We start from the raw sequence: 60,948 nt of genomic DNA on the forward strand, positions 1-60,948 counted from the left end.
ACTTGTGATCCTCCTGCCTCAGCTTCCAGAGTAACTGGTGTTACAGGCATGAGCCCTGACCCCTGGCTTGCTATTGCAGTTTCCTTTTTGCTGATGAGGTTTACAGCATAACAAGTCTTTTTTACCTCTGCCTTGTTAAGTTGCCTGGGCTGGTCCTGAACTTTTGGTCCTCCTGCCTCTGTTGCAAGCAAGGTGAAACTTTGAGTATTGGGAGTCTAGGTACCAAAACCAGAGACCTGGAGTCACCAGGAGAACAAGGCATAGAGAGGGAACTGGAAGACAGTTTTGACCCTAGCCTGACTATCAGCCCCTAGAACAGGACAGGACTCTGGTGCCAGACTGCCTAACTCACATCCTGCCTGTGGAAGTCATGAAGCTTCTATCTGCCCATTTGCCCATCTGTGAAGTGAGAGAGCAACAGCATCTGCTTCCACAGGGATGCTGAGGTTGAGTGAGTTGGTACCTGCTAGGTATGAATTGGGTATGAATAGTTACTCTTATTAACTTGGTGTCTGGGTACTTGAGCAAGTAGGGGCTATAGCAGGGAACTCTGAAGAGAAGTTGCGGGGGCGGGGGATGAGCCTGAGGTTTGGAAGATGAGCTCTGTTTTATATCTTCCCAGGTTTATTTTTACTTTGACAATTTCAGAATTAGAGAAAAGTTGCAAAAAGCCCTGTATATCTTTCACTCAGACTTCCCAGATCGTAGATTTACATTCGCTTTATCCTAAATGTCTAAATAAATGTTTTATTCTGAACAATTTGAGAATAAGCTGAGGCCATGACCCGTTTACCCCAGATACTGGATGTGTATTTCTCAAACTAAAGGACTCATTCTTTTACATAATTAAGGTCCAGTAATCAGAATAAGTAACAACTTATTTGGGGGCTTACCATGAGCTTTCCAACACTACCTCATTGAATGTTTACAATCTTGTGAGATATACCATACCCATTTTACACATGAGGAAAGCTGAGGCTGAGAGTTCGAATTAGTAACTCGCCCAAGGTCACATTGCCATTACCTGGTCAAAAGAGGTCCACATATGCTTGTTTTTACAGCTCAGGGGCTTAAACCACCACTCTGTTCTATTTGTATAAATTCTATTTGTTTACATTATTGCAGATTGAATGCGGTTTATAATTTGCACAGTTGGTACAATGTAGTTTTGGAAGTGTCATTACGCAAGAACCATCAGGTCTGAGACTGTAGGAAGGGAGGACGTCAATGGTGGTCTAGGTTCAACAGACATCCAAGTCCTGTCTTCCGCGAGTGGCGCCTGCAATTGCAGACACCGTCCACTAGGGGAAGGTGGACTCTGCGCCCGGCCTCTTTTCCTCTCCTTCGTCTCTCGGGTCAGCCTGGGAAAAGAGCCCGCCTCTTGACCCATAAGGCCCTGGACCGGAAGCTCCACCCTCTCTTCCTGTTCTCCATCATGGCGGTGAGTATCCGAGTTCTGGGTTTGGTTTGCTTTCATCCGTCCCCATCCACGGCCGGTCGAGCCCGTGGCCCCGATGTCGCCCGTGGTCCGAGGAAGACGGAGCCCCTAGAGCTGCTCGAGCCGAAACTGGCCGGGCCGTACGGGCTGAGGGCACGGGGCTGGTCCCTGTCACCTCCCGTACTCCTAGGAGCAGGCTCGGGGAAGCCGCCCCGAGAGCTCAGGGGCACGGCCCGTGGGCGGCAGTGCGGGCAGGCGGAGCGAGGGGACGGTCTCAGGACATGGGGTCCAGGTCCTTTCCCAGCCCCGGGGACGTGAGACTTGCCAGGTGCTGGGGAACCTCGGCCGGTTTCTCTGATTAGAAAGGCGCTAGCCTTCGGCCCCAGCCCGCGGACAACTTCAGAATGCAATGGGAGAAGTCGCATAACCACGTGTTTCCTGTTTGCTCTGCATTTGAAGTCCGTTCTCTTATTATTCGGCCTCACGTGCGGACGCTCTTCGCCTTGACCCTACGCTTTGAGCCCCTTGGGGTTCGTCCTCAGTGTTCACCCACGCCGCGCGTGCAGAAAGAGCCGTGGTCCCGCGCTGGCCTCCTTCCTGTCTCCCAGGCAAACAGTGACACCTTTTAAACCCGTAGGGCTTTCTTTAGGATTTAGAATGAGGCCAAAAGTGTAGGGCGCCCAAGTGGGAAGTAGTAAAAACTAGGGTCTCGGCTGTGATCGGCCTGTGAGTGTGTTGACTGTGGTGCTACCCTGTTGGCAGCAGGATCAAGGCGAAAAGGAGAACCCCATGCGGGAACTTCGCATCCGCAAGCTCTGCCTCAACATCTGTGTCGGGGAGAGTGGAGACAGACTGACCCGGGCCGCCAAGGTGTTGGAGCAGCTCACAGGCCAGACTCCTGTGTTTTCCAAAGGTGAGTAGTGGCAGGCAGGGAGGGGCCTGCGGGTTTGGTTCACCTGGTGGTTTATTAATAGTACTCACCTGCTGTCGGTCCTCTTTAGAATGTTACCTTCGACATATTTTTAAATTTAGTGTTAATGAACTACTGAAAGAAGCATCCTCCCTGTGGAGGTTGGTTGTGGTGAGGCATACCACCTTTCTGTGAGCAAACCTTCAGCTATCACTGACCCAAGTACAGAAGAAATGAAGTAGGATAGGACCATAGTCCTACTCTATCTCATATCCTCCTTGAAAAAGAGGACCATAGGAAAGGGCATTAGGTCTGATTAGCAGGTGAGGTGGTAACAGGGGTCTGCTATACTGAAGGCTCCTGGATTCTAATTATGGCTTCACTATTTCTGTGTGAGTTGGGTTCTTTGAGCCTCTGTGTACTTATTTGCATAAAGGGGATTATAGTAGTTGCTTTTTCATAAAATTTGAAAGATAAAATGAGTTAGTGTATGCTCCATTGCTTGAGGGTAGTGGAAGATGTTGAATCTGTGGGTTCAGATCCTGTATCTTATTACCTGCTGTAATTTGGGGGAAGTTAATTTCCTTCTCAGAACCTCATTGTTAAAATGAGGATAACAATGCAGTAAGCTTTTAGTAAATATTGGCTGTTATCAATAGTGTTTTGTTTTCTTAAGAGTATAATGATTGTCTTGATACTAGTACCTCATCAACATTGTTGTGGTTATGAACTTGACCTTGTGGAGACATTATGGTTTTGAGTTCTTAATTGGAGAGGTGTGACTGGATTACTTGGAAGTTGGAAAATTTGTTTTCTACATTATAGGTGAAATTGATAGACCACCAGCACTTAGAATGTGGATGGATATTTGGTGCCTCTCTTGGGTATGGAGATGGCATTCTGGGGAAGAGATGAGTGCAGTATGACAATACCTAACTCCTTGTTACCCCTACCTGCAGCTAGATACACTGTCAGATCCTTTGGCATCAGGAGAAATGAAAAGATTGCTGTTCACTGCACAGTTCGTGGGGCCAAGGCAGAAGAAATTCTGGAGAAAGGTCTAAAGGTGAGGCTAGTCCCCTCACAGGGCATTTTGATCAGCACCTATTTAACATGTAGATAATTGCAGTGGTCTTGGTTAGCATTTAATGTGCTATTCTTTAGTGCCCTGCACATATACATTTTAGCTTCTATAAGACTCTCTATACTCAGCAGGATTAAACTATTTTCTTTGGTGGTTGAAAAGATGCCAGTGTGGGGTGGGAATTAGCTCAGTGGCAGAGCATTTGCTTGTCACATGCAAGGACCTGAGTTTGGTCCTCAGCCCTGAAATAGTGAGGGGGGTAAAATTAGAAAGAGATAGATGCCCAAGAGTCTGGGAATCATTTTGATGCTTCTGCTGAGTTTTTCTCTGCCCCTTAGAAGTCGAGAAGTTTCTATGAAATCCGTAGGTAGGATATGTGATTTGGTATAGTGGGGAAATTCGAGATTGTGTTGCTTACAAAGTTAAATTGTAGTTTTGTTTTGGGTGCTGAGTGTTACAGGTTGAGCTAGTTATTTTGGGGTAGTTAAAAGTAACATGAGTTTGCTGCATTTTTTCCCTCAGGTGCGGGAGTATGAATTAAGGAAAAATAACTTTTCGGATACTGGCAACTTTGGTTTTGGGATCCAGGAACACATTGATCTGGGCATCAAATATGATCCAAGCATTGGTATCTACGGTCTGGACTTCTATGTGGTATGAATATTTAATCTTTTTCCACTCCTGTTGTGTGAGGAGAGGGGAATTGGCTACTCATTTTTATTTTGTGCCAGCTTGATGTTCAGATGTTGGGTATTGTCTGCCTTGTGTCTTCCCCCTTGGGAAGATGAGCCACATGTATGGCAAGGGTAGAAGTACAGCCAGAACAGACTTGTGAATCTTTCAGTCTGAGATCAGTTGCCAACATGGCCTAAAGGGGGATAAAGGAAACCTATGCAACCAGTGAATTGGAAATTTTCTGAGAGGTACTGGTGCTGCGTTGGGCCTGGGAGTTGGCTGCACTGAGGCTGCTCTCAGCTACTTCCCATGGATCCTGGGGAGATGTGGCTTCCACCCAGATGACATTGAACCAGGGTGATGAAACTGTATGCTTGGGGATTTTAATGTAGTAGTGGCCATTTTTGTTACTGTAATGATTTTGGTTCAAACATAAAATACCCGGAAGCAGAAAGCTTGATTAGTATGGAACCTGAATGGTGGAGGCACCCTCATAGGTAACCCAAAAGTAAAGAGAATTGGGTACTTGTGAAAGTTTGGGGCAGCACACCTTTGGGAAGCATTTTAACTTATTTATTTTTAAAGAAAAGTGCTTTGGAGGTTAGGGACCAGTACTGGAGATTCCTCAGCACCTTTGGAAGTTAGGTAGGGAAGGAGGAATGTGCTGAAAGTTCCAGTCCCTGCAGCAAGCCTATTTTATGGTATTAGGTTGTTTGGGATACTAATGACTGTTCTGTCAGACACAGATCATCCTGGGTCTTGCTCTAGAAACCCACAGGGTTACCAGATGATCTGTCTCCAATGTGTGAGTCTTGTTTGTCTGCTTGACACTGAGCTGGGTAGGTGACTGTTGGTTATTCCTGGGACAGGTGCTGGGTAGGCCAGGTTTCAGCATCGCAGACAAGAAGCGCAGGACAGGCTGCATTGGGGCCAAACACAGAATCAGCAAAGAGGAGGCCATGCGCTGGTTCCAGCAGAAGGTAAAGCTGATGGATCTCAAGCAAAGTGGTGGTGTGTGGTGTTGGTGGATGGAGTTGGGATTGGGGGTGCAAAATATGGCACTATTTGGTGGGTAGTTTCTTTAAAGAGAGTATTTGGGCAGCTGGCAAATGTGGGTTTCTGGGGTTGGTGGTTTAAAAGAACACCCAGAACTGTGAGTGTGGGTAGCTGGAAGGGGAGGAATATGGCTTTAAAAGGAACCCCCTTTTTTCAGGTATAGTGCAGTGAGTACAGTGTAGCAGCTGTTATTAGTTGGCTTCCCATTTAATCCAGTAACAATGTGGGATTCACAAGTTCATGTATTAGTTTTGAATTCTCTGATGTTAGCCTTTGCTACAATCATTGCTGTTGCCTCCTTTTCTGAAAAAAAATAAAAATCTCTTCTCTTTCAGTATGATGGGATCATCCTTCCTGGCAAATAAATTCCCGTTTCTATCCAAAAGGCCAATAAAACATTTTCAGTGAAATGTACATAACTGTTGTGTGTTCTGTGAAAGGATCCTGGCCATATTCAACTTCTTGGACCTCAAGCCACTTAAAGCTTCGATGGGAATAGCTGGTAACAACCCTGTTGTCCTCTGTTTGGATGCCAGTGTTTCTTGGCAGATCCAAGTCCAAGTGTTGCCTATGGTTACCACACCCTTGTAGATAATGCTGTGGTGCAGTAGTCCCATGTAAACTGGTTTTAGAGAAGAGAGTATGGCTAGGGGTGGGGTTGAATTTAGGGTCTTGATTAAAGGCAGGGTGCAATACTCACGCCACTGGTCCTGGGAGCTCCCCTGTGTTCAGGGATTTGGTGTGTAGGGGATGGATCACAGGCTTTGGTTTGACCTTGAGATTAAATATTGACTCAATTTCAGACGTGGGTCACCTTTAAAATGAGAATCTGTAGTGTTCTTGAGAAGCAATGTTAAGTAGATAAGAGCAGTCTGGATTTGATTCCCAGACCTGTCTTTAGTGAGTTAGGAATCTGCCTCAGTTTCTTGTCTATCTTGGAGGCAATATTCTTTAAAGTGTCAGTTTAATACTGAAAGAACACTTAGACTAGTAAAGCGTTAATTTTTGAGGGGGTACTGGGGATTTAACCCAGGAGTGCTTAACCACTGAGGCACATCCCCAATCCTTTTTGTTTTTGAGACAGGGCCTTGCTGAGTTGCTGAGGCTGGCTTTGAACTTGTAATCCACCTGCCTTGGCCACCTGAGCTGCTGGGATTACAAGTGTGTGCCACTGTGCCTGGCTTAGTTTTTGTGTTTTGGTAAATGAAAAACATAACTCTTAAAAGTTTATCTCCCTTGGTGTGTAAGTGGAATATTTACTTATTGCTTGAAGTGATTTATCATATGACTTGGAGCAATAATCAGAAGCTACCATTTCTCTGGCCATTAGGCAGTACTTAGCTATTGAAGTCATCATTCTTGGTTTGGGGCTTAAATTTTGAGTACGTTCTAATTCCGTTTGATGATTTAGTCATTTGTGACTGAATTATATTTCCTTCTTGGCTCACCTTTTCATTGCTGTAAAATAGTTTTATAGTTCATGCCTTCATAGGTTTTTAAGCCTGAAGGGTATTTGGTGGGCCTAATTTTTAAATAAAGATATGACTTGTTTTGTCTTCCTGACAATAACTTTCTCTTATCCAGTAAGATGGATCCAGTTGGTTAAAAGGAAGACTCAGAATATGCTACCACATTCTTTTTATTTCACTTGCAGTTGTACATTCATTTCTGCTGTAGGACCAGAGCCACCATCTCATAAATGCAGTGAAGATGGAGTAAACGTGAATGATTCTTGTGATTCACCTTCTTTTTTATAAGGGGCAGCCTGACTGGTTTTGTTAACTTCAGAATTACATAATGGCTACAACTGGAATAAATATGATGGATTGGATGGCCAAGTGCATTGGGAAGTGGGCATGAGTTTCACAGAGGTGGAACACATATTCTGATCTCAACTAAAGCACTGCAGAAATAGAATGTGCACACTCCTGTTGCTACTACTATCCTCTTGTGCTAACTACTGTTTGCCTTTATTCTGCATTTTTTGATGTTCATATTACTATTTAATTTTAACGATGTAGACCTGTCTGAAGTTTATTTGGTCTTGCTGTATTCTGTGTTAGTTAACTGCCCATGTTAAAAATATGAGACTACCTGGGCTTCTGGCCCAGTGGCACTAACACTTTTGGAGTTAAGAGATCGAACTGAATTTTAGTCCCAGCTTCAGTGGTGAGATTTTGGGTGAGTCATGAAGCATCCAGGAACAAGAACAAGTGGGACATGTGCCTTACTCATGTAGAGCAGCCAGTGGCAAAACAGTTGTTCCTCTTCTGGTTTAGAAGCTTGACTTCCAAACAGGTATCCCTTTGGGGTCTAAAGCATTGTTGTTTGGGGTTAAGCTTTTAGCAAGTGAATAGTTAGGATCACTTGGGAGTTGGTAAAACTCTTGGGCCCTACCTCGGACTTACTGAATTAATCTGCATTTTAGCAAGATCTGCAGGTGCTTTATATGCATGTACTCCAAAGTGTAAAAGCTCTGCCCACATCCTAATGCCAGAACAAAAAGGGGAAGGGTATGATGTCCTCAGAGATCTCTTTAATAAATTGAGTTTTATGAAGTTCTGGGTTGTAGTCCCCATCCCCACCCCCCTGTTTCTTCAGCTATTAACCTTTGAAATTTTGACATTGTTAGGTAATCCTGTGCCTCAGTGTTAAATTGTGGTTGTCACTGGAATAAGATGATGGGCATTTCATCTATCCCAATAGTAGGCCCAAAATTGTTGTGCCATTTATAGGACTGGGGTTCTTATAACATTAAGTTGGTATGTGCCTGCATGTCAGAGATATCAGAAGTTCTGCCACAGGGATAATCCCACTTAATATGTAAAGTGCTATGGAGGTGGATAAAGGATGGCCACTGATACATAAATGTGTCAGATTTGGTGGCACACACCTGTAATCCCAGAGGCTCGGGAGGCTGAGGCAGGATGATTGTGAATTCAAAGCCAGCCTCAGCAACTGAGCAAGGCCCTAAACAACTTAGTGAAACCCTGTCTCTACATTCTGGGTACCAAAAAAAGTTAAAATAAAACTTGATCTAGGGATGTAGCTCAGTTGTAGAGTTCTTGCCTAGATAGCATGCATGAAGCATAGGCCCTGGGTTTGATCTCCAGTATCACAAAATTTTTAAAAACATGATTAAAACTTAAAGGTGTTAGCCAGGTTTGGTGGCACATGCCTGTAATCCCAGCAAACTGGGGCAGGATGATCACAAATTCAAGGCCGGCCTAGGCAATTTAGCAAGAAAAAGTCTGGGAATGGCACTCAGTAGTAGAGCCCCGCAGAAGTGTCTGGATGCAAGTTACTGTTTTGAGCTGTTGAAAGTCAATCTACAAGGATTGTCTTCATATACTTGTTATATATGAATTATCACCATACTAAGGACAGTAGGTTGTCATTCCCCAATGGAAAGCAAACAGGTAATGTTACTTTATATAGGCTTTGTGCCCTTTTGTTTTGTTTTGTTTAGTGTGGTACCATGGATTGAACCTAGGCATACTTTGCCACTGAGCTGCGTTCCAGTCCTATTTTTCATTTTGGAATGTTCTTGCTAGGTTGCAAAGCCTGACCTTGAACTTGAAATTCTGTCTCAACTTACCACGTAGCTGGGATTACAGAGATTTGCTTCATTCTTTGTGGCTTTTTCTTCTGTAAATGTGGTCGAAAGAAAAGAGCTACAGTCATTTGGAGTTTTTCCATTTAACGAGTGTTTTCATATTATAGTGGCTATGTAATACTCCACTTTAGGAATGTGTAGGACATGTTGCCTTCTCCACAGCTGGCACTAAATGTCTGAGACATCAGTTTCATAGACCTGTCCCAGTAGAGGCTGTCTTATCTCACTTTCTTGTCCCTCTGCCCAGTAAGTACCTATATGGTCCTTGCAAGTATCTCAGCTGTTAGATGGTGTGGCATAGTGGAAAGAATGCCAAGCAGGACAAAGGTTAATACTTGTTCTGATTTTTACTCTGGCTCTTTGCTAGCAGTGATGATCATGGGTGAATACTGTGACAGGTTGCAGCCTCTCTGGACCTCTCAAGTGGAGCCTGTTCCTTTTGCCTTTTCCTGCAGTTTAACCACTAACCTGATAAACTCAAAAGCAAATCTGAAGGTCTCTGGGTAACCAGTTGGTGAAGATCACAATGAGGAGGCTGCCAAAAGTACCTGAGTCCTAAAGGGTTAAGGTGCATGTGAGCTCTAGGTCAGGGCCCAGAAACTACCCACAAATAATTTAAGCTTCCAGCCACTGGGGACCAAGCTGGTACCTGAGGGTACAAGAACCGCTTAAAGGCAGCTTGTTATGGAAACTGCAGTGTGGTTGTCAGAGGGGAATCCAGCCTGAGGTACTCAGGGGCATCAGGAGGACTGAATTTGACTCTGTAAAGTGCAGGTGCAGAAAAGTTGAGAAACAAGCGCAGATGGTTTACAGGTCACTGAACAAAAATGAATTGGCAGAGGCTTGGGGATATGTCGGTCAATGGCAGGCTACTTGCCTGGTATTACCCCACAAAAAGAAAGTTGAGTTTGTACCAGCTGAGGACCTTCATATATCCTGATTTTAGGATGTTATGTAATTGTGTTTATTGCTACTGATGTGATTTTATGTGAAAAATATGTTAGTAGTTACCTGGAGCCTAAAGAGAACTTGAAAGGCAAAGGCATTTGTGACATCAGTTATTCTGAATATATTGCTTTGATAACATGACTTTTAACCGTGAGTATCATGGTGACTGTCTCTGGAATACGGTGTTTTTCTCTTGTTTGCTTTAAAATCTTGATTTAACTGATGGCTCTTGGGATTCTTGCTTGACATGAGTGTATTACCTTGGGTATTCATAACTCTGTAAGGTAAATGTAATAAAGAGGAGGACTTGGAGGCATAGTGAAGAAAATGAATTGCCCAAAGTCACAACTATTAGTAATGGAAATGACTTCGAATTCAGATGATTCCAGTCCTGCTGAATTTTTGTGCAGGTTTCTAATTAAAGAATCAAGCTAAATCACACATCTGCCTCTTGAGATACACTTGTCAGCTTTTCCCAAAATTAAGTGGACCAACTCAGAAAATACTGTTGATCCGTCCGTCTAAACTGTTTCCCCCGCATCCCTAAGGAGGACAGACAAGGAATCAGAAATGGAGTCAGTCTTGTCAACAGTTGAGTCTGTAGGGACAATACCCAAATAGCCCCTGAATTACAATTAAAGGGGAAAAGTTCTTTTGGCAAGCTAGGCACAGTGGCACATCCCTGTATTCCCAGGAGGAGGCTGAGGCAGGAAAATCACAGTTAAGGCAGCCTGGGCAACCTAGTGAGACCCTCTCTCAAAATTAAAAAAAGGGATGGGGATGTAGCTCAGTGGTACAGCACCCCTGGGTTCATTGCCACTCCTGGACTCATTCACCCGAAAGCAAAAATATGGGGGACAAGCATATACTTCATAGCAGATATTCTGTAACCTCACCCAGAGTGACAGTCTCACTATGTTCATGGTGTCCAGCCCTTGTGATCGTATGTTGATCAGATTGGGCACAGACAGCAACACTGCCACTGACTACCTGGGCGAGACCTTGGGTAAGTCAGCCAATCTCTGTGGGCCACGGGGCTTGTGTACAGTAGACTCAAACCTACCTTACAGGCTTATTTTCACAAATTAAAGATAGTGCCAGTGGCACACACCTGTAATCCCAGCAGCTCGGGAGGACAAGGCAAGAGGATCACAAGTTCAAAGCCAGCCTCAGCAATTTAGCAAGGCCCTAAGCAACTCTCAGTGAAATCCTTTCTCTAAATAGAATATAAAAAAGGTGGCACAGTGGTAAAGTGTCCTTGGGTTCAACCTCTGGTACCAAAAAAAAAGACAGTACAGCCAGGTGTGGTGCACAGCTGTAATCCCAGCTACTTGGGAGGCTGGGGCAGCAAGATCACAAATTTGAAGACAGCCTTAACAATTAAGCAAGACATTTGTCTTAAATCCCAGTGACTCAGGAGGCTGAAGCTAGAGTATTGCCAAGTTCAAAGCCAGCCTAACAACTTAGGCACTAAGCAACTTGGTGATACCTTGTCTCCAAAAATAAGGAGTGGGGATATGGCTCAGTGGTTAAGCACCGCTGGGTTTAGTCCCAGGGATAAATAAAATATAGAAAGGGCTGAGAATGTAGCTCAGTGGTAGAGTGCTTCCATAGTATACATGAGGTTCTGGGTTCAATACCTAATACTAGGAGAAAAAAAAGAGATGCTCCTCAGTTTACAGTGGTGTTACGTCCTGCTAAGCCCAAAGAATGGTTTCTACCATGGGAAAGTAAAATATTCCTAAGTGGAGCTATCGCAAGTTTAGGACTCTGTACATGTAATAACTTGATGAATAGTAGGAGCTGTTTTAAAGTGTTGTGTTATGTATCAGTTGAATGTATCGTGGTGGGCTTAAAAGGAAGGAGTTCTGTTCCATTACTTGAGCTTCCTGGGGAAGAAAGGTAAGGGAGATTACCGGCTTCTCTTTCCAGAAATCCCTAAAATGGTATGAAGAAAGGGACTTTGGGAATGACAATTTAACAGAGGCACTAGTACAGATTTCCTGTTTTCATCTCAGCATTAGTATGCTCTTATTATTCTCAGCATTTGAGTGTGTATCTACCTTGAAGCATGGCATTGAACCAGAGTCCCTGCAATTAAGTGGACAAAAATAAGTACATATTCCTCCTTTGCTTGTACTTTTTTTGGGGGGGACAGGTACTGGGGGGTTGAACCCAGGATCTCTCTGTCACTGAGCTACATCCCCAGCCCTTTTTATTTTATCATCTTAAGGCAGGGTCTCACCAAGTTTCCAAGCTGACCGTGAATTTGTAATTGTCCTACCTTAGCCTCCCAAATTGCTGAGATTACAGGCGTGTGCCACCATGTCTGACTTTGCCTACTCTTCAGGTGGAAATAAATCTGGTGCTATTTTCTGTGTGTGTGTGTGTACGTATCAGGGATTGAACCCAGGGGTGCTTAACCACTGAGCCACTTCCCCGGCCCTTTTTATATTTAATTTTGAGACAGGATCTCACTGAGTTGCTTGGGCCTCACTGAGTTTCTCAGCCTGACTTTGAATTCATGATCCTCCTGTTTCAGCCTCCCAAACCACTGGGGTTATAAACTTATACCCCATTGCCCAGCTGATGGCTCTTATTTAATTTTATTTAAAATAACAGCTGGGCACAGAGGCACGTGCCTGCAATCCCAGTGATTCTGGAGACTCCGTATAACAGTGTAGTGATATTAACGGTGCTTTTTCAAATCATCCCTTCATACCCACCACTGAAAAGCAAGACTTGCACCCATGACCACTCCGTCTCCCTCCCGCCACACGGAACAGCACTGGGTGCGTTGGGTCCTGTCAGCAGGCTTGGGTTACAGAACACGGTGGTTGATCTTGAGTGTGATCTGAGGGCCAGTCACCCGTTTCCAACACAGATTCTTGAACTCTTTCAGAGCCTTGATGTGTGGGGCTCAGGAATTCACATTCCTGCCACCCTGGAGGTTTCAGCTCGGGAGTTGTCTCTACAGCAGTGGCTTTCAAAGTTTAAGTACAGCCCACGAGGTTTTTTTTTTTTTTTTTAAGTATATATCACCACTTCCTACACACATACTCGACTGTGAAAGCAGTGTCGTGAAACAACACCCTACTCCAGACAACACATTCTCTCTTTACAGTCTATTCTCCCCTTGCCCAAAGCTTATCTGACCCATTAAATGGTTTTTAATCCATGGTTTGGAAAACTTTGCTGTGTGGTGTGGTGAATCAAATTTCAGTCACCGGCAGAACTTTGAAGGTAGAGGAGGCCTGAACTATAGTATGACGTAGTAATGTTTGAACGGTACTGGACTGACTACAGGAAAATCACCTGAGACATTTGTTTAAAACATCTAGATTCCAGGCCTTAACCTGAGAATTGAACGTGGAACATAGGAGTTTGTTAACAGCTCCTTACATGAGTGGTTTGCACACAGCCAGGTTTGGGGTGTGGCCCTTACCTGTGAAGGCCTTCTCGGATGGTAGAGGATTTGTCTACCGCTGCGTCTGTTGTGTGGAGGGCAGCGCTTCTGAATTTGTTGATCATCATCAGATGGCTTCTGAAATACTATTTGCATGATTCTCAAAGCTTTTCCACCACTGAGCTACATCTGATTCCTTTATTGTTTGAGATGAATCCTTTTTAATTGCCCAGGCTGACCTTGAACTTTATCCTTCCTCAGCCTCCTGAGTTGCTGGGGTCACAGGTATGTTCCACCACACCCCAGCTTTTTTTTTTTTTTTTTTTTTTTAAAGTGCAGGTCCAAACCCAGGTCCTTACACATTCTAGGCAAGCACTCTACTACTGAGCTACACACCCAGTCCCACCTGACTTCTGTTTTTTGTTTGTTTGTTTGTTTGTTTTAGAAATTTAGTGCCTACTATGTGCTAGGTACTGTTGAAGGGGCTTAAGATTTAACAGATAGGAGCTGGGGTTGTAGTTCAGTGGTAAAACTTGCCTAGCACGTGTGAGGCACTGGTTTTGATCTTTAGCACCACATAAAAATAAGTCAAAGGTATTGTGTCCATCTGCAACTAAAAAAAACAACAGACAAAGCTCTGTCTTCATGGAGCTTATTACACTTAAGTGGAGGAAGATGGACAATGAACGTAAATTATAGAGGATGTGATATGCTGTGTACTGTGGAGAGAAGAAAAGTAGGGTGGGCAAGAGGGATGGGTTTTGAGAAGTGAGATTTGAAGGAAGTAAGAGATGACCAAATGGATCCATGAGGAAGAGCTTTCCAGAGGTAACAGCTAGAGCAAAGGTCCTGGGGCAGAGGAAATGGAATGCAGAGCCCATTATGGTAGGCAGAGTGAGCAGGGACAAGGAGATGAGGCCAGAGAGGTGAGTAGGGAGCAACGTGTGGGGCTTTGTAGGCCATTAACAAAGACTGAATCTAAGTGGAATGAGTCACTCCTTGGAGTTAAGAGGCATGTGAACTGACTTGCACTAAATCTATAATTGACTGCTGCGATAAGCAAATATGAGAGGGGTGGGTGGGAGCAGGAAGGCCTGTTAGAAAGAATTGTGATTCAGGACTGGGGATATGGCTCAGTGGGTAGGGTGCTTGCCTCACATGCAAAAGACCCTGAGTTCGATCCCCAGCACCGCAAAAAAGAAAGAAAGAATTGTGATTCAGGCAGTTGGTGGCTCTAACATGGTGCAGCATTGGAGGTGGTAAGAAATGGTTAAGTAGCTGGGCACAGTGGCACATGCCTATAATCCCAGGGGCTTGGGAGGCTGAGGCAGAGGGGCTCTCAAGTTCAAAGCCAGTCTCAGCAACTTGGTGAGGCCCTAAAAACAACTTAGCAAGACAGTTTCAAAATAAGATAAAAAAGGGCCGGGAATGTGGCATGGTTAAGTGCCCCTGGGTTCAGTCCCTGGTACCAAAAGAGAAAAGAAATGGTCAAATACGCCAGGCATGGTGGTACACACCTGTAATCCCAGCAGGTGGGGAAGCGTAGACAGGAGAATCGCAAGTTCAAGGCCAGCCTTGGCAACTTAGCAAGTCCCTAAGCAACTTAGTGAAACCCTGTCTCAAAATTTCAAAAAAGGGCCAGGTTTGTGTCTCAGTGTAAAGCACCCTGGGGTTCAGTCCCCGGTACCAAAAATAAATAAATAAATAAAGTGATGGTCAAGTAATAGTAACGGATAGGGATTAAGAGAGAAGCCATGAGTGATCAATTTCTGACCTAAGCAGCAAGGATGGAGTTGGCATTAACTAGAGGGGAAAGACTGTGTAGAGCGGTTTTTGTTGGTTCATGGTACTGGGGATTGAACACGGGCGCTCTACCACTGAGCTATATCCCCAGTCGTGAAAAATTTGAGACAGGGTCTTGCTAAGTTGCTGAAGCTGGCCTCGAACCTGCAATGCTTTTGCCTCAGCCTCCCGAGTAGCTGAGATCACAAGCACATGCCACTACACCTGACTCTGTGGAGCAGATTTGACAGGAAACTAGGAATTCTGTTTTGCACAGGTTCAATTTCAGACATCTGTTAATCATCTGAGGGAAGATGAGTAGAAGATGGAGTCCATGCTTCAGATACGTGTTTGGTGGTCTTCAGCAAAGAGCTGTTTAGTCTGGAGACTGGTAAAATCATAAGGGAGTGAAATGAACGAAAAGAGGAGGACCTGGGACTGAACCATGGAGTCCTTCAACAGTAACAGGTTTGGAAAAAGAGGAGACTTCAAAAGGAGGTCTCAGTAAATTTAGAAGAATCAAGAGGGTGGTGTCCTGGGAGTAAGGTGCGTGTGGAGGAGGAGGGCGGCAGGGGCTGAGGCGAGTGCAGACCGCCACCAGGTTTCACCTCATGGAGGTCACTAGTGACCTTCACTGGAGCAGCACTGCACGGGCAGGGGGCAGGAAAGCCTGGGCAGAGTGGGCTTGAGAGAAGAGGAGGAGAGTAAGGAGATGGCTAGTGTAGACACCTCCTAGGAGGAACTTCGCTGCCAAGGGAGCAAGGTAGGAGAAAAACCTTTATGTTGGTTACAACAATTCAGTAGAGAAAAACTGATGTGGGAGGGGAAAACTTGCTTAGCAATTAGGTCAAAGGGCTTGGCTTCTAGCACATGGAGGGGCGAGATTCCGGTAGAAGCACAGCTGGGGTAATGAGTTGGAGGCTGAGGGTGGGTGTGGAGACATGGCGTGGAGATCTGCGGAAGCTCTCTTTATAATGCCTGCATTTCCCCGGTGAAGTAAGAGAAAGCACAGGAGAAATGTCACCTGGGGGAGCCCTGCCTCAAGTATGGGGGACACTACCAAAGGGCAGCACTCTCTCAGTGAAGCCGCCTGAGGCAGAAAACTGACTGAGAGGTGAAGGGCTGTGCTCAAGGTCAAGAGCTGTTGTGACAGCACCATGCCTGACCTAGAGATCCTGGTTTCCTGGCCTGCTACTTGATATCTCCACAGGAACTAACAACCATTCTGTCAAAACAGTCCTCTTGGCCCTTCCTGTTAGTGTCTCCACCTGCTGGTCTGATAGGGTACAAAGAGCTGTTCTGTGTGTAGCGTTCTCTCCTCTGCCCTTGCTCTCTGGATTCTGCCTTGACTGTTGTCCAGCCCTGCTCTGTATCTTTGTTCCACTAGATCAGTGATGTTCCAACTGAAGAGTGCATTAGGATCTCCTGTAAGGCTTGTAAAAACTAGATTGTTGGGACTCACCCCCAGAATTGCAGATTCATTAAATCCAGGGTGATATCTGAAAATTTGAATTTCTAGCAAGTTCCCAGGTGATGCTGATCCAGGAACAGATCTTTGAGAGCCATGAACTAGACCATATACATCTCTCGTGAATTCAAGTTCATGAACTCGGAAGGCATCTATCCTCCATAATGCCTCAGGAATATCTCCCACAGACTGTGTAGTAGAGTGTTTGCCAAACTCATTCATTCAACAAATGATTTTGATTGTGTGCTTGGCAGTGAGGTCAGATCTGAGGAATGAAGCAATAGAAGATGTCCCTATCCTTGTGAAACTGCAGTTTAGTGGAGGAGGAGGATTGGATAAACCCCCATGTGCCTCACCATCTTCATTCATTCTACTGCTGCTCTTGGTGTTTGTATTTTATTGCCATATCCAGTTACCTGTGTTATTACCTAATGTTTACTTTACATGGGCTCATTAAATTTATCTCTTTATATTCTATAAATGAAGCATCAGCCTCACAAGCGGGTTAGATTCCATTGCATGCTAAAGGGCTTTGGGCCTGAGGCTTGCTCTATTCAAGTAATGGTTAGAGGTGCTAAAAGGAACTGCAATAGCTCTCTGTCCCTGAGTAGTTACCATGTACAAGGTCACATATTAATAATTTAGTGGATCTTTGCACAATCCCATTGGTACTGCTACCGTGAAGTACAGGTGAAGAGACCAAGGCATGAGGATGCCAGTCAGCTATTAAGTAGCATAGCAGGGTTTGAATCCACTTTGGCTCTGGGGCAGGTGCTGTACCACTGGGCTGCATCTCCAGCCCTTAGCTACCATCTTAATAAACCAGCACTGCACCAGGCCTTCCTCCTCACAATCAGAGACCAAAAGAATTGGAATAACTTGCTCACTTTGTGAATCAGTGTTGGTTGATACTGTGCTCATCTAAAATCATTGGTGCAGCCACTAGTACCCACCCTACACTTTGAGGTACACCAGTCAGTTTTGCTGAGAGTGTTTTCTGAGTACTCTGTGAATGGGCAGAGTGGGGGAGATGATAAAATGCTCGTTTGATTTAAATCTCAAATGTCTGAGTGAACAGGGCAAAAAAAGAAGGTTTGGGGGAAGTTATTTCAGCTAAGGCCATAGTGATCACTAAGATATGAATGCAAAAAAGAAGGACGTTAAGTGTTTTGGCGTGTCTCGAATTGAGAGAGGGGACACGACAGGAAATGTGTCTGATTTGATTAGGTTTATGAAGGGCCTTGAACACTGACCTACAGAGCCTGAACCTGGTCTGAAGAGCCAGTTCACTATAATGTGGTGGGCACAGGCTTGAGAGCCTCAGAGATCTGGGATGAAATCCCAGTTTTGGCTGTTAATTACCATGTGATCATGGTAAGCCTTAGTTTTTCTGAATTTAGTTTCTTTGGCAAATAGGAACAAATATTCCTACTTGACTTGGTTATTATCGGGAGTAAAAATAATGATGGTGCTTGGTGCGGTGGGTGCGTGCTGTAATCCCAGCAGCGCAGGAGGCTGAGCAGGAGGATTACAAGTTCAAAGCCTCCCCAACAACAAGGTGCTAAGCAACTCACTGAGACCCTGTCTTTAAATAAAATACAAAATAGGACTAGGGGTGTGTCTCAGTGGTCAAGTGCCCCTGAGTTCAATCCCTGGTACCTCACCTTCCCCAAAATTAATACTAATGAAGGTGAGATACCTAGCATATGACTAGGACATGGACTGTCATAATTAGACTGTTCTATACCTTGAAGACAGGGAACTAGAAGCCTGGGCAGAGCAGAAGAAGCAGGGACATTTTGCCATACTCCTGAGAAGCGATGATATGTTCTGAATTGAGGCATTGGAAGAGGAATAGCAAGAAGAGACCGTGGAATGCTAGCTGCTATTCATTATTGGGTTTTTCCAGCAACCATGAAAGTCCATAGCAAATTTTAACTTAAAATGTTACTGAGACACTCTAAGAGGTAGCTTTTACGAGAGTCAGCTGATAGTAAGGGTGATGTGATAAAGGTGCACAGAAACCTAGAAGGCTAAGGCAGGAGGATCACAAGTTCGAGGTCAGTTCCAGCAACTGAGCAAAATCCTGTCTGAAACAAAAAGGGTTGGGGATGTAGCTCAGTAGTTAAGTGCTCCTGGGTTCAATCCCCAGTATCTAAATCAGTAAATATGAACAGAAAATGATGTAGTCTAAAGAAAATGGTGTCTGAAACTGAGACCAGCTGGAGATAAAATGGAGGCTTGATCCAGCAGAACTGATCCATGATGTGAGGCCACCTCTCCAGAGGCAGAGCACTGTTTTCACTTTCATCGTTTTCATTCAGTTTAAAAGTTACATATCAACTGAGAAATAAAAGGTCAGGCAAAAGGTGGAGATTTAATAACTCTGAAGTACTGTTCTCAAGGGTTGCTCAGCTGGTTGTCGACTGTCTCAGCATTGTGGTGCTTGTGTTCAGGCAACCCTTATTTTAGGTAGTGAAAGATGCGGTGCAGGTGGGCCAGCACTGATATGATCTGCGGGTATCTGAAGGTCTTTTTTCCCAGTTATCCTTCATATTACAGAAGGAACTATATAAAGTCATATATTTGGGTTTTTGTTATTGTTTGAGATGGGGTCTTGCTGTGTTACCCAGGCTAGCCTCAGACCCCTGAACCCAAGCCATTCTCCCACCTCGGCCTCCCAAGTGCTGGGACAGCAAGTGCACCACTGCACTTGACTTAGGGAATTTTTTTTTTTTATAGTTTTAGATGGACAGAATGACTTTATTTGTTTATTTATTTATTTATATTTGGGGGGGGTGGTTACCAGTGTTTGCACTCAGGGGCACTCAACCACTGAGCCACATCCCCAGTCCTATTTTGTGGTTTTTTTTTTTTAGAGACATGGTCTCACTGAATTGCTTAGTGCCTCACCATAGCTGAGGCTGGCTTTGAACTCGAGATCCTTCTGCCTCAGCCTACTGAGCCGTTGTGATTACAGGCATGTGCCACCATGCTGTTTGTGTATTTTTATGTGGTGCTGAGGATCAAACCAGTGCCTCACACATGCTAGGCAAGCTCTATGCCACTGAGCTACAGCCCCAGTCCTGGGAAATTCTTTTTTTTTAGTATATATTTTTTTAGTTATAGATGGACACAATAAATTTATTTATTTTTATGTGGTGCTGAGGATCAAACCCAGTGCCTCACACCTGCCAGGCAAGTGCTCTACTATTGAGCCACAACCCTAGTTCCCCTGGGGAATTATTAAAAGTCTCCTTTCTCTCCAGAATAGCAAGTATTCTCAGTAGAACTGATAAACTTTTGTGTGTGAATTTTGAGGCTATGCTTTCCATATTCAAAGATGGTAACAACAAATAAAGTTACCTAGTGTGGGTTCTAAAACGCAATTACACAACACGGATCTTGAATTGAGATGTATTAGTCTAGTATTCTGGTCCAGCCTTGCAGGTATCTACCGATCAGAGTGTATCTGGAGGACTGTGTGTGAGTTTGGAGGTATATGTCTAAAAGAAATTTATATATGAAATAAGGTCCAAGGAGGACTAGTAGGTATAAAGTAATAAGATGTCTGGACTATCCTCAGTCTTCTGTACAGACATCTCATTCATCCAGGCTAGAATCATGTAATTGTCCAGATTGGTGGGTTTTACCTGAACTCATTCCCACTGCAGCATAACAACCTATTAGAGCTGAAATTCAGACCTGCTGTGTACTGATAAACTCGCGCTTGTGCGTTAACCTCTTTGAGCTTCAGTTGCCTTCTTTGCAAAATAAAACAACCTGTTGCACAGGATTATTGAGAACAGAGATCGAATCTCTAGTGTCTACCATACACAGTCGTCCCCCCTTACCTGAGGGAGATATGTTCCAAGACCCCCTCGTAGATGCCTGAAACCATGGTTAATACTGAACCCTATATTTACTGTTTTTTTCCCCCAATACAACACATAACTGTGATAAAGTTTAAGTTTGTAAGTTAGGCATACTGACAGATTAACAATAATAACTTAGATTTTGGGAATCTCAGCATATGATTTCTTTCTTATTAAATTGAGAACTTTTACCTTTTCACTTAAAAAAGCACTTTATGCTGGGCACGATGGCACATGTCTACAGTTCCAGTGACTTAAGAGGCAAAAGCAGGAGGATTGCAAGTTAAAAGTCAGCTGGGGCAGCTTAGCAAGACCCTGTTTCAAAATTAAAAAATAAAAAGGGCTGGGGATACAGCTCAGTGGTAGAGCACCCCTGGGTTCCATTCCTAGTACTGGAAAAAGGAAAAAGAAAAGACTTTTTATGGCTTCTCTTTGGCATTTTTGAATTGTCAGTGTGCTACTTATGCACTTTGGGACCATTATTATGTAAAATAAGGGTTACTTGAATACAAGCCCTCAGTACTGTGGCAGTTGATGGGATACCAAGATGGCTACTAAGTGGTTAACAGGTGGGTAGTGTGTACAGCTCAGATGGTGTTGGACAAAGGATGATTCACACACTAGGTGGGATGATGTGAGATTTAATCACACTACTCAGAATTTATGAATTTTTTTATTTCTGGAATTTTCCATTTAATATTCTTGAATTGTGGTTGATCTTGGATGACAAGCCACAGATAAGAGGAGCTATTTTAGTAGGTCCATAACAATCATTGGCTCTAATACATAAACAGTTTCTAAACAGCCTTCTTATCATCTATCAATCATCTATCTATCTATTTTTTCTTTTTCTTCTTTTTTGGTACCAGGGATTGAACTCAGGGGCACTCAACCACTGAGCCACACTCCCAGTCCTATTTTGTGTTTTATTTAGAGACAGGGTCTCACTGAGTTGCTTAGTGCCTTGCTGTTGCTGAGGCTTACTTTGAACTTGAGATTCTCCTATCTCAGCCTCCCAAGCCACTGGGATTGAGCATGTGCTACCACGCCCACCCAACTCCATCTATTTATTGATGGCTGTTGTAATTCAAACACTAGATAAGCTCTAGGTATACTTACTCTCATGGAAATTATATTTAGTAAACAAACAAAAACACCTTATCAAGCATTGATTAACTTGTATGAAGAGTGTTAATAAGGGTGGCTTGGGGAGACCTCTGGGGAGATCACATTTGAGCAGACCTGAAGGAAGTGAGGGAGGCAGGCTTGTGAATTCAAGGGTAAGTCCATTCTAGACAGGGTTTCTCAGTGTTGGAAAATAAACGAGAGAAAGGCCTTGATTTGCGAAAGGACTTCTCCTTTGAGAAACAGCAAGGAGGCCTGTGGGGCTGGAGTAAGCAAGGAAGTGGGAGAAGGGAAAGAAAGAAGCAGGAGAAGAGCAGGACAGACCATGTGGCCCTTGAAGGCTGTGGTGATGGTCAGGCTTCAGGCGTGATGGAAAGCACTGGAGGCTTGGAGAAGGAGCTGAGAGTCTGATGGTGCTTTTTTCCCACTGTGGCATTTCATGAATTCTACCTCCCTACCTCTCTTTCATTATCTTTTGAAATAATTTTAGACTTACAGAAGAATTGTGAAAAATAGAATCATACACACAAATAAGTGCAGGTAAAACAGGAAAGCTGGGTGAGTTGCATCACTGTCAATGTCTGGTTGTGATATTATGCTGTAATTTTGCTAAATGTTACCATTAGGACAAACTGGGCAAAGTGTACAAGGGCTTTCTTACTTTTCTTGTGAATCTATAATTATAGAAAGCTCCTATGTCACCCCTTTCCGCTAGGTTAGATCTCATGTAACCATAATGCAGCCATCAAAACTACAAAGTTAAAGTTGGTTCCGCATTATGGGCTTTATCTGGACTTCAGCAGGTTTTCTGTTGGTGTTCGTTTTCCCTTCCAGGATCCAACCCAGATCCCACATTGCATTTCATTATTTCTCCTTAGTCTCATCCAATCTGTGAACCTTCTTCGGTTTGTTTTTCATGACACTGACACTTTTGAAAAGCACTTAGTAGGTTTATTTATTTATTTAGGTACTGAGAGTTGAACCTGGGGTTCTTTACCACTGAGCTACATCCCCACTCCTTTTATTTTTTAAGACAGGGTCTCTAAGTTGCTGAGGCTGGTCTTGAACTTGAATTCTCATGCCTCAGGCTCTGTAGTCGCTGAGATTACAGATGTCAGCCATGACCTTGCCTAATCAGTTAATTTTAGAATTTCTCTCATTTTGGGTTTGCCTGATGTTTTCTTGGGGTTGGATTGAGGTGATGTGTTCTGGAGCAGGATCCCACAGAGGTGATGTGCCTTTAGTGCATCATTGTTAGGGAACGTATGATGTTGCTACTTACTACTGAGGTAGAACAAAGGAGCTGACCTTACTAACTTCAGAAAATAGTGTTCAATTGGATTCTGGATGGCTAAAGAAAAAAGAAGAAACCTACACAAATGTTCTACTTGACTTGTAAGTTTATCATGGGGAGAGGGGAGGAGAGAGGAGAAGTCTCAGTTAGGAATCCTGAAACCTCTCTCTTCTAGGTTTGAACAATAGGTAAATATGTTGTAGATGATAACCAGGGTTTCTCAGTGTTGGAAAATAAGTGAGAGAAAGAGCTACAAGTATGTAAAAGGCAAATGCTAGAATGAACCCAGGTGTTGGATTGTAGATATTCGGAACTCAGTACAGAGAAATGTGTGTGTATGCATGAGTTTTATATTTCCTATCTTTTTTTTGCTTGAGAAGGCCTAGAAATACTCCAGTAACATCACCTTACCCAAGCGATCAAAATTAACAGCAGTGAGCTGGGCTCGATGGCACACACCTGTAATCCCAGCAGTTTGGGAGGCCGAAGCAGGATTGCAAGTTCAAAGCCAGCCTTAGCAATTTAGTGAAGCCCTTAAATAAAAATTGTTTCTTAGCAGTTTAGTGAAGCCCTGTCTCTAAATAAAATATAAAAAAGTGCTGGGGATGTGGCTCAGTGGTTAAGTGCTCCTGGGTTCAATCCCTGGTACCAAAAAATAAAAATTAAAAAAACAGCAGTGACTCTCATGGTGGCACACACCTGTAATCCCAATGACTCAGAAGGCTGAGGCAGGACCTTGAGGCCAACCTCAGCAACTTAGACCTTAAGCAACTTACTTAAGCAACTTAGTAAGACCCTGTTTCAAATTTAAAAGGGGGGGGGGGCGGTACTGGGGATGTTGCTCAGTGATTAAGCGCCTCTAGGTTCAATACCTGATACCAGAGGGGTGGGGAAAATATTACCAGCAGCAACTTGGGAGGTGGAGGCAGGAGGATTGCAAATTTGAGGCCAGCCTGGGCAACTTAGGAAGACCCTGTCTCAAAAATAGAAAGGACTGGTAGTGTAGCTCAGTGGTAAAGTACTCCTGGGTTTAATCCCCCCCCCCCCCCCAAATAACAGTTTTTGGACACACTGCATTCTAGATACCTTTTAATCATCTTTAACTTTTATTTTATTTGTAGTACTAGAAATCAGACCCTTGGTTTGGTACATGCTAGGTAAGTGTTCTGTCACTGAGCTATATCCCCAGCTGCCTGTTAGTCATCTGAATGGAGATGTCACATAAGCAGTTGGATAACTGGGGAAAATAGATAAAAACTTGGCAGTTACTAGGGTACAGAATGAATCAGTTTATACATTGTGTGTAGCAAAGTGCTTCTCTAACTTTAGCAGGCTTATCTCCTGGAGAGCTTATTAAAAGATTCCTGGGCCTCCCTGGACTTCTGATTCAGTGGATCTAAAGCTGGAGGAGATGCTAATGCTGCTGGTCATCCCAGCTTACTTTGACTAGAACCTGATGCTGACCCATTGCCCTCTGTATTCAGTTTTTCCTTCCTCTTTCTCAAAGAAGACAAAATATCATACTCTGAAGGACAAGTGTCTAAAAATCACATGCTTCAAGTAATTATTTCTTTTTAAAAATACTTTTAGTTGTACAGGGACATAATAACTTTATTTTTATGTGGTGCTGAGGATTGAACCCCGTGCTTCACGTGCTAGGCAAGTGCTCTACCACTGAGCCACAGCCATAGCCCCTAATTATTTCTTTTTTTAAACAGATAACCTGAGTCTCATTTACTCTATCTTACCTTAAATCAGCACTCGTGAGTGACAGTTGGAATTTGAACCCAAATCTCCATAGTGCACATTATACCCTACTCCCACTTGCAAGTCACATAACCTCAGCTATATCTTGAAACATTCTGTCCTGCCAGGTGCCAAAGAGTTAACATACAGTGGTCCCTCTTCTCTGCAGTTTTACTTTTGTTGGTTTCAGTTATTCTCAATTTCTGTCTGAAAATATTAAGTAAAAAAGTTCAGAAATGAACAATTCACAAATTTTAGGACTAGGGATTTAGCTCAGTGGTAGAGTGGTAGTCTAGCATGCTCTGAATTCTATCCCCAACACCACACACACACTCTCATAAATTTTAAACAGCATGCCTTTCTAAGTGGCATGATGGAATCTCATGCAGTCCTGTTACAGCCTACCTAGGACATGAATCATCCTTGTCCTGCTTATCCGCACCGTATATGCTGTCCTCCTGTCTGTCACACAATAGCTGTCTGAATTACCAGATCAGTTGTTGTGGTATTGCTTGTGTTAATTTAGTAACCTAAGTCACAGTGCCTGTATTATTCACCTCATTTCATCTGAACATGTAGGCATTGTATCCTCCTATATCATCATAGGACAAAGGTAAGTACAGTACAATAAGATATTTTGAGATCAAGACAACACTCACAAAAATTTTATTACAATATATTGTTTTGTTCTATTGTATTAGTTATTATTGTTAATCTCTTACTATGCCTAATCTATAAACCTTATTGATATGTATGTGTAGGAAAAAGAAAGTATGTGCATGTGTGTATATAGGGTTCAGTACTAACCTTGGTTTCAGGCAAGAGGTCTTGGAACGTACTCGCCACAGACCCAGGGGCTTGCCGCGTGTGCAGTGCCGGGCACATTCTAACACTGTGCTTGGGAGTTGTTCCCACTGTCATTGTAGATGTGGTCAGTGATTGTCAGCTACATTGGTGGCTGACATTTTTCATCTGGGAATAGTAAAGGATCACTCAGCCCTAATTGTGAACTAAGCTTCTGTGGAGTGTATGTGCGGTGAATTCCTGAGCTCTAGAACAAGTTCCTTTGGTCTTTGTTTCGTTCATTTTTGTGGTGCTGGGGATCAAATCCATTGTCTCACTGGTGCTAGGCAAGTGATCTACCACTGAGCCACCTCCCCAGTCCTGGTCTGTTTTAGAAATTGCTCTCATGGTGATCAAAAAACAGATTGTCATGCCTACCAGCTGAGCACATAGGGACTTGGGGGACCCAGAGAAAGCTAAGAGGAAGAGGTAAGAGAGAACTAACATTTATTGACAGATCTCCTTTGTTCTGGGCCCTTCACATATTTGGGTTAATCTTTATGGTTGGTTATGCATTATACAATATTCCCATTTTATAGATGAGGAAAGAAATTTAGGGTCATCATCAAGAAGTAAGGGAGCAAGGCTGGGGAGATAGCTCAGCTGGTAGAGTGCTTGCCTCACAAGCATAAGGCCCTGAGTTCGATCCCCAGTACCGCAAAAAAAAGAAGTGAGGGAGCTTAAATTCTAACACTATTCCTCGTACTAAAAGTGTTCTGTTGCCTCAAGAGGAACCTTGAAGCATAGATACTTGGGCTCAGTTTCCTGTGATTCTACCTAATGGCCTCTGGTGTGAGACTATAGGGAGGGTGAGCCCCAGGCAAGAAAGTTAGAAAATTTTAAAACAACACCTATAATCCCAGCTACCTAAGAGGGTGAGGCTGGAGGATCTGAAGATCGAGACTAACTTCTGCAATTTAATGAGACCCTGTCTCATAAAGGGCTAGGGATTATAGCTCAGTGGTAGAACACCCCTGGGTTCAATCCCAGTATTACAAAACAACAACAAACAGAAACAAAAACTGAAGAAAACCAGAGAACCCTGCGGGCAGTCTGTTTGGGACCTCTGAGAGGGATAATCCCCATCAGGAACTGCTGTCACTTGCCTTCTCTTTACATCTGCCTCAGGCTTCCGCCGCCATTCACACAGCCAGCCAAATTACCACTCATCCATCTCTTTAACAAACATTAATCAAAGTGCCAGACCTGTGCTGGGCCCAGCAGTAAGACAGAGTTCCTACCCACATGGTGCTAAAGACTGCTGTGGAGGAGCAGGAAGGAACCTGTCACCTGACACTGAAAAGTAACACATAGTAAGCATAACGGAATAACCACTTGACCCAGCATGGATTCCACTGCTGGGTGGGCGCATACACCGAAGTACTTAAGAACAGGTACTTGCACCCCAATGTTCATAGTAGCTTCATTTATAATAGCCAAATAGGGAAACCCGAATGTCCATGGAAAGATGAATGGATAAACAAAATTTGGTATATACATACAATGAAATACTAGTTTTTAAAATGAATGAAACCCTGGTAGGTGCTACCTCATGGATGGACCTTGAAGACATTAAATAAGCCAGTCACAAAGCACCAAATGCTATTTGGTTCCACTTGTATGAAGTACCTAGAGTAAGTCACAGAAACAGGAAGTAAAACCGCTCTGGCCAGGCATCACGTGAGAAGCGTTAGGGAGTTTCTGTGGAGAGGTACAGAGTTGGAAGCTGTGATGGTGGAGTTCTGGAGAAAGGGTGGTGGATGGTAGCATAGTAGTGTGGTTGTACTTAATGCTCTGAACTACACACCTACAAATGATGAAAATGATAATTTTTATGTTATGTACCTGTTGCCATGATATAAAAAATAATAACTTGGAGCTTTGTCTTTATTGTATTTTATTTTTGGTACCAGAGATTGAACCCAGGGGTACTTAACCACTGAGCCACATCCCAGCACTTTTTTGTATTTTATTTAGAGACAGGGTCTCACTGAGTTGCTGAGGGCTTTGCTGAGTTGCTGAGGCTGGCTTTGAACCCCCAATCCTCCTGCCTCAGCCTCCTGAGCTACTGGGGTTACAGGCTTGTGCCACACCTCCCAGCTGGGACTTTGTCTTTTCAAGAACATGAAATTTTAAAATTATCAAAATAAATTGATTTTATGTTTAACCAAAAATAGGAAATATAAATAGTCACATCATAGCCTTTGTAGTAAGTGCTACAGAGAACCCTACCTGGTGTTGGGTGAGAGGATAAGTGAGCTAGCTCTGGTTACTGAGATTATAAGACTGAGAAGAAGACTTTCAGAGAATGGCATTTCAACCAAGCCTTAAAAGTGGGTATGTATGAAGGACAGAACATTCCAGACAGAAGGACCACAGCAAAGCAAAGTCTTGCCAAAGAACCATAGGCTTCTCCTGGAGCAAATGGAATCCACCAAAGAGTTTGAGCAAGGGATTTTTATTTCTTTGTGTTGCTGGGTATTAAACCCAAAACCTTGCATGTGCTCGGCAAGCATTCTACCACTGAGATATACACTTTGCCTGGGATTTTTGTAACTTGCCAGTCCATTTACCTAGTTGAAATGAAGTAGAAATGGAAAGAAATTAAAAATTTAATTTTTTTTTAGTTGCAGATGGACACAATACCTTTATTTATTTTTATGTGGCTCTGAGGATTGAACCCAGTGCCTCATGTGTGCTAGGCAAGCACTCTGCCACTGAAGTACAACCCCAGCTCCAGGAAATTAAAATTTATCCTGGGTATACTGTGTGTCAGCTGCTTTACCTGCCATTCCCTTCTTGCATAGAAGCCCTGTGAGGTCAGAATTACAAGGAACTGGGTCCCTTAAGGACAAGGACTGGCATTTTCAAATCTCTGTCACTAAGCATAACTTTTGGCACAAGCAAGGTGCTCAAAACTAACCCAATGGTTGATTTTACAGCTGAGGCTCAGGGAGATGAAGCCATTTGACCCAAGTGAGCAGGTGAGGAGGCTAGAATGGTGGTCTAGAATGGTGCTAGCTAGCTCCAAGCCCATACCCCTGCTAGACCAGGCTGCAAATGCCAAAATCTCAGAATTCCCTGCTCATTTCCAGAGCCTCTTCCTAGGTCCCTTCTCTCAGGACACTGGTGTGTGCTTCTAGGTCCAAGGAGTAGGCTTTTGTGAGTGTGACTTTGCACTTACAAGCTGCAGGGTAGTGACTAGGGCAGTGAACTAGTTTCCTAATTGCTGGTAGGGGGGCGGGGGAGGTAAGGGAAGAATGGAAGAAGGACGAATTGTGTAGAGGGAAATGAGGGGCGGGGGAAGGAAAGATAATAGAATGAGACAAACATCATTACCCTGTGTACATGTATGATTACACAAATGGTATGACTACTTTGTGTACAACCAGAAAAACAATAGTTGTAACCCATTTGTGTACAATAAATCAAAATTAAAAAAAAAAAAAAAATCTTAAAAAAAGAAAAAGAATTACCACAAATTTATGATTTCATCTTTGGAGATCAGAAGTCCAAAATGGAGCTGGGTGTGGTGGCACACATCTGTAATACCTGGGACTTAGGAGCCTGAGGCAGGAGGATTGCAAGTTTGAGACCGATGTAGGTAATTTAGTGAGACATTATCTCAAAATAAAAATTAAAAAGGGCTGGGAATTGGCTCAGTGGTAAAGCATTTCTGGATTCAATACCCAATACCAAAAAAAAAAAAAAAATCCAAATGGTACCGGTGGGCTATGACCAAAAGTATTGGCATTCTCCCTGGCTGGCCTCTGCTCCCTCTTTCTCTTGTAAGGAACTTTGTGATTACATTGAGCCCATCCCATAATCCAGGATAATCTCCTGTTTTGTGGGTCAGATGACTAGGAATTTTAATCCCCCTTGCCTAGGGAGCTGGAGCCTGGGAATTTAAGTAACCCTCACGTCAGTACTTCCTCCTTTTTAGTGGGACTTCAGAGGACAGGTGTTTTGGAGGTGACTCGCGCTCTGAGATTTTTTTTTGGTGGAGGGAGTCAATGGCAACTACAAAAAGTGGTAGCCTGAAGACATTTTAGCCCTTTCATGATAATTTTTCATATAGACAATTGATATTTTCTGAATTGCATGTAAATGTGAATAAAAGAATCTTTAGTGAAAAAAAAAAAAGATAATATACACATAGGTCCTCAGGACTAGGGTATGGACACTGGAGGGGCCTTGTTCTGCCTGTTGTCAGTGCAAAGAGAAGTTGGAGGGTCAGGGGCCAGTCTTGTGCCACCACATTCCCAAGAATTCTGAGAATTCAAATTAGTTTTCAGGTTGTTAGGAAGGTATGTTTGTCAAGGTAAAAGAATAGGATAGGGTAAAATAGGAAAAAAAAACATATTCAGTGGTTTTTGGTTTAATTTGTAAGTCTTAGGTATTCAGATATATATATGGTATGTAGGCCTCCACCTGCACTCTTGACATCTGTCCTGCAAAGCCACATACGAGTGTTCAAATAGGACCCAGGCCCCTGTCATTTTCTCCACAGAGGCCACTCATCAAGGGGAAGTAGGCACTCACGCAGTTTAGATGGGTGTTACGGGGCTGCCTCTCCTTGAACCTCCGACGGGAAGCTGGCCTCCCCTCATCTGTGCAGACGCCTATCGTACACACCTTCTCGCGGGCTGCTCAAGTGTGTTCATTTATGGCTTCACCCAAGAGTTGTTCAGTGCCTCCACTGGAGCGTCAGAGATGGCTTAGTCATAGTCTGCGTGTGAGCTGGAGAGGGCACCGAACAATGAAAGGTGCGGTGACAGACAAGAGGCAATAGGGACTAGGTACCAAGGCTGGCTGCAGAGATCACCTGGGCCGATGGAGGGTGGCGAGGTTAGGTGGGGGCTTTTCAGAGGAAGTGGTTCTCAGGCTGTCTAAACTAGGACAGGAAACTGAGGGCTGGAATTTTGGGTGAAGAGATAGATCCTGATGTCACAGCAGGGCAAGTTTGGGGAATCCCAAATCTGTCATGGTGACTGGAACAGAGAAGGAGGTGAAAGGAGGCAGAAGTGAGGCTTAAAACACAAAGGGCTGGGTAGAGCTCAGCTTCATGAGGAACCTAATAGGATTCGCCATAGCCTCAGGGCCTGGGAGAAGTCCAGCACACAGCAGGTGCTTAGTTATTATTTGCCGAAAAATGATCTGGGGGTCCTGGGAGACCCACTAGGGAAAACTGCACTTTGTCTGAGGGGCCAGTGGGTCTCAACCCTGGCTGCACATTAGAATCATCTGGGGAGCTTTAAAAACTAAAAACATCTTGAGTCTGAATCTCAGAGTGTGGGACCTGGTGTTCAGAGAGGGTTAAAAGCTCACAGGTGATTCCCAGCCAGGGCTGAGGGCCAGGGCTGCAGGCCCCAGGGACCATTGAAGGGGCCTACCCAGATTTGCATGTTGGAATCATTCTGAATTGAGAGCTCTGTGGCAGGTGAGGACGGCAGGGACTGAGGTGGCCATTGATGACAGGTGATTGCAGCAATCCAGTCAAGAGATTGGGAGTCCCAACTAAGGGAGAAACGAGAGGATTCCGAGAGGTTTAGGAAGGTACGATCAACAGGATCCTGAGACTGGAGGTGTCAGTCCAGGTCGGGGCCCTTGACTTCCCACTTGAGCAGCCTGGTGAGTAATGGCGCCCCTCCTGGAATGGGGGGAGGGCTTTGGGCGGGTTCCTCCGTGGGTCTCAGCAACAGCTGATCTCTGTTGGCTGCTGACTGTTCAGGCCCAGAGTTTCCCCAGCCCCATCCTTGCCTCAGGCCCTTAGTAATTAATCCCAGCTACTTTCATTTCTTCACCACCTTCACTGTCCATTCTGCACTGTGTGGGCAGGCCCTGTGGCCATGGGAACAGTCTCCTCCATGCTGCCCCAAAGACTAACAACCCTAGACTTGTTTTTAAAATAAATAAATAGGGAAGGAGGCAGGGATAGGGAGGACATTTCCCCCACAGTTATGAAAGCAACACACATTTAAGAACATGAGGAGGGCTGGGGGTGTCACTCAGGAGAGCACTTGCTGAGCAAGAGTTGAGGCCCCAGGTTTAATTCTCAGCACCAGAAAAAAAAAAAAAAAAAGGGAAAAATTGAAAAAAATTTTAACCACTTGTATCATGCCCACATCGACTGAATCATTGCCATCATCTTGGTGTATTTCCTACACATAGACTATTTTGTTTTGTTCCCTTTATAGTTGTAATCAATTAGTGAAACCGGACTGATTATAACAGTAACAAAGCATGTGCTGCAACCACCTGTCATCAACGGCCACCTCAGCCCCTTGAGAAAGCAATGGGAAAACACATCCAGTGCAGGCGAGAGTGTGGGAAACACTTTCATACAGTGCTGGTGTAACTGTGCATTGTAGAGCCTTTCTGAAGGGCAGTTAGACAGTATCAGAGTTGTACATAATGCATGAACTTGACCCCAGATTCTACTTGGAATTATTCTGCAGAAATAAATGTTCAAGTGCACAAATTTAGGTGATTGAGAATGTTTGATGCATTTTTTTTTTTCCCTGTACTGGGGATTGAACCTAGGGACACTACCACCAAGCTAGCCTTTCGCATCATTATTATTAATTAATTAATTAATTGTTTTGAGACAGTCTCACTGAGCTGTGGAGGTAGACCTTGAACTTGCAATCCCTTTGCCTCAGCTTCCTGAGTGGAGCTGCTGGGATTACAAGCGTGTGCCACCATCCTTGGCAGTGCACCAGTTTTCTTTAAGGAAAACCTGGAGATAAACCCACATACTCACTAAGTGATAAGTGAAATAAATTCCAGTCTGTCCACAGTGGTTCTGGGAAGTGCACCACAGCACATTGTTAAGAGAGGGGACAGCACATTGCAGAGCATGTGGAATCCTATTTGGGTATTAAAAGCAAACACGGAAAATGTTTCTGCCTTGAAAGTCACTGGAGTGTTAGCAGCAGTGAGCATGAAGAGGGAAAGGTGAGTTGGTTAGGTGGGGACACTGCAGAAGCTCCAGGGGAGAGGGGGCGGTGTCTGAGATTCAGCCTAGGCAATGAGATCACTGGGTCCCAACCCCAGATCTACTGCCAACCTTCATACTCATCCACTTCTGAGCCTCAGCTCTCTCAAGGAAGGTGGGAATGAATGGCAGTCATTTCTATCTCACAGGGCTGCAGCGGGGATCAAGGTATTTGCTTAGCATGTGAAAGTAGTTCATCGATACAGCTAAACCAGATGCCTGAGCTCACATTTCAGCTGTGCCACCTATGGGCAAATTTCTTAACTTCTTTGAGCCTTGGTTTCCTCGTGTGAAAAATGTTGATTTACATCAAGGCACAGTGGTGCACGCCTATGATCTTAGCTACTGAGCCCAAGGCAGGGGGATTGCAAGTTCAATGCCAGCCTCAGCAACTTGACGAGACCCTGTTTCAAAGAAGATAAAAAGGGTTAGGGATGTAGCTCAGTAGTAGAGTGCCCTGGGTTCCAGCCCTAATACTGTAGGAAAAAACCAAAGTTGATTATAGCATCAACCCTGTAGGGTTTTAAGGACTTGGAATAATAGGATGTCAATGTCTCCCTGAAGAAATTGTCCCTGGCCCCAAGGCAAAGCTGGTAATACCGGTCTCTGGATTTAATTCCTGGGAATGTGGATCCATTAAATTCTCAGTCCTGGAGGGGCAGCTCTGTGCTTCTAGGTGCGCCAGCCCTAGTGCAGGAGGCAAGGGAGCAGCGGGGACAGTTGCTGCCCAGCTCCGGCCACGTGTTGAACCTTGTGGGCTGGGCTGAGAGCTGCCAGAAAGGACCATTTTTCAATGAGAAGTTGTGAAATAAATCTCCTGATTTAACACTCTTAGCAATCAATTCAATTTGGCAAACACTGTGAAGGCAAATAGAACATGCCAGCGGACCCAGTTCAGCCACAGGCTGCGGGTGGCTCCCTCGTCTCCCAGCCTTTCTGCACTTACTTCAGCAAAATATTTACTGGGCGCCTGCTGTACCTGTCACTCCTCCAGCACCTGAGCATGCTTCTTGTTCTGCAACCTCAGCTCTGCTGGCATGTGTTCCTGTCAGTCTCTGAATCAATCTGGTGAGTAAAATAGTGTTTCACTGTGGTTTTAATGTGCCTTTCCCTGATTACTGCTGAGATTGAATATCTTTTTATGTGTCTATATAAGTTTCTTCTTCAGTAATAATATTTCTGTTTCAAGTCAATTTTGGGGTGCTGGGGATGGAACCTAGAGCTTTGCACATGCTAGGCAAGTGCTGTACCACTGAGCCACACCCCCAACCCAGCCCTGTTTCTGGTTTAGATTGTCCTCTGTATTCCAATAAATTTAAGGGTTTCCCTAATAGAATTCTTTTTTTTTTTAAGTACTGAGGATTGGATCCAGGGGTGCTTTTCCACCAAATTACTTCCCCAGCTCTGTTTTTTGGTGTGTTTTTTTTTGTTTTGTTTTGTTTTTGTTTTTTAAGACAGGGTCTCAGTAAGTTGTTGAGGCTACTGGGCATGCCGGTATGAATGCCTGTAATCTCAGAGACTTGGGAGGCTGAGGCAGGAGGGTTGCAAGTTTAAGGGCAGCTTCAGAAATTTAGTGAGGCCCTGAGCAATTTAGAGACCCTGTGTCAAAATAAAAAATAGAAAGGGCTAGGGATGTATCTCAGTGGTAAAACTCCCTTGGGTTAAATATGCAGTACCAAAAAAAAAAAAAAAAGTAATAATAATAATAATTGCTGAGGCTGGCCTCAAACTTGTGATCTTCCTTCCTCAGTCTTCCATGTTGCTAGGATTACAGGTGTGTGTCACTGTGCCAGGCCAGAATTTTTCTTTTGAATGACAACACACCCGCTAGATTGAACCCATTGTTAGTTTGCACATATCAGAAGGCCCAGTATCAAACTCAGTATTGCCACCAAGTAGAGTCTCAATAAATGTTTGAATAGGACTGGAGGTATAGCTCAGTGGTAGAGCACCTGCCTAGCATGTGTGAGGCCTTGTGTTGAATCTTCAGCACCAGGAGAAAAAAAAAGCTTGAACAAATCAAGTCCTGTTTCAAGAGCGTGAGATTTCTTCTTTATTCTGCAGTTCTTGGCACAAGTATTATTGATTTAGCTATCACCTTTTTCCATGATCATGGCTCCCCACTTTGATGAAAAAACAAACTGAGAGGTTTTTTTATTATTCTACCCCTTTAAAACCAGGAAGTAGAAAGGGGAACTAGTGACGTTAAGGGAACAATGATTCTTTTAGGGCATTGGAACTTGAGAGAGGGCTACTTTGAAACTCTGATAAGCAGATGCATAGACATGATCCAGCAGGAGGCTGAGCCGTGAGTTCCCCCAGGATGCAGAGGGCCTCCCTTCTTCGTGGGTCAGTTGCCTTGTGATGCCTTTTGTGGTGAAGTGGGAGACGTTGTTTCCATAGCCAGAAGGCTGGGCTCCAGTCCACCGATTCCCATACCCTGACCAAGCCTGTTTCTTCTTCTATTTAGGGGCAATAATACCCACCTCATGAGGCTGTCCTTTAAGTGAGCAAATATTGAAGGCCCCACCTCTGCAAACAGTGCTAGGCTGCCCTTTGATTTTGTGTTGTTACCATAGCTGGCCTTCTGTCACCCTAGGTCAGAGGGGCTTTTATCTGGGGAGGGATCTAAACTGTGTTTGTCTCTGAGTCAGTCTGTTTCAGGCAGCTCTGCTCCCTGGAATGGCCTTCCTGTGGCTTTCTGCCTTTAGGCTGGTTTTTGTTTTTGGTACCAGAGGCACTTAACCATTGGGTCACATCCCCAGCCTTTATATATATATATATGTGTATATATATATATATATATATTTTTTTTTTTTTTTTTTTTTTTTTTTAAATTTAGGGATAGGGTCTTGTTGAGTTGCTCAGGGCCTCACTAAGTTACTGAGGCTGGCTTTGAACTTGTGATCCTCCTGCCTCAGCCTCCTGAGCCACTGGAATTATAGGCGTGCTCCACCGAGCCTGGCACAGGCCTGTCTTTGTGGTGAAAGTCTCTGCTTTGTGGTCACAGGGACTTCTCTAGAGAGTAAGTTCCTTGAGGGCTGTAGGAGGTCATGCTGTTTTGAATGCGGTTGTTCCGTATGGCTGGTTTGGCGTCTGTGTTCAGGTAGTCTCTTTTTTGTCTTCAAGGTAGAATATTCCAGCCCCACAACTACTTTAATCAGTGTCCCCTGGGAGGAAGTGTGGATATTTATCAGTTGGGGCCATTTCGACAAAGCGTGGGGGGCCCACTGTGAGTGTTGCTTGTCTCCATGATGCCTTCTGTATTCCCTGCAGCACCCTCCAGCAGTGTGTCTGTCCGTGTCCACCAGCACTCACCCCGGCAGACCTCAGATCCCTTTAGACCTGCCATGGCCTCACCTGGAGTCCTCTTCCATGCTCTTCTCACCTGGCGAATTCCCTCCTGCAAGCTCTGTCATGTGGTCCCTCTCTAAGAGCCCCTCGTGCCCTCCAGGCAGCTGGGCCTCTCTTCTTTGTAGGTGTTCATTCACTCACTCAGCTACTTTGTGTGTGTGTGTGTGTGTACGCGTGCTAGTGACTGAACCCAGGGCCTCCCTCATGTTGAGCAAGTGCTCCACCACTGTACCACTGAGCTATACCCTTATACCCTCAAGAGCCCCGAGATCCCCAGAGAAGAATAGGTTGATGGAGAAGATAACGAATTCCATCCCTTGCTGAGTCACAGGCACATGGGGCGCCAGGAGAAAATGTCCATCCAGACAGATTTTGAACTCCATCCAGGCAATTTAAAACATGGGACTAGCCCTATAGATTTGGGAATCACCAGCCTATTGATGGTAGAAACCATGAAATCAGATGCAAGTGCCCAAAGAGAGTGTGTAGTTATAAAAACAAAGATCTAGGACTAAGCCCTGAGGAAGTACAGCACTTAGGGGAGAGAAATGGTGAAAAAGGAGACAATAAAGGGTGACAGAGTAACAAGGGGACAGTCAAAAACCTTTCATGTGCTGTCTACTGTATTAAAATAATTATAGGTTTTCTCACTTACCTACCAAGAATTCATAAAACCAGAAAAAAGTGCAAATTTCTTTACCATGGTCTCTGAAGGCCTACATAATGTGCTCCTACTCACCAAATTCATCTTACACGGCCTTCATTGCACACCAGTCACGCACGCCAAGGCTGGATGAACGAATGAAGCCTTGGATGGTATCTTTCCAGGTGGCTTCAAAGAAAACAGAAAGCAGGGCAGCTCAGGGCCAAAGAACTTGAGTTTGGGTGCCGTACAAACCTGACTCTGAATCCTGGCTATGCTGCTTACAAGCTCCTCAACCTTGGGGAGGTAGCAAATCCTCAGTGACGCCGTCCTCGTCTGTGAAATGGAGATGACATAGCTATATTACAAAGCTGTTTTTAAGGTAGAGTTGAGAGTTAATGCAAATTGCTCAGGACAAGGCCCGGCGCGATTTAGACACTGAGCACTGGTGGCATCGCATCTTCACTGGTGTGTCGTCATAGCTTTGACCAGTCTTCCTCGTTGGGAGATGAGGAAGCAGGCCTCCCAGGGTCATGCAGTGAGGGAGGGACAGAGGAGGGTGACCAGCGCCCGGGCCTTCAAGCCTGGAGTGTAGGCCACTGGGGCCCTGGCACCGAGCAGACCTTGTTCACGTTTTGGGTTCATCCATTACCAAATTGGAGCTAGTTCCTTAGCCTTTTATTTTTTTTTTAATTTTTAGGGAGCATTTTTTTAAAAAAATTAAAGCATTATAGTTATAATAGTTGGGTTCATTTTGATTAAAAAAAATCATATATGCCTGGGTTTCGATTTATTTTATCTCAATCCTCATTTCCCCCTTTTCCTTCCCGCCCCTCCCCTCTTCCCTCCCCCGTTCTGCTACTCTACCGTTCCTTAGCCTTTCAAAGTCTTGGATTCTTCATCTTTAAAATTGCTCAGGAGGTCACTGGAGGCAGGGAGGTGAGGCGTCTCAAAGGCAGCACAGAGTCGGACCCCCAAGAAGACACCCAGCAAATGGCAGCTGCTCTCACCCCATTCTGTGGTGCTGTGCTGTGATGCTGTCCTCCTTCCCTCTTTAATCTTTTTGTTTTGTTTTCTTTAAGAGAGGTGGGAGTCATAGACCACTTTGAGAATGTGTAATCTACAACAGCCAAACACAGAAAGCCACAGCCCCTGCCATCATGAAGGACAAAACCAGGGCAGCACGTGAATCAGCCACTCCTTCCTCTCCTCCCTGTTGCCCTCCTTCTTTTTCCCTTCCTTTCCATCCCCATCAGTTCTAGGCTATCTGCCTTTAGCTCACACGCTTTCTGACGACTTCATTGCAGCAAAGGCTATGCTCACACTTCCAGGTTTGGAGCTGAGGGCATGGTGTCACTTAAATTTCCTAAGCATCGATTCCCTCATCGAAGAAACAGGCAGTGACGATGGACTGAGGTAACATCACTGGTTGATACACATTGCCAGGTGCTTCCAATTTCATTGAATCTGTACGGTGTTGGGAGGTTTTTCATTCAACTCAGCATTTATTGAGTACCTACTAGGTCCCAGGCACAGTGTTGCTCCTGGAGCTTCAATAGTAGGAAGAGACTATAAACACAGGAACCACTAATTAGGTAATTTCAAATTGTGTTAAGTGCTGTAACAAAAATAAAACAAGAGGAGCTAACGGAAGACATGTAGGTTACTCCCTGGATACAATTTGTATGCATTGGTAAAGTTTTAAAGTATCAAATTATATGTTACTATTTGATTTTTTAAAAATTTACTAATTTTTGTGCTGGGGATTGAACCCAGGGCCTCCTGCATGCTAAACATGTGCTGTGCCTCAGAGCTCCACCCCCTACTTTTTTACTCTCTTGGTAGTTGTTTTTCTGTAAAATATAGATTTTCTGTGGCCTGCTCGCCGAGGGCTCTAAAGAAGGCTGAAATCTCTTCTCTTTACACAGCCTCAGCGGGTATCTAGGTTTGATATCCTTAAGCTGCTAGTGGAGAGTTTAATCCCACTTCTGGGCATTCTGTGACCATGTGGATTTTGACTTGCGCGCCACTCCCTGGAGCAGGCCATTCCCAGTACTGTATTTGAGGAGTGATTCCAGCAGAGTGTGCAACACGTCCTTTAGGAAGGTGCCATCCTTGAGTAAATAACCAGCTGGACGTGTTTGAAGGATGTGATACACAGATGAATGTGGTGAACTCAGAAACCTGAGCCCGTTGGGAGAACAGCAGCCACAGCTTGCGGAACAAATTTGCCCAGATAGAGTTTTCACCCGTTTTACAGCAGATCCCAGCATTCTCTTGACGAGGCGATGCATTTTCTTAACAGTTCCTGCTTTTTCAAAAATACTACTATATTTCACTTACTTAACATGATGAGGGGTCTCACAAGAAGTCTAGAAAGGAGGAGGAAAGTTTCAGTGAGTGAGGCAACATAATTGGGAGCCACACAGTTAGCATGGTAGAGGGGGATTGGAACTCAGGTTGTCACCGAGCTGCAGCCTGTGTTCCCTACACCCACCACCTGAGAACCTCAGATGCTGCCTGCGTGCTAAGATGAATGGCAGAGCCCAGGGCAGCAGGGTGGGGACCAAGCCAGTGACCCTCACTTAGTACAGGGTCTGTCCAGCCCAAAGAATGTCACTTGAAACTCTAGGAGAGGGCGTTTTTTCTGCTGTTGAGGACAAGATGTTTGTTTCATCATTATTTATTTATTATTTGTCTTTCAGTGTTTCAATTTCCCTAACATGAGCCAGCCTGGGGTCGCTCTTTTCCAAAATTAAAATACCTTTAAGTTACTTTAATTATGAAAGTAAACTACGCTTTTTGCAAAAACTCAAAAAATTGTACAAAGCAGAAGATGAGAGCTCCCCTGTCCATCATTCTCCCCAGCTCTAGCCTTAAACACATCCTGGGGGCAGAATAAGAAAGGTCTGTTAGTTATTCTCCCAAAGAAACTCTAATGGTGGTGGTAAGAGGCTAGAGAACCCTTCTCAGGTTTTCAGATGAAAATCCGAGCTAGACTTAAGTTTGATAATTAGTTTTCAACAAACTTTCATTGAATGCCATCTGTGTGCTAAGCATTGCTGATTTGAGATGGACAAAACTGGCCCCCTGATCTTAGGAAATTCGTTTCTGTGTTGAACACCCCTGTGGTAATCAAGAATTACAGTGGTAACCCCCAGTAAACAAACGCACTACCACTTTTGGCTGGTTCTCCCCTCCCCACCAAAAATTTCCTCAGTGCTGGGGATTGAGCCCAGGGGCACTCTACCACTGACCTAATTCCCAACATTTTTTTTTTTTTTTTTTTTACTTTGAGACAGAGTCTCAATGATTTACCCAGGCTGGCCTCAGACTTGTGATCCTCCTGCCTCAGCCTCCTGAGTTGCTGGACTATAGAAATGTGTCACCATGCTCCTTTAAAAACTTTGTTTTTAAATCAGACAGTAACACATATATAATTAACTGCTCATCAGAGAACATATATTCAAATGTAAGAGTACTTTGTAGACGGACCGTAAAGGACAAGAGGTGGTATACCCTCTCCAGAAGCCATCAGCAGCCTGCATGGTTTCTTTTCATTTTAGTTGTTGAGATCTCCCTGGGTAACATTTGCAGAACGTTCCATGTGTTCCAAGTATGCACCAGGTCAGTTAGTCAGCGATTCTGCTTTAAGAAGCAGCCTGTATTCCATTACCCCAGTGCTACATTTTCAAAATGGAAGGAATTTAAAGTGTAAAAAGCATTTGCTTGGGGCTGGGGTTGTGCAGTGGTAGAGCGCTTGCCTAGCATGTGTGAGGCACTGGGTTTGATTTTCAGTACCAGATAAAGATAAAGGGAAAAAATGAAGGTCTATTAACATCTAAAAAAAAATTAAAAAAAAAAAAAAAAAGCATTTGCTATGCAGAAGAGACTCCAGGTCTGGGATTATGATCCAGGTCTCACACTTGGTTCATTGTCTTTTCTATTACACCCCTAGATACAGAGTTTAGGGCCCAAAGCAAATGGTTATTTTATGTGGACCTTTTTTTTGCCCCTATGGTGCTGGGGATGGAACCCAGGACCTCATCCAGGCCAGGCAAGCAGGTGCTCTACAGGCAGTGCTGCACACCAGCCCTTTTGCCTGAGCTTTTCATCCAAGGCCAATGATGTAGCTGGATCATGGTAGGCAGCAGAGGTTCCAGGTTGTTCACTGTACTTGATAAACAGCCTGGGGACAAGACAAATAAACTTCAATTTCCCTGAAAAGGGTCAGTTGCTGAGGAACCTTGTGGTGGGGCACGGAGGTGTGGGGACATGGCAGAGGGGGTCCCTAGCTAGAGTGAATGAGTGCTCATTTGAAGAAACAGTTTATATTGTTTTTGTTTTCTTCCAGAGTTGGATGTGTCTGGGCTTCCTTGCTTTGGGGGAAAGGTCAGCCTGTTTACATTGTCAATTTGCTCCTGGAGATTTTGTTAGAATCTAATGTAATCTGACCTAATCAGTGCTTTTTTTTTTTTTTTTTTTTTTTTTTTTTTTTGCGGTGCTGGGGATTTGAACCCAGGGCCTTCGGCTTGAGAGGCAAGCACTCAACCAACTGAGCTATATCCCCAGCCCAATCTGACCTAATCAAACGAGATTTAATTGATGCTGGTATTTTATGTTAGTTTCAACTGTTTAGTTCTTTTGAGTAGTAATAAAATTACTTTCACCAAGTAATAGAATTTAGTACTTCTTGGATGAGGGTTGGTGTGAGGGAGGGAGGTGTCTTGGGCTATTCTGATTCAGGATCTACTGCTGATGGGTGGGGTCATAAGAGGAAACAGCCATGCATTCATTCATTCAAGAAGTATTTATTTGCTGCCTTTCAGACACTGTTGAGGGAAGGGGGACAGGCCATTATTGCCTGAAGGAGCTAAGATGTTTTGACTGGACAGATCCCTCTGGCCCTCAATTCCTTGACCTCTTCAGAGGTGTGGACTCACGGTGGACCTACACTTTTTAAAATCAAATTCCGTTTTCATTAACTTTTATGTGAACACTTGCAAGTTGTTTCCATCTTCCTGGGCCTCCGTTTCCTCATCTGTAAAACGGGGATAACTCGTTTCCATGAGTTATAAGGAGGCTGAAGTCAAGGTACTGGCATGGCGTGCTTAACCCGGGTGGTCGCCGCGGTTACACCCCGGATTCCCAGCGCCGGGCAGCGACCCGGCCCCCCGCCAGGCTGGTGAGGGTGCGGCTCGCGGCCCACTCCTTTTGGACGATAGTCTGGGGCGCTCTCTGGGGCTTGGGCTCGGCTCCCCCAGGAGCAGACGCGCGAGGTCGGCGGCCGCGGCGCGGGCGGGGGTCGGGGCCCGGGCTGGGGGCGGGGCCCGGGCGGGGGGCGGGGCCTGCGGCCGGCCAGCCCCGCGCCCCGCGCCCCGCGCCCCCTCCCCCGGCCGAGGCCCGGAAGGGGCCAGTCGCGCTTCCGTCTCCGCCGGGGCTGCACGGAGGGCGGAGCTCGGCCCGAGGACGCAACGCGAACCCAGTTCCGGCGAGGAGGCCGCGCCAGTGACAGCGATGGCGGCGGAGTCGGCGCTCCAAGTTGTGGAGAAGCTGCAGGCGCGCCTGGCCGCGAACCCGGACCCCAAGAAGGTGAGCGGCGGGCTGCGCGGAGCGGGCGGGCGTTGGGCGCGGCGCGGGCCCGTAACGGTCGCGGGCCGGGCGCGGCCGATTCCCCACCGGCCGGCGCCGCGGGGCTCGGACCCGGAGCCAGGCCCGCGGGCTGCAGCGCCGGGCGCGCGGTGGCCCCGCAGGTCGGGCCTCGGCCGGCCGCCCTGCGCTCTCCGGGCCGGGCGCCGCGTGCCCCGCGGACTCCGAGCCGCTCCCCGGTCCCGGGCCAGCTGTTTCCTGCCGGGGGCGCTGGCGGCGGAGTCGAGCGCCCGCACCGCGAGCCCGCTCTGCCCTCCGCGTGTCCGGGGGCCCGAGGAGGCGCGGGCGGGACGCGGCGGGGCGAGGCTCGGTGTGCGGTCCGGTCCTCTGCGGGACGTTTGGTAGCAGAGCACGGACCTTCTGCCTCTCCGTGAGTCCCTTTCAGAGCCACCGAATAAAGCCTCCTGTCACCTAGCTGTACTCCAGAAACTTAGGTCGTAATTGAAGGGGGTGCGGCTGCAAGTTGTGGTTAGCTACCCTCTGGCCTTACGGAAAGGTAAGAGCCACCGCTTCTCACTGCTGCAGAGGTGGGCATCCATTTTTAATTGTACTTAACCAGTTTGGTTGCTTCTTTTAGACACTTAAGTTAAATCCATCCTTCTCCCTTCTTGACTTTGTTACTCAGCGTCTCGGATGTCTCCAGGAGTGTCTGGTGGGTGTTAGAATTGTTTTCATTGAAATACATTGTTGAGCCGGGTGCGGCGGCGCACGTCTGTAATTCCAGTGACTCGGGAGGCTGAGGAGGAAGGATCGTAAGTTCGAGGCCAGCCTCAGCAACTTAGCAAGATCCTGTCTCAAAAAAAATACATACATACATACATACAAAAGGGCCGGCTGGGGAAGTAGTTCGGTAGTAAAACGCCCTGAATTAAATCCCCAGTTCCAAAAGTAAAATAAAACAAATCGTTTCACCTTCTCTGCTAGCCTTCTAGCCAAGAAGTGTCTCTAAGCCCAGTCCTGGTGGAAGAGGAAATAAAGGAGGGAGGTAGTGAAGATAAAATGCCGCCGAAATTCGGGTTCTGATCCATTTGCCAGCTATGGACATCGGGGGAGTTCTTCACTGAGCCTGTTCTCTCCCCCGTTTTCTTAGAATTAAACTAAAAGACTCAAGTAGCAGCTGGAGGAAAATGCTCAGTAGGTGTTAATCGTGTTTTTCAGGATTTTTCTTGCAGGGCCCCTTTCCCTTTCCCTGTCCTGAGGAGCTTTTCCCTCTTCACACAGCCTCTCACCATCAGGCCATTCTTTAACTCTCCTCAGTCATAGCCAGCTCAGAGGTTACAAAGCTATGAAAACCTAAATGTTTTCAGTTGTATTGTGTTTTATTTTGTATTTGTGCTTTAGTACCTAGCAGCCGGGCATTTTTACAAGTTTTGTGTTAGAATAACCTTTTGCAGATATCTAATAAATGGTCATTATTTCTGAGTACTAGTTCGTTTTCCTGAAAACTGTAAGATTTGGACTGACTTTTTTAAAACTTTAAGGCTATATTATGTAAGTCCCCCCATCCCCTGCCTTTGGTATTTATTTATTTTGGTACCCGGGATTGAACCTATGAGTGCTTAACCACTGAGCAGCATTTTCAGCCCTTTTTATTTTTTATTTGGAGATAGGGTCTCATTAATTGCTTAGGACCTCACTGAGTTGCTGAGGCTGGCTTTGAATTTGTGATTCTCCTGCCTCGGCCTTCTGAGCCACTGGGATTACAGGCATGTGCCATCACGCCTGGCTCATCTTTATTTTTATCAGATTTTAAAAATTCTCTATGTATTGTGGTCATTTTTCCACAGGAATTTAAATTTGGAATAAGCTTTTCTGTATCAAGTAGGTTTACTTGAACTATTTGTGTTTCTTGCTTGTTTGTTTTGAAGCACCCTTGGGCTTTCCTTTCCTAGAAACAAAAATCACACTTGGCTTGAGGGGTGTAACTCGGTAGTAGAGCACTTACACACCGTGTGTGAGGCTGTTGGTTCTGTCCTCGACCCTGGGGAAAAAAATGAACAAACAAAAAAAAGCCACCCTGAAATTTTGGCTTTATGTTGTGAAGTGAGCTTTCTGATGATGAGAAATGCTGGAAGATCGTTTTTGCAAAGGGCATTTGCAAAGTTGGCATTCAGAAATGAGCTAACTGCAGGGAGAAAATTGCAAGCTGGCACACTGGGCTTCTTCTTCTCAACCCTCTGTTAACCCAACAAGCTCCCACAGGTTGGTCTTGAAATTTCAGGATGACTATAGAGCAATATTGGACTCGCAATTACATCTTGCTTTCAAGCCATTATTAGCCAAAGGGTGGATTCCACACCTGTGCTCATGAATCTTCTGGTACTAAGCATTGGTGTTAAGTGTAACTTTTCATTTTAAGTTCATCTATGATCTAGGCTTACTTGAGAGAGGCGGTATCAGGCAGACCAGGGACACTTGGTTTCTCTTTCTACTATTGAATTGGAAATTATTTCCATGAACGATAAAGTTACTGGTCCTGTATTACCAGGAACACAGATTGATAGCAGGTGGGGAACTAGGGGGTCAGCTTTGAGACATTTTTCTGCTTTTGGGGTTGAAGCAGTGTGCAGGGGACAGCTGAGATTCCTAAGCATGCACTGTGCAAATGTTTGATAATTTTTAATTGTCTGTTATCAGTTCTTGCAGGCTATACAGACCATACCTTGTTTTAACAACAGCAAGTTTCCACCTCCCTGAGGCTACGCAGAATGCTTTTGTCTTGTTATTTCTTCATTTTTTTTCTTGGAATTTACTGAGAATAGTGAGGTTGTGCAGTTCTTACTTTTACAATGGGCTAGATAAGTTTTTAAATCGTGAGGGTTTCAGTATTGTGTGCTTTAGTCACTCCTAACCCAAAGTGAGGCAGAAATGGAGCATTTGCTTTTCCAGTTAGAGCTAGGCTTTGAGATAACACACCCTCAGTGACTTCCGGCCCCATCCTTCTATGTTGGCTTTTTAGAGGTCCTGGGACTCTGCCCCGTTGGTGACCTCCTTTACCGGGTGAACTCTAAACTGCCAAGCAGCATAGTATTGAGGAGGAACAAAGCTCTTCTGCCTCGTTTCAAGTATGCTAAGAGGTGGGCATAGGAGTTACGACTGTGCCATCACACTGTTCACTAAGCACAGTGTTAATCATGTTGGATGCTTCTCAGCTTGTTAGGCAAGCTAATGAGCCTCGCTGGTCTCAGTTTCAATATCTGTAAAATAGGGAGAATAATATCCACTTTACAGTGAAAATCAAATGAGGTAATTTGTGGAAGAACTTAGCATAGTCACTGACGAACAGTGGATGATATGTAAGTGTTCCCCACCTACCCCTTCTGGACACTTTAAAACAGGGAGAACTGCCTGTTTTAACCTTTTCAGTGATTCTAAATATACCTTTAAGAAAAGGAGTTAGGCCAAGTACAGTGATGCAGACCTGTAATCACTGACTCAGGAGACTGTTACAGGAGGTTTGTAAGTTTGAGACCAGCCTCAGCAATTTAGCAAGGCCCTAAGCAACTTATCGAGACCCTATCTCAAAATAAAAAGGACTGGGGCAACTTGGGAGGCTGAGGCAGGAGGATCATGAGTTCAAAGCCAATGTCAGCAAGTTAGTGAGACCCTAAGCAAGTTAGTGAGACCTGTCTCTAAATAAAATATTAAGAAGGACTGGGGATGTGACTCAGTGTTTAAGTACCTGTGGGTTCAATCCCTGGTTACCCCCCCCCCAAAAAAAAAAAAGTGTAGGGGGAGGCTGGGGATAAGACTCAGTGGTAAAGCACCTCTGGGTTCAATCCTCAGTACCTTTCTGTCAAAAAAAGAAAAGAAAATGAATTGGCACTGGGCACAGTGATGTACATGTGTAATACCAGTGACTCAGAAGGTTGAGACAGGAGAATTGCAAGTTTGAGACCAGCCTTGGCAACTTAGGGATGCCCTGTCAAAATAAAAATTTAAAAAGGCTAGGGGGTTTAGCTCAGTGACGGGGTATGCCAGAGTTTAATCCCTAGTACCACCACCACAAAACTAAATAAATAAAGTAAAAAAGGATTTGGCAATAATCTTTGTATTCTTAGCTTGGGTGTCAAGAAATTCACAGTAGAACTTTTTCTGAGTTGGATGGTAGTGGAAGTGGAATTTGAAGTGGAGGATAATTTTTACTCAACTATTTCATGCTCCCTAGATACACGACTGGGCCTCCTATTTGTTCCCAAACAGGATTATCACCTGTGATCCAACTGCTCTACCTAGTGACCATGTTAAGTAATTGTGGAAGTAGAATGACCAGAAAAACATACTTGTTACCCCGCCTGTTAGCAACATGGCTTACTCGGCATAGCCTGGGCTGCACCTGAAGAAAGAACATACCTTGTTATCTAATATATGTAAAGGTAGCACTGTTTTGAACTGCTTGTACTTTGCAGCATTCCTTGTATGGTAAGTTGTTTATGTGTACACAAATGTTTCCAGATTGGCTTAGCCAATCATGATTGTTTTTTAATTTTTTTTTAAGTTGTAGACACAATACCTTTATTTTATTTATTTATATGTACTGCTGAGGATCCAACCCAGTGCCTCACACTTGCTAGGCAAGTGTTTTACCACTGAGTCACAACCCTAGCCCCAGTCATGATTTTTGATAGAAATAGAGCAAGTAGGAATTGGCTGAGCAATACCTGGTTAAGAACCAAGGGTAGAGCATTTAAAGAGCTGTCAGCTGATTAATGAGATGATTAATAATGAGCATGTTTTAAACTTCTGTAGTGTTGAAGACACTGACTGAATGTTGCACATGGTTTGTGTCAGTTGAATCCAGAGACAGGATCCATTTCTTGTTCTACAAATGAAGTAACCGAGGTTCAGAAATTACTGACTTGCACAAGATCACCTGGCAAAGAGGTGACATTCAAACTGAATCCTGTCTCTGACTCCAGAACTCTCTCTTAATAGCTCTGCCTACCAATTTTGACCTAGTTTTAGGGACTTTAGAAAGGAAATGTGACCAAATCCAGATCTTTGCTCATCTACCCTGGCATTTTGTGTTCATCATTGACAGTAATGCTCCTATTCTTGTAGCTCATAATTGCTCTTGGCTTCTGCCCACTTCTGGTCAGCACTGTAGTCCTTCTGAAAACTCTTCTCTTTTCTTGTAGAGGCCCCTTCTTGCTTTCTAATGTGCCAGGTCCATGAGTGATTTCCCTGACGTTGGCACCTTCTCTGTCAGAATTGAGGCAGAATGACACCTGTTGGTGACTTATCAGTCAGTAGGTTTTGATTATCTTCTGTCTTACTTTCCTTTGGTATAGAATAGCAGTTGAAAGCACAGAATCTAAAGCCACAGATCAGACTGAATCCTGCCTTGCTTACACCTGGGGCAAGTAGCATAACTTTTCTTTTTATTTACTTATTAATTTTTTGTGGTACTGGGGATGAACTTGGGTTTTTTACATGTCAGGCAAGTGCTCTACCACTGAGCTGCACCCCCAGTCTATATCATAACTTTTCTGAGCCTCTTCTCACACTTGTAACACAGATAATAACCATGCCTATTTTACTGTAAAGTATGTAGCACTGAGTAAGCATTTAACCATCAGATGTTTCTATTTGTTCCAGTGAATAAGATTATGACTACAGAAATTAACCATTTGCTTTATCCATTCACTCTGCAGCTATTGAAATATATGAAGAAACTCTCCACCTTGCCTATTACAGTAGATATTCTTGCGGTAAGAATTGTGAATCTTTTTGTTTTTTCTTTCTTTCTTTTTTTTTTTTTTTTTTTTTTTTTGTGCTGGGATCAAACTCAGAGCCTCACATGTGCCAGGCAAGCACTCTACCACTGAGCTACATCACCAGTCTCAACTTTGTTATGTAACTATATCCCATCCCCTTCCCACTGGAGAGAGTGCAGAGGAAGATTTAGAGGATGGGCTTTGAAAATAAAAGAAACCAGACACAAAAGGCTATATACTGTATGATTCTGTTCATGTGAAATGTCAGAATAGGCCAATCCATAGAAAGTAGATGAGTGCTTACCAGGGGCTGGGGGAATTGGGAGGAACAGGGCTTCTTTTCAGGGTAATGGAAATGTTCTAGAATTAGATAGTGCTAATGGTTGCATAATATTAGGAGTGTTCTGGAAAACACTGAATTATATACTTTAAAATGGTGAAATCTATGTGTTCCCCCCAGTGCTGAAGAAGGAATCCAGAGTGTTGCTCATGCTGGGTGAGTACTCTACTATTGAGCTACACTCCCAGCCCTATTATGTGATTTGTATATCAAAATTAAAATGAACGAAAAGAAATTTGGCTTTGGCATCTACTGGTCCTGGATTCAGATCCAAGTTCTGTGACTTTATGCTGTGCCTCTGTAAAATAAAGCTGCTTCCTGCCTCAGGGTGATAGCTGGACAGGTGTGGTGGCACATGACTGAGATCTCAGCAACTCTAGAAGTTAAGGTAGGAGGATCACAAGTTCTAGGCTGGCCTATGCAACTTGGCAAGACCCTGTCTCAAACAAAAAGGGCTGAGGATGTAGTTCAGTGGTAAAGCTCCCTGGATTCAATCCCTAGTATTAGAGGGCAAAGTTACTGTAAAGATTGCTTCACATACTGTTAGCTCAGAGTCTTAACACCTGCTATAATCATTCTTGTTAAAGTTATAGAAGGGTTTTAAGGAAATGTTTCTCCGAATTTGTATGCTCTGTTACCTTGTGACATCAAGAAATGTGAACATAGGCAACAAAGTAATTTAGTATTGAGACTTGCCAGGGTATGCTTTAGGGAGGAAAAATTGCTTGTTGAGTTTCTGAAAGCAGGAGGCTTTATTTCTTTAGGAAAAATGTGAGCTTAGTTCCCTAACCCTCTGTCAATCATTTTGTTAAATTTGTAGGAGACTGGGGTCGGGAAAACAGTAAATAGCTTTCGAAAACATGAGCAAGTTGGAAGCTTTGCCAGGGACCTAGTGGCCCAGTGGAAGAAGCTGGTTCCTGTGGAACGGTGAGAACATTTCTCTTTAAGTTTATTCAAATTCATGGTATTCATTTTTATTTCTTTTCTGTCTTCTTATTTAAAATACATGTTTTGGCCAGCCATGGTGGTGTGTGCCTGTAATCCTAGCTATTCAGGAGGCTGAGGCAGGAGGATTACAAATTCTAGGCCAGCCTCAGCAACTTACTGAGACTCATAAGTAATAAAGGGGGCTGGGATGTAGCTCATTGTTAAAGTACTCCTGGGTTCAACCCCCAGTACCATAAGCAAATAGATACCCATTTTGCCTCAATTATAAAAATAATACATGATCATTGTAGACGCTTAGAAAGTATTTAAAAATAGAGATAAGAATCAGAATTATAATTGTTAAAGATAAGCATTAACATTTCGGTATGTTTCTTTCTAAACTTTTTTACTGTTGTTCTGAAGCTTGAATCCAAGGCATTGTGCGTGCTAAGCACATGTTCTACTGCTGAGCTACATCCCTTGTCCTTATTATTATTATTATTTTTAAAATTTTTTACAGACTACATTTTGATTCATTGTACACAAATGGGGTACATCATTTCGTTACCATGGTTGTACACAGTGTAGATTCATACACCATTTGTGTAATCATACATGTACATAGAGTAATGATGTCGGTCTCATTCCACCATTTTTCATACCCCCTCCCTCTCATTTCCCTCTACATAATACAAAGTTGCTCCATTCTTCTCTCACTCCCCACCCCCCCACCCCCATTATATTATCATTCTCCACTTATCAGGGAAAACATTTGACCTTTGGTTTTGGGATTGGCTTATTTCACTTAGCATGATGTTCTCCAATTCCATCCATTTATTTGCAAATGCCATAATATTATTCTTTATGGCTGAATAATATTCCATTGTGTGTATATACCACAGTTTCTTTATCCATTCATCTGTTGAAGGGCATCTAGGTGATTCCACAATCTAGCTATTGTGAACTGAGCTGCTATAAACGTTGATGTGGTCTTATTATTTTTTGATAAAGGGCCTCACTAAATTGCTGAAGCTGGCCTTGAACTTATGCCCTTCCTGCCTCAGCTTCCCCAGTCTTTGGGATTATAGGTGTGCATCACCACTCCTGGCTAACCTCTTCTTAAAAGGCATTTTTAGCCTCCTTTTTATGTAACAGGTTAAAAACTGTCCCCATGTTGAAAATAATCTTTAAGCATTTTCATGTCTACCAGATATTTGATCTTTCCTGTGTTCTTGTCAATCCCCTTTATTGAATACTTGGGGTTTCCCAGTGTTTGAACTTGGTTGAGGATTTTCACACGTACCCCCATGTCTTCTTCCTGTGACCATGTTGTTTCTGTGCATCTTCTTCATCTCTTGTGAGTTCAGGGCCTGTGACTTTGTTGTCTGAACAAGGATTACACTGAGATTTATATCTGCTTTTTCTTTTATTTTAGAAACAATGAGGCTGATGACCAGGACTTTGAGAAAAGCAATTCCCGAAAGCGCCCTCGGGATGCCCTTCAGCGGGAGGAGGAGATGGAAGGGGACTACCAAGAAAACTGGAAGGCCTCAGGCAGCCGCTCGTACAGTCCCGACCACAGGCAGAAGAAACACAGAAAACTCTCAGAGTGTGAGCGACCTCACAAAGTGTCTCACAGCCACGAGAGGAGAGATGAGAGGAAGAGGTGTCACAGGGCGTCACCTACGTACTCTTCAGACCCTGAATCTTCTGACTATGGCCACGTCCAGTCCCCCCCATCCTGTGCGAGTCCTCATCAGATGTACACAGACCATTACAGGTCACCAGAGGAGGACCATGAGTCCATCGTTCCACACCAGAAGCCTGGAAAAGGCCACAGTAATGCCTTACAGGACAGACTGGGAGTTAGTCAGGAAGGACACCTGGGTGGATCCCAGGGAAAAGGGATCGCGAACCAAAACAAGGAACATAGATCTTGCCACAAGGAAAAACGCCCCGTAGATGCCAAGAGTGATGACAAGGCCTCTGCTGTGGGCAGAGAGAAGCCACACAAGTCCCTCTCAAAAGAGGAGACCCGAAGGCCACTTCTAGGGGACAGTGCCAAGGAGAGACCACCTTCTAGTACTGCCAAGAAAGAGAAGGAAAGAGAAGGCAGCAGCCTCAAAAGGAAGTCTTCACCCTCCTCAGAGGTCGCTTCAGACAACCACCTTAAAAAGCCAAAGCACAAGGACTCTGCAAAAACCAAATCAGACAGAAGCAAGCAAAGTGTGGACAGCTCAGACACGGGGAAAGGGGTGGGAGGCCTGTTGCCCAGAACGAAAGAGAAGGTTTCCAACAACCTAAAGGCCCAAGAGGGGAAAGCAAAGACCTCTCATTTGGATCGGAAGTCACTGGGCTCACTCCCTAAGGTGGAGGAGGCAGATGCGGAGGATGAGTTTGAGCAGCCCACCATGTCGTTTGAATCGTACCTCAGCTATGACCAGCCCCGGAAGAAAAAGAAGAAGGTCGTGAAAACTCCAGGCACAGTACTTGGAGACAAAGGACTTAAAAAAAGTGATTCTAAGAGCACTAGTAAAAACCTGGACTCAGTTCAGAAATTACCCAAGGCGAATGAGAGCAGGTCAGAGAAGCTGCAGCTGGCTGGAGGCGACTCGGCCAGGCTGAGAAAGGTAAGCCTCGGTGCCGCAGTGGCTGCGGGTTCTGGATGCTCGGCCCCGCAGGGTGCGTAGGGCCCAGGTGCCACTGCTCTCCTTGGCTTGTTTGCAGGTGGCCTCTTGCATTTCTGTCTGCACAGATTTCCTCTGGGCCTCATTTGCTGTCAGGATGGCTAATTCCCAAGAAAAGACTGGAGGTGTCCCAGTGTGATGGGCCCCTCTGTATGCACTTCCTGCTTCGGTGGTGGTGTTCATGCCTGTACGCCTCCCTTCAGCCCAACCTCCTGGGAATTGACTGTGGAAATGAAAGATGTGCTCGCAGAAAGGGGCCCTCCATTCACTGTTTCTCTCCTGCAGGTCTCCACCGATGCACTGCCAGTATTGCCAGACCTCCCCTTACCCACCATCCAGGCCAATTACCGTCCACTTCCTTCCCTTGAGTTGATGCCCTCCTTCCAGCCAAAGCGAAAAGGTAATTTTTAATATCTTTTTTTTAATTGGGAAAAAGATGTAAAAATGCATTCATGATCTGTCACCATAAGACTTGTCATAACATCAGATTTTGAGTACATTTCCTAAGAATGTACTCTGGAGTTTGATGGCTTGGGTTGAATCCCAACACTGGTTTCTCTAAGTAGGATGATCTTGGGTAATATCTTAATTTCTTTGGAACTCGTTTTTACATTCTGTAAGTAGAAGTAATAATGGTAGGGTTGTTAAGTGAATTTGAAAACGGTAATGCCACCAGATACAGTGGCATACACATGTAATCTCAGTGACTCAGGCAGGCGGATCACAGGTTCAAGGCCAGCTTCAGGAACTTGGCAAGACCCTGTTCCAGAACAAAAAATAAAAAGGAGCTAGGGATGTAGTTCAGTGGTAGAGCACCCCTGGGTTCAATCCCCAGTACGCCCCACACCCCAAAAGTGGTAATGCCAATTAAGCTTTTAGCTCCAGGGTTTTCACATACAAAGTTTTTGGTGAATCTTTGCTGCTGCTGTTACTAGCAGCCTTTTATTCTGTATATCATATATATGATTTTTAGCTTAAAAAAAAACAAATGTCTAGTTTTGGTAGCAAAAGAATAAGAAGCCACATTAAGTGTCCATTAGCAGGAGACTTAAAAGAAACAGATATATCATGGCCTATTCACACCATAGGCCACTGTAAAAACACAGAAAGTTTTTGTGTACCATCATGGAATGATTTCTTTCTTTCTTTTTTTTTCTTTTTCTTCTGGTGCTGGAGGAATGATTTCTAAAATGTGCTAAATGAAAGAAGGGATGGAGCTAGGCACAGTAGTGCATGCCTGCAGTCCCAGTGACTTGGGAGGCTGAGGCTGGAGGATCACAAGTTCAAGGCCAGCCTCAGCAACTTAAGAGGCTGTCTCAAAATATAAAGGACTGGGGATGTGGCTCAGTAGTAATGAGTCTCTGGAAGAATCCATAAGAATTGTCATTGGTTGTCCTTGAGAAAGGGAAGGGGAAGACTGAGGACCTGTGGCTTAGGACCTTTTGTGATTTCCATTCTGGTTTTTCTTGCCCTGTAGCATTCTCTTCACCCCAGGAAGAAGAAGAAGCTGGATTCACTGGACGCAGAATGAATTCCAAGATGCAGGTGTATTCCGGTTCCAAGTGTGCCTATCTCCCCAAAATGATGACCTTGTACCAGCAGTGCATCCGTGTACTTAAAAACAATATCGATTGTAAGTCACATGCTTCTCTTGAGCACAATGTTGCAGTGAGACCTTATCACTGGGTAGCTTGGCTGATATTCAACACTCTTACCTTTGATTTCTCTGCAGCCATCTTTGAAGTGGGAAGAGTCCCCTATTCTATTCTTGAACCCGTTTTGGAGAGGTGTACACCTGATCAGCTGTATCGCATAGAGGAATACAATCACGTTAGTATCCTTTTTGGGTGGGAAGAGAGTAGTTTTCTGGCTTGTCTCTCCAGAAATAGCTTTGTCTCTGTGGATCTGCCATGGCTGAGGGCAGACCAGTGGTTGGATCCCTGTCCTGGGTATGTTTGGTTTGCCTCTGGGCCTTTAAACAGGCATATTTCTTTTTCTTTATTTCTTTTTCTTTTCTTTTCTTTTCTTTTTTTTTTTTACAGACTGCGTTTTGATTCATTGTACAGAAATAGGGTACAGCTTTTCATTTCTATGGTTGTACACAATGTAGAGTCACACCATTCATGTAATCATACATATACATAGACATAGGGTAATACTGTCTGTTTCATTCTACTATCTTTCCTTCCCCCACTCTCTCCCGCCTTATTTTTCCTCTACACCATCCTAAGTTCCTTCATTCTTCTCCCCCACACCCTACCACCCTACCTCATTATGTATCATCATCCACTTATCAGAGAAAACATTTGACCTTTGGTTTTTTGGGCTTGACCCATTTCACTTAGCATGATATTTTTCAACTTCATTTATCAGCAAATGCCATAATTTTGCTATTCTTTATGACTGAGTAATATTCCATTGTGTATACATACCACAGTTTCTTTATCCATTCATCAATTGAAGGGCATCTAGGTTGGTTCCACAATCTGGCTATTGTGAATTGAGCTGCTTTGAACATTGATGTGGTTGCTTTACCGTTGTGTGCTGATTTTAAGTCCTTTGGGTATAAACTGAGGAGTGGGATAGCTGGGTCAAATAGTGGATCCAAGTTTTTTGAGGAATCTCTGTACTGCTTTCCAGAGTGGCTGCACCAATTTGCAACTCCACCAGCAATTAAGCAAGCATATTTCTGTTACCTGCTCCTACCATCTTAAGTGGACCTTTTGGGCTAGAATCAGGGTGGGATTCAAGGGGAGCAAGAAAAAACTTCTGGTGCCTCCCTTGAGCTTGCCTAGTCCTAAAGGGAGGATTCTGGCAGCAGAGCACCTGGGATCCCGGATGCCAGGTGCTTGGTGTTGACACTCAGGTGTGAGGGATGCATGAAAGAGCACAAATGGCAGAATTGTACTGTAATGCAGACCACTCATCTGATGGCAGAGTCTGTGTCTCGAGTTCTGAGAGCGCATAGCACGGCATCCCTCTTCAGTGGACCCCTTGCCATGAGAGTTCAGTGTTGGTTGAGGAAAGAAGCTGATTGAACTTCACCCAGCTCTACCCTTTACTCATTTCTTAAAGGAAAAGAACGATCTTAATTTTTGTGTTATCTTTTCTTACAACTAACTAGTACATCACACTTAACTTTTTTTTTAATTTAGTGATTCGGTTTTTTTCCTAGAATTGTGGTATTTTAATATAATACTATTATGCAATCCAAAAAATTGTGAGGAAACTGGTCACTGCTAAATGGAAAAGAGATACATAAGAATGCTTTTATATAAGTGATATCCTCACCTGAATGCAGGTATTAATTGAAGACACAGATCAATTATGGAAAGTTCATTGTCACCGAGACTTTAAAGAAGAAAGACCAGAAGAGTATGAGTCCTGGCGAGAGATGTACCTACGGCTTCAGGACGCCCGAGAGCAGCGGCTACGAGTGCTAACGAAGAACATCCAGTTTGCACACGCCAATAAGCCCAAAGGTAAGGGAAGGGGGAGCCTGCAAGAGCTGGCAGGTGGTGCTCTGGTCAGCAGCGAAGTCTGGGGGGCCTGGCTGGTGTAGGGCTGGCCCCTAGATGTCTCTTGTCTTTGCAGGTGGACAGGGTGGGCGTAAACAACAGCAGTGTCACTGCTCAGGAAGGCAGATATTAATCTCCATATTTCTCCATAGGCCGGCGAGCAAAGATGGCCTTTGTCAACTCTGTGGCCAAACCACCTCGTGATGTCCGACGGAGGCAAGAGAAGTTTGGAACTGGAGGAGCAGCTGTCCCTGAGAAAGTCAAGTAAGATCTCTGCTTGTGCTCCATCTTTACCTGCTCAGGGAGGAGAGCCCCGAGAGCTTTCCGCCCTCAGAGGGAGCTGCAGGGCTGGAAGTGACTCACTTTGCACCGAGAGTTCTGAGGAGGCCTTGGCGAGCACAGCCCTCGCCTCCTGAGCTCTGTGCTGGACTGCAGCGTGCACCGATGGCGGTTCCTGCTGCCCGGGGGCCTGGCCTGTGGGAAGCACTACCTTACACTTTCCCCCTTTCCCATTTAAACCAAAAAAGCGCCTGAACAGAAGGCAAGCTCAGATGTCCACTTGCTCTGTAGCTGCTATGGTGTCTCCGGGCAGTGCCAGCAACCAGGGTGCTGTGTCCCTGCTCACAGCCACAACACGTGTTGTCCCGTGGCAGGCAGCTTTAGTCTGCTTGTGCAGAGGCACGTGCTTCCTGCTCATGGCTGACCGGCTCTGTTCTGTGACGCAGGGTTAAGCCAGCCCCGTATACCACAGGAAGCGGCCACCTTCCTGCCAGCAGCAACAGCTTTAACCCCAGCTCTGAGGAGCCAGCCTACGACGGCCCCAGCACCAGCAGCGCCCACTTGGTGCCAGTGGTCAGTAGCACCGTCTCCTATGATCCTAGGAAGCCTGCTGTGAAGAGTAAGTGTCCTGGGTCCCTGCTTAGATGCTAAAAACTAGTTCTGGAAGCTCCTTGAATGTCACTGCCATGGTATTGAGTTTGTGTGCTGGAGGTAGCATCCCAGGATGCTAGACTAAAGGTCAGCCCCTCCTTTCCCCTGCGGTGTCCATAGGACACATGCATCGTTTTTTTTTTTTTTTTTTTTTTTTCTTTTTGAGTACTGGGATTGAAATCAGGGACACTGAGCCACATCCCCAACCCTATTTTGTATTTATTTGGAGAAAGGGTCTCACTGCGTTGCTTAGTGCTTTGCTTTTGCTGAGGCTGGCTTTGAACTTGCAATCCTCCTGCCTCAGTCTCCTGAGCTGCTGGATTACAGGTGTGAGCCACCACACCTGGCTGGGCATGTGCATCTTTTTAAAATTATCATAGTGTCAGGTGTGGGAGCGCATGCCTGTAACCCCAGGAGGCTGAGGCAGGAGGATTACGAATTCAAAGTCAGCCTCAGCAATTTAGTGAAGCCCTAAGAAACTCAGTGAGACCCTGTCTGTAAATAAAATATAAAAAAGGGCTAGGGATGTACCTCAGTGGTTAAGTGCCCCCAAGTTCAATCCTTGGTACCATAAAAAAAGAATGATTATAGTGAACATTCATTTTGACACTGCTTTCATCACCTACGTACATACCTGTTTCTCTTGGCAATAATACAGGGTTCATAATTATTAGTAGCGTAATGGTAAGTCCATCTTAGGTTTTATTTAAAAAAGTTTTTTTTGGTACTGGAGATTGAACTCATAGTCGCTTAACTACTTGAGCCACATCCCCAGCCCATTTGTTTTGAGACAGGGTCTTGCTAAGTCCTTAGGGCCTCCCTCAGTTGCTGAGGCGGGTGATCCTCCTGCCTCAGCCTCCCAAGTTGCTGGGATTACAGATGTAATCCTGTAATCTTACTGAGGTTTATAATTTACTGAGGTAATAATCATAGCTTGGAAATATTTTTAGAATCTGTCTGGTCTTTATTACCATAGGCTACCCTCAGTATCCTTGGGGGTCTACCTTGAGAAAGGCACTGCTGGTAGTCATTGCTGGGAGTGTGGCCCACGTGTCAGCCACACTCGGGTTAAGCGAGGAGGCGGGTGGCCTCCTGAAGTGGTGCTCGCACAGCTCACCTTAGACCTGTTGCTGCGCTGGACAGAGTGGAGGGTGGGTGGTGCTTCCTGGTTTGGATGTTTGTGAGGCAGAGTTGAACACGACATGGCCTTCAGAGTTGACAGGGATTGAGTTCAGGTATGCCACTCACCGCATACCCTTGGCACTGTGGTTAGGGACGGTGACGTAATGCACCTTCAAGGGCCTCAGCAAGTGTCTGCTATGTGCTGTGACTTTCAGGACAGCGTTGGCAAAGAGCTTCTCCTCTGTCCGCTTGTCTGCTGGTGCTCAGCAGCTTTGGCTGTCGGCCCCTGGGCTGTGACCTAAGCTGCTGCCCGTCTAAAACTGCTGCCTCGCTTCTCTTTACAGAAATTGCGCCCATGATGGCCAAGACGATTAAAGCTTTCAAGAACAGATTCTCCCGACGATAAACCAAGCACTTGCTTTGGAGACGGAATTTGGGGGGCAAAAATACAGGGACGATGGGGGCTGGGGGTGGGACTTCCAGAGGAGCCCAGAAGCTTGCTTTGTGGAGCCTCTTGGCCTCAGAATCCACACGGTCGCAGGTGCTGCCCTGCACACCCGCCTGTGCCCACAGCCCCGCGCCCGCCTGGAGTGCACTTCAGAACTCTGAAGACGATGTGAAGCCTCAGACTCACTGAGGATTTTAAGGTCAATTATACTTTTGTTGTTAATTAGCATCTTTGTAAACTATAAGACATAGTTTTAATTAATAAATATTGCCCCCAGATTGTATTTATATCACCCCCCAGGGTTTTTTGTTTTCGTTTTTGTCCTCTGCCACACTTAGCTTTTCCTTTTCCAGGTCCTTTGTTAAAGTTAGATGAAGGCATTCCCTGTCCCAGGTCAGCTCTGCCGAGCGCACTGTGGTCTAGAGGGAGCTGGGCTTCCCCAGAGCTGTGTGGTGCTCGCTGCACTGAGGGCCAGGAGGGAGGGCCCAGCATGTCACTGAGGGAGCCTTGTGGGGACAGCAGTGCTCGGGGCTCCTTCCCCCGAGATCTCCTCAGTGTTGCCCGGAGTCCTGTGCAGCTCGGCACCTTTCCCAGCCATTCGGTAGTGTTTATGAAGGGAGGCTGTTGGTGAAGTCCAGAGTCCTCACCTGTCCTCCTCGCGAGTCCTTTGTGTCGTTTTTGCTTTTCAGGCTCACCAGAGGACACAGAACCTTGGGAGAAGTTTGCACAGACTCTCAGCAATTTAACATTTCCAGTTTCTGATTCAAATTGTGGGTGGTTCTTTCCCGCTTCCTGCCTTCCTCTCCCCAGCAGCTTGGGGATGAAACCCAGACGTGCCGGGGCTCTTTTAGCCTCCAATACGACTTGGGAGTTTTAAAAGCCAGCACTTTAATCTTCTGTTCCCTGTGAATTGCTACTAGAAGCGAATGGTTTTCAAAGTTGTAATGCTCTGTTGGAAGTTGCTTCTGTTTTTCCTTTTTCTTTGAAAGTAAGATCATGTGACTACAAGAGCACAACAGTTTGCTGTGTCTGGGCGAGCTACCTCCCGGCTGTGTAGGCCACGCCTGGAGAGGGGCCACCTGGGGAGTGGGGAGCCTGGGGGCATCCATCATGTTTAGGAAGGGAGGCTTTGCCTGTCCCTCGAGGAGGGCAGAGTTGGCTCCTTGCTGACTGTTGAGGAACACAGCGAGTAGGAGCGGCTTGTTCTGACCCAGGTGGAGGTAGATGCTGTGAATTTTAAGATGTGCACATTCAAGAAACCTGAAGGCAAACGGCAGGAGAGGTGGCTAGTGTGGCAGGCCGCCTGCTGTGGCCTGGCCTCATCCCTCCCACAGGCTCTCTGAGAGCCCCCGTCGGGCTGCCTTCGGGGAGATTCCCGGGCAGTGCAGGAAATCTGCTCAGCAAAGGCCCTGCGTTCTCCGGTGTGCATTGCTGTGTTTGATCTGCTGTATTTCTGAATTGCATGAAGCATTCTCTAGCCCGGATCCCAAATCTAATATTAGAATCTTTTACCTGAAACCAAGTGCCAGGCACCTGTTCCCTAGATAACTTCCTCTTATGTGTGCACCACCTGAATCTGTCTCTTATTGGTCTCCGAGTCTTTGTCATTGAACCAGTTTTTCATGTCATATTTCAGTTGAGTATGAATTCCTCTCATTAGGAATCTTTGGGCAGGAAAGGACACACATTTGTTCATTCCAACGTCGTATCCACTTCTGACACATAAAGTTTCAGATGAACCTTGTTTGCATAGAGCCAGGTCTTCCTCCGTCCCCCTCTTAGTGTCTGCATCAGGGATGTGACTTGGTGAGAAGAGGACACACTGAATTTCTAGATGACCCCCTCACCCAGCTTAACTGAAATGGCTGCAGAGCAGACACAAAATGATGTTGAACCTTCAGTCTCATTTGTGAAAACGTGCAATTTTTTTCTGTTCTACACTACACATGAATCACCAGATTACAGATTCGTCCTTTGTGATCCCTGGTGTGATGAGCAGGGTCTCCGGGGCTTTTTCTTTCTTGGAGGTGGGCGGGGAAGGAGCAAGGCATAGTCCTGCTCTTTATTTGTATTTTGGTCCCAAAATGTAAATACAATTTTCTATGTTACTTTTTTGTGGTAACTACCAAGATGAATATTTTAATTAGATAAGTTATACGAAAAGGAAAATCCCATGTCTAAATAAAAAACAAAAAAAATTTCACCTACTGCGTTTTTGCTCTTGGTGTCAGGGAACAGAAGTCGAGACGTCTACTCCCTGTGCTGAGGCAGGGACCTTCACCCAGGGGCAGAGCTTCAGGGGACGGTGGGTTTCTGGTGGTAGCAGAGCAGGACCAGGGAGGGAATTTGAGGAGTGAGAAGCGCTTGCTGGGGACAGGCGCCAACCCTTGTTGCACTGGGAAGCTGCAGCTGAGCTGAGCTGCCCGGTTAGGACCTGCAACTGAGGCGGAACAGCAGCCGCGCTGCAGAGCTCTGGGTGGCAAAAAGGATTCCAAACCCAGTTCTCTTGACTGCAAGGTGTGTGCCAATCCAGCTTTTAGTCTTCCCTTGGCGTCTTCATGAGCTCCTGGAGAAGGTCACTGTGAGTCCGCTGTGGTCATCCCGGTTACTGGTGAGGCTGAGGCAGGAGGGTGCAAGCTCCTCAGCACCGACATCTCGTTTCAGAATAAGAATAGGAAAGGGCTGGGGTGTCTGGGAGAGCGGCGTGTGTTCAGTCCCAGCGCAGAGTGGGGGCACTCATGCAGAAGGGCCTGTCAGCAGACTCGGTGAGAGCCGAGGCCTCACGCCCTGCCTGCATCAGGCGGGTGGACCTTACACCAAAACTCCCATAGCAACACGGTTTCATAATCCCTCCTGTCCTAAAAAGGGCATTCTTGCATATGGTCCCAACTTGTTTTATCCCAGTTCTTCATTGATTCTGGTACTTGATGGCTACATGTTGAAGTTAATTATAGAACATGATATCTGATGGTTCGCCATCCCTGGATCTGTAAATTGGTCCTTTGCCCCTTACTCATCGATTGAACGTTGGCTCAGCCAGGACCTGTGTTAGACCCTGGGATACAGAGTGGCATGTAAACCTGGCACTGGAGCACAAGCCGGGAGAGCCCCTAGACCTTCCTGATTATGCACCTACTCAGTGCCAGACACCAGTCAGTCGTGTATACAGCCTCAAGTCCTATGCTGAAGTCCTAAGCCCAGTGTGACAGTACGGGAAGGTGGGGGCCTTTGGAGGTGATTAGGTCATCAGGGCAGAGGCTTCATGAACAGGATTCTTCCTATGAGAAAAGTGAGCTTTCGGTCACCTGCTGTGCCCCATGTGAGGCCACAAGAAGAGAGCCCTCAAGCGG

At 45.0% G+C, this 60,948-nt stretch overlaps 2 protein-coding genes and 1 long non-coding RNA gene across 6 annotated transcripts; all 3 read left to right on the forward strand.

Annotated features, from left to right (window-relative positions):
• Nucleotides 1-1,308: 1,308 nt before the first annotated feature.
• Nucleotides 1,309-5,582, forward strand: RPL11 (ribosomal protein L11). 2 transcript variants are annotated; one of them, XM_079138237.1, is made up of 6 exons: nucleotides 1,309-1,441; nucleotides 2,201-2,351; nucleotides 3,308-3,414; nucleotides 3,955-4,086; nucleotides 4,977-5,087; nucleotides 5,499-5,582. In XM_079138237.1, exons 1-6 carry the CDS (start codon nucleotides 1,436-1,438, stop codon nucleotides 5,526-5,528), a joined length of 537 nt encoding a protein of 178 aa, XP_078994363.1. In that variant the 5' UTR covers nucleotides 1,309-1,435; the 3' UTR covers nucleotides 5,529-5,582. The 2 variants fall into 2 exon arrangements, with proteins under 2 accessions (XP_078994363.1, XP_078994364.1); XM_079138238.1 differs by having other exon boundaries at nucleotides 1,325-1,441; nucleotides 2,204-2,351.
• A 23,821-nt stretch (nucleotides 5,583-29,403) lies between these two features.
• On the forward strand, nucleotides 29,404-39,689 carry LOC306660116. 2 transcript variants are annotated; one of them, XR_013763543.1, is made up of 4 exons: nucleotides 29,404-34,624; nucleotides 35,550-35,738; nucleotides 37,343-37,445; nucleotides 39,563-39,689. It is a non-coding gene; the product is annotated as an uncharacterized lncRNA (long non-coding RNA). The 2 variants fall into 2 exon arrangements; XR_013763544.1 differs by lacking the exon at nucleotides 35,550-35,738 and having other exon boundaries at nucleotides 29,404-33,331.
• Nucleotides 39,690-41,614: 1,925 nt separating this feature from the next.
• On the forward strand, nucleotides 41,615-59,801 carry ELOA (elongin A). Of its 2 annotated transcripts, none has more exons than XM_079138150.1 (11): nucleotides 41,615-41,852; nucleotides 47,564-47,620; nucleotides 48,787-48,893; nucleotides 50,329-51,523; nucleotides 51,866-51,980; nucleotides 53,058-53,213; nucleotides 53,313-53,410; nucleotides 54,882-55,062; nucleotides 55,251-55,362; nucleotides 55,824-55,996; nucleotides 57,495-59,801. In XM_079138150.1, the coding sequence occupies exons 1-11, from the start codon at nucleotides 41,778-41,780 to the stop codon at nucleotides 57,554-57,556; spliced, it is 2,331 nt and encodes a 776-aa protein (XP_078994276.1). In that variant the 5' UTR covers nucleotides 41,615-41,777; the 3' UTR covers nucleotides 57,557-59,801. The 2 variants fall into 2 exon arrangements, with proteins under 2 accessions (XP_078994276.1, XP_078994277.1); XM_079138151.1 differs by lacking the exon at nucleotides 41,615-41,852 and adding an exon at nucleotides 45,641-47,158.
• Nucleotides 59,802-60,948: the final 1,147 nt, after the last annotated feature.

Source organism: Sciurus vulgaris (genome assembly GCF_902686455.1).
Source record: "Sciurus vulgaris genome assembly, chromosome: 1".
Lineage (NCBI taxonomy): Eukaryota > Metazoa > Chordata > Mammalia > Rodentia > Sciuridae > Sciurus > Sciurus vulgaris.

Coding starts and splice junctions, on each gene's coding strand:
- ELOA (XM_079138150.1), top strand. CDS start 41,778: ATGGCGGCGGAGTCGGCGCTCCAAGTTGTGGAGAAGCTGCAGGCGCGC. Junction 41,853..47,563: donor CGAACCCGGACCCCAAGAAG/GTGAGCGGCGGG, acceptor TTCACTCTGCAG/CTATTGAAATATATGAAGAA. Junction 55,363..55,823: donor GCTGTCCCTGAGAAAGTCAA/GTAAGATCTCTG, acceptor TCTGTGACGCAG/GGTTAAGCCAGCCCCGTATA.
- RPL11 (XM_079138237.1), top strand. Junction 4,087..4,976: donor ACGGTCTGGACTTCTATGTG/GTATGAATATTT, acceptor TTCCTGGGACAG/GTGCTGGGTAGGCCAGGTTT. Junction 5,088..5,498: donor TGCGCTGGTTCCAGCAGAAG/GTAAAGCTGATG, acceptor CTTCTCTTTCAG/TATGATGGGATCATCCTTCC.